General features: G+C 40.8%; 1 protein-coding gene across 3 annotated transcripts; it reads right to left on the minus strand.

The window, feature by feature from the left end:
• Positions 1-22,191: 22,191 nt before the first annotated feature.
• On the minus strand, positions 22,192-29,526 carry LOC143421122 (uncharacterized). 3 transcript variants are annotated; one of them, XR_013100884.1, is made up of 2 exons: positions 29,233-29,526; positions 22,192-27,169 (listed from the first exon to the last, which is right to left on the minus strand). XR_013100884.1 is itself a non-coding variant. In XM_076890223.1 (2 exons), exons 1-2 carry the CDS (start codon positions 27,367-27,369, stop codon positions 26,778-26,780), a joined length of 429 nt encoding a protein of 142 aa, XP_076746338.1. In that variant the 5' UTR covers positions 27,370-27,441; the 3' UTR covers positions 22,192-26,777. The 3 variants fall into 3 exon arrangements, 1 of the variants encoding a protein (XP_076746338.1); XM_076890223.1 differs by lacking the exon at positions 29,233-29,526 and adding an exon at positions 27,333-27,441; XR_013100885.1 differs by lacking the exon at positions 22,192-27,169 and adding an exon at positions 28,544-28,607.
• Positions 29,527-72,089: the final 42,563 nt, after the last annotated feature.

Below are 72,089 nucleotides of genomic sequence, written 5' to 3' on the forward strand. Positions count from 1 at the left end.
CGGAGTTTATATAATGCTGGGCGGGTGCTATGAAGGTACTGTTGATTTACATTTCTCCCCTCACCTGTGGTCATGAGCTGGTGATGGTGGGACTGAAGCTTCCACGGAAGGGTGCTGAGGCTCAGCCTTAGAGCTAGATTGAGGCGCTTGGTGTGAGTCAAGCTGCTGCTCCTCCACCTCAAAAGGAGCCAGTGGAGCTGGTTTATCTGATCTGGTTTATTTATTTGAAATCAACCAATGGTTAAATGACAATTTGCTCCAACTAAACTCTGATAAAACAGAAACTCTAATTATTGCTCCAAACCACATGGTCCCAGAAATCAGGCAGCATATGAGCTTCTTAGACCCCTATGTAAAATCGAGCCTTAGAAACCTCGGTGTCGTATTTGACAGCTCGATGTCACTCGAGCAGCATTCTAAGCAGCTGGTCCAAAACTGTTTTTTATCATTTACGGAATATTTCTAAACTCAGACTAAGGGTATCAAAGCTTGAACTTGAGATGATTATTCATGCTTTTATTTCCTCTCGTTTAGACTACTGTAACGGCCTTTTTACTTGTATTAACAAATCAGCCTTAAATCGTCTTTAGACTGTGCAGAATGCTGCAGCACGTCTCTTAACAGGCACCAAGAGAAGATCACATATTACTCCAGTTTTGGCCTCCCTTCACTGGTTGCCTGTAAGTTTTAGGTTTCATTTTAAAATTTTAGTTCTAACCTTTAGGGCCTTACATGGTCAAGCTCCTTAATATTTATCTGACCACATTCATCTTTTCGAGCTTTAAGGTTATTAGATCAAAGACTGCTGGTGGTACCACACACTCGTTTTAAAACTCGTGGTGATCGGGCCTTTCAGACGGTGGCACCGCGGTTGTGGAATTCTCTTCCACTGTCTCTACGCTGCACGGACTCCATTGATTCTTTATTGTATTACATTGTTTTATTTGCTGTTTTATTTACTGTTATATTACTTTGTGATTTTTTTATCTGTGAAAAGCGTTATATTTACTTACTTACTTTTACTTACCATGATGCCTCCTAGATAGCTTCTAGAAGAAATTACATTAAACCTCTCAGAATAGCTGGTGGAGGTGGCCGGGCTTAAACTGCTGCCTCCATGACCTGGACCTAAATAATGATTGGATTAAACAGGTTTTTAGTGAAAAGAAGGCAATAAATTTTACTTTTTTAAAGCAACCCAAAAGACCATAAACAATGATATTATTTTTTACTATAATAGCTTCCCATTGGCTGACTGCAATTAAAAATCTTTAAAAAATCTATTCCTTAAACAGCAAGCCAGAAATGACTCAGTGTATATGTTTATGGTAATCCTTTCATGTATTTCAGTTTTTTAGCTCTATTTCACAAAGGATTACACCGTCTGAGACACACATGAGACGTGTTCGTGACTATGACGTAATAAACAGGAAGTGAAGAACGCCCCACAGGAAGCGAGAGCAGAGAAGAGAATGAAATGAAAGAGGGCAAATGAGGAGAGAGCAAAATACGTTCATATAAATGGCCTGAACTGCAACACCGACTGATCTGTTTAGAGTTAGATTTTATTTTGCTCCACGGTGAATCGTCAACATCCATCATCTGCTGCTGCTTTCAAACAATTTGCAAAGCTTTTAGTGTTTGACTCAGCTATTAAAACCCTTTCTCGAACAGGAATCAGTCACTTGAGGTGCATCTTGTATTCAAACAGTGAGCTAACAAAATGAAAGGCTTGGGCAAAAAGCACATTTGGCCCTAAACGGCTTTTTGTAATATGTACATTAGAAGGAGCTTTTTAATACATTAGTGTTTATCATCTGGGCACAGATGTGAAAATATTTTTACCTCTGTCCAAATACAGAAAGACAAGCAGCAAACTGTGATTTATGGGAACAAAGCTGTAGATTTATCAGTGGTAGTAACACTTTACTGTAATGAATTTGTTCTGGGAACAGCCTAAGGAGCTTGGACTGTGAATCTGTCATCTGTTAAATTACTTTTTTCACTTCACTTTACTTCATGTCCTTTATGACTTTTCTGTATTTACTGATTATAATTTCTATTTAGTGATTCTAACCACTGTCTGAAAATTATGAGACGGGTGGCCTTTTTTAAAAAATGTTCAAACTTTTTTATTGCATTCTTTTTTTGATATTAAATCACTCGGTCACTGTCTTGGTGTGTCATTTGTGTTAATTACATAAATCAAGGACTACAGTTACAAATGAATTCTGGTCTCACTTGCTGTTGTTATTCATTTTATAAGCAGTAAGGAAATAAGGAAGCAGTACAGCTGGGAAAGAATAAAAAGCTTAAAACAGCAGATTTCATGTTTTTGTCTTCAGGAAGATTTGATGTCTGTTATTTGTAATTTAATCATTTTCTGGGAGTCTGATTTCACCCTCACTGCTAAGATCAGAGGCGAGGTTTAAGGGCTTCTGTATCGCCACCTTTGAGGCTCACTGCCTGTTCAGCTGACTGATCTCTAACTTCCCAGTGAAACACTGCAGTGTGACAATCAGCACTACAGATCCATTTAGCATTTGTGTCATTACAGAAGACTCTTAGTCATCAGTACAGTACACTCGAGTGTGCGCGTGGGTGTGTGTGTGTGTGTGTGTGTGTGTAAAAGCGCCAGCTCTCTGTCTCTCCCACCACACTTTACTTATCTGTACAAAGACATTGTAAGTGCAATGCAATCATGTCACCATCAGACAGAGTAAATTACTTCTGAAGGTGGTCATTTTTCAGTTACACTGATATTTGGCAGCAGTCTGAGCTCTGCACTGCTGCTGCTCACAGAGAAGAGGTGAAATCCTCCACTGAAGCTGTGAAAACAGGTCATCAGAGCACAGAGAAACATTTAAAGTGGACTGTTTGTTTGTTTGTTTTGCATCTTCAGTCTGAATGCGGCCACTTATGCTGATATAAGATTTTAGAAAAGCATCTTAATCTGCTTTCTTTCCTTTTCTTAGATTTGACCAAAGTCAAATATCATGTTTATTATTGAAACCATAAAAGAGGAAACATAAAAAATCATTTGACTGACTGATGTGCAGCTTTTTTCTTTTGTTGTTGTTGTTTGAAATCACCTTGTACAAATGTTAGTAAAAGATGTGTCTGTGCTTTCCTGTATGGAGCTTTGTGATGTGGACAGATGGATCCTGGTAGTTTTACTAGTTTTGTTGTTGCTAGGCAATGATAATGAAAAATGCAAGGTGGAGATGTGATTTGAAAGCAGGCAAGAATGCAGATGTGCAAGAACCCAGAATGTTCAAAGTGAACTTCATTTTCATGAAACTTTAGATTAATAATATTTTAGATTAATAATACAGACAGCTTATAATATGTTTTGTTTTTTGGTTTTTTTGCAAATGTTTAAACTAGAAACACTAAGACTGAGTATCAGTCTAGACTCAAGAGTTACTGACCGTGTCAGGGTCATTTTGAGCTTCGCTGAAATATTTGGCTTCATATGGCCGTTGTGGCTCAGGAGCTTTAGTGAGGCATCTGTTGATCGGAAGGTCGGCGATTCGATTCCTGTCTGCTCCAGTCTGCATGCCAAATATCCTTGGGCAAGATACTAACGCCAAGTTGCTCTCTGATGCATCCATTAGAGTATAAATCTGTGGGATTGTTAAAGCACTTACATAGGAAACACATTTAATAAGGCACTTTTACATGTTTGTGTTTGCTTCACTGCACTTCCATTACTTTATTCTTAGGCTGGGTTTTGATTTTATTATCATCTTAATCATTTTGGGTTGTAGCACACAGACAGTGTCTGTAGCCTGAAAATCTGCCTGTTGACTAAAACAAGAAACTCTAAAAAATCATGTAACTGTAAATGGAAACAGGATCTCCAGGCCCAGGCTCTTCCAGCAGCCACCAGGCCCAGGATCCTGCAGCAGCCACCAGGCCCAGGCTCTTCCAGCAGCCACCAGGCCCAGGCTCTTCCAGCAGCCACCAGGCCCAGGATCCTCCAGCAGCCACAGGCCCAGGCTCTTCCAGCAGCCACCAGGCCCAGGATCCTCCAGCAGCCACCAGGCCCAGGATCCTCCAGCAGCCACCAGGCCCAGGATCCTGCAGCAGCCACCAGGCCCAGGCTCTTCCAGCAGCCACCAGGCCCAGGCTCTTCCAGCAGCCACCAGGCCCAGGATCCTGCAGCAGCCACCAGGCCCAGGATCCTGCAGCAGCCACCAGGCCCAGGCTCTTCCAGCAGCCACCAGGCCCAGGATCCTCCAGCAGCCACCAGGCCCAGGCTCTTCCAGCAGCCACCAGGCCCAGGATCCTCCAGCAGCCACCAGGCCCAGGCTCTTCCAGCAGCCACCAGGCCCAGGATCCTCCAGCAGCCACCAGGCCCAGGCTCTTCCAGAAGCCACCAGGCCCAGGCTCTTCCAGAAGCCACCAGGCCCAGGATCCTCCAGCAGCCACCAGGCCCAGGCTCTTCCAGCAGTCACTAGGCCCAGGATCCTCCTGCTCCACCAGGCCCAGGATCCTCCAGCAGCCACTGGGCCCAGGCTCCTCTAGCAAGGCACCAACAAGTAAATCAACAGTGACTTCAACGGGCCATCACAAGGAAATACTAATCTCACCATTTTCAAAATGCCACCTAAAAAAGCTAACCCAGGAGTTGAAGAGGAGTTGGAGGAGATTAGGAAATCGCTTAATTTCATGTCTGATGAACTGAGCAAAGTGGCTAAACAACAAGGTATGCTACATGACCTAATGGATGAAATAAAACAACTAAAAAACCTCATAAAGGACAAGGACAAGAAAATAGACGACTTGGAACGGCGAATCGAGGACCTTGAACAATACACAAGAATGGATGATTTAGTCATAAGTGGTCTGGAGACGCAACACCTGGCGGAGGTAAAGACGGTGAAGATGCCCCGGTAGAGGAGCTGCAAACGCTTGAACAGCAAGTGATAAAATTCCTTCAAACGAAGAATGTAAGTATTCAGAGCCATCATATTGCAGCATGCCACACGCTCCCCAGAAAAGACAGTAAAACAAAGCCAGCAATCATTCTTCGGTTTGTGAGTCGCAAAACAAAGATTGAGTTACTGAAACAGGGTAAGAAGCTAAAAGGGACTGGTGTGTATTTAAATGAACATTTAACGAAAAAGACTGCTGAAATTGCAAGACAGGCACGCAGCCTGAGAAAACAAAATAAGATACAAGCGACATGGACGAGGAACTGCAAAGTAATGATAAGACTAAATGGCAATCCCGAAGAAGCGAAAGTTGTGATGATAAGAGAACTCAAAGACTTAGAGCAATATAAATAATCAGGAATCTGCTATGGAATCTATTGGAAAAGTGACGATTGGATAATAAACAATGGGTATGGAAAGTGTTTCTGGCCTTATGGCTCAAAAACAATGGAAACAACAACAACAAAAACACATAAATGACAAGTTTGGACACAGATTATAGGTTTCCATTCGGAGATATTGAAGAGGAAGACTTTGATTATGAAAAGGACTGTCAAGGTGGTTATTTTGCCACACACGCTGAGAAAACGAACTTCAAAACGTTTAACTATGCAGAGCACAACATGAATGACCCTGAAAGTAACATTGACCCAGATACCCACTTCTACAATAACACCAATAATACTTGTGAGTACTATACAGATGACCAATTCAATGTGAATATTAATATGGCAAATGCATTGTCGGTCATACATTTCAATAGTAGAAGCCTGTATAAAAATTTTTCTAAAATTACAGAATGTTTAAGTAAGTTAAAAAAGTTTAACATAATTGCAATATCAGAAACATGGCTCGATAATGAGAAAGTTAGTGAAATGGGACTGGAAGGATACGAATTATTTACAATGAGCAGGGTGAATAAAAAAGGAGGCGGTGTTGCTTTATATGTAGATAAAGTTTTGAAATGTAGTCTGATTGAATGCATGTCAAGCACCATAGATAACATATTGGAATGTGTCACTATTGAAATTCATGTTGAAAAAGCTAACAATATAATTATAAGTTGCATCTATAGGACACCAGGTTCATGCCTTGAGATATTCAATGAAAAACTTGCTGCTATGTTTAGCAACCTAAATGATAAAAAAGTGCAAATAATTTGTGGTGATTTTAATATAGATTTGCTAAACCCAAATGGACATCAGAAAACAACAGATTTCATAAATACAATGTATAGTAACTCCCTTTTCCCTGTAATTATAAAACCAAGTAGAATAACAATTGATACAGCTACATTGATAGATAATATATTCACAAATAAAATTGACCATGAAATAGTAGGTGGACTTCTTATAACTGATATAAGCGATCATCTTCCTGTTTTTGCAATTTTTCAAAATTATTTTGGGATTAAAACTAAACAAAAGAATCAAATATTTGATATGATACGACATAGAACAACAAGAGCCATTGCTGCCCTCCAGGTGGACTTAAAGGAACACAATTGGAATGAGGTTTTTGCAAATGAAGATTCAAATAGTGCGTATGATGCATTCTTATCAACTGTAATTTCACTATATGAAAAACACTGTCCTTTAATGAAAATCACTAGAAAGCATCACAGATCAAATAAGCCATGGATCACAAAGGGGATAGAAGATGCATGTAAAAAGAAAAATAATCTATATAAGAGATTCATAAAACAGAGGACAAAAGATGCTGAAATAAAGTACAAGTTATATAAAAATAGATTAGTAAATATTATAAGAACAAGTAAGAAAGAATATTACCACAAATTATTGGAGCAAAGTAGAAGTAACACACAAGAAACATGGAGGATATTAAACAGTATAATCAAAAAGGGCTCAAAAAATAAGAATTATCCAGATTATTTTAAAAAAGATAAAGATATTGTGCTTGATAAAACTAAAGACATTGCAAATGAATTTAATGATTTCTTTGTAAATGTTGGCTTTAATTTAGCAAAAGAAATTCCAGAGTCAAGAAATAATAACGACCTAAATAAACATATTACTCAGAATGTGTCCTCCATGTTTATTGGTGCTGCAACTCATAGAGAAATAATTAACATTGTGAAGACATTTAAAAATAAAAAGTCCACTGACTGTTTTGGTATTGACATGATATTAGTTAAAAGTATTATAGAATATATAGTGCAACCTTTCGCATACATTTGTAATCTGTCCTTTCAAACTGGTGTGTTTCCCTCACAAATGAAAATAGCAAAAGTTATTCCAATCCATAAAAACGGAGAGAGATGTCAGTTTACCAATTATAGGCCAATATCACTACTCCCACAGTTCTCAAAAATTTTAGAAAAGTTATTTGTTAATAGACTTGATAAATATATTGAGAAGCATAATCTCCTAAGTGATAACCAATATGGCTTTAGAGTGAAAAGGTCCACTTCGATGGCAGTGATGGAACTTGTTGAAGGGATATCTAATGCTATAGATAATAAGGAATATATGTTGGTGTTTTTATAGACTTAAAAAAGGCGTTTGATACAATTGATCATTCTATATTAATGAATAAACTAGAGAGATATGGCATAAGAGGGATAGCATACAAGTGGATGAAAAGTTACCTGGATGAAAGATATCAATATGTCGAATTCAATAATGTAAAATCTAAGCAGTTGAAGGTAACTTGTGGTGTTCCTCAGGGCTCTGTGCTGGGCCCTAAATTATTTATATTATATATAAATGACATATGTAGTGTTTCCAAACTGTTAAAATGTGTATTGTTTGCTGATGATACCACTCTGTACTGCTCAGGTAAAAACTTAGAACAGCTTCTGACTACAGCGGAAAAGGAGTTAAATATATTAAAAAACTGGTTTGATGTAAATAAGTTATCATTAAATATAAAGAAAACAAAATTGATTATTTTTGGCACTAGACAAATGAAAAATGTATCTAAAATAAGGGTTAATGGAATTGAAATTGAAAGAGTGTACGAAAATAAATTTCTTGGAGTGATAATTGATGATAAGCTGAGTTGGAAGTCTCATATAAACCACGTGAAAACAAAAATGTCAAAAACCATTGCTATTCTCTATAAAACAAAGCATGTCCTGAACAAAAAAACATTATACACACTTTATTGTACTCTGTTGCTTCCATATATGACTTACTGTCTGGAGATATGGGGTAATGCATATAAAACGAACACTCTTCATATTTTCAAGTTACAAAAAAAAGCTATAAGAATTATAAACCAATCAAACTATATAGAACCAACTAACATTTTGTTTATTAATCTGAATACCCTGAAATTTTATGATTTAGTTGAATATAAAATGGCACAGATAATGTATAAAGCACAAAATAACTTGCTTTGCCCCAGTACTCAGAAGCTGTTCAAAGTCAGAGAGAGTCAATATGACTTAAGGGGAACAGATTTCTTTAAAAAAAAAACAAGATAAGGACAAATATAAAGCAGAGATGTGTTTCTGTTAGAGGAGTTAACCTGTGGAATAGTTATGACAGTGATTTAAAAAGGTGTGGTTCATTTTCCTTGTTTAAAAACATGTTTAAAAATAGAGTAATAGAAAAATATATAAATCAAGAATGAAAAGAGCAAAAAGGAGAAAAAAAAACAACCTCTTGATTCTTTTGCTTTGATGTAGTTACTTATCTAAGGTGGAAAGTTTTTTTTTGTTTTTTTTTTTTTTTGTTTGTTTGTTTGTTTGGTTGGTTTTTGCTTTGTTTTATTATTTTCTTCAAGCCCTGTGTACAGGAGCTGCATACAAAAAGATATTTTGTGAAAAGGGTTGGCGTAATAAGCAAATGCTTCAGCCAATACCTTTTGATTAGCCTTGTCTCATGCTTTCTTTCTTTATGGTAGATTTTTGTTCTGTTTTCACTGTTTGTTTGTTGTTGTTTTTTCTTCACTGTTTTCACTGAGATTTGAATTTGAATGCTAATCAATAAAATCAAAAATCAAAATCAAATCTCATTTAACTTCCTTACAATGCCTTTTTTTTAGCATCTTGTAGCTTTTAGCCATCGCTTGGCTGAAAATTCAATAAAAATGCTCTCTGTGCAATAACATATTGGGAGAATCACTAATCATTTTGGCTACCCTTGTGACAGTAGAACATTTTCCTGGTAGTAGGATCCATCAGAAAATGACATGAAATGTTCAGGAATCTGTGTGGGTGCTTGTTTAATTTCTTCAAGCACATAATTTTTTTTCAACAACAATTGCAAAGATGTGAGAATAGGCACATACATATAAGTGTGCTTTGACGATTCAATTAAATACTCCACAGGTTTGACATATGGAAAATTTGCTTCGTAATATGATTTCCTCCTCTTTGCTGTAGATAGTGGTCCTTCAGATGTGACACATTTATGTAAAACATTACTATCAGAAACTGCCTGACAAATCTCATCCACCAGTTTGTCCGTATATGTACAGTTGTGCTTTTTCAGTATATCTACAACTGATTTTCTAACCAGAGGTTGTGATAACAAAAAAAACTGATCAATATGCTCAATAATCTCCTGTGTTGCTCTCTGGGACACATGGAGAATGGTCTGCATTTTCAAGAAAAATCCAGCCAGATTGTATTGCAACTGCTCTTCTAAACCCTCAATTCCACTGATTTCACTGGTGGATGCCACTTGATTGTCATCTGATGACTCTATTGAATCAAGTTGCATGTCATCTTTTTGTTCTACATTTATAACACTTTGCACAATGCCTTCATTGTAACTTGTTGAATTTTGGTGGTCTCTGCATTTGTGGGCATTGAAGGTTGAGTATACATTGGTTTTAAAATTGCAGTTCTTGAAAGGACATGGAACAGTTTCTTTTCGTTTTAAATGCCCCCTCAGATGGATAAACATTTGGCTTTCAATAAATGGCTGCTTAAAATTACACACAGGGCAACAAAATCCATATTTATTCAAATCTAGATAATGCACACTCCCACACAAAGAAAAGACGGTTCGTCTTTTCTTTGTGTGGGAGTGTGCATTCTTAACATGTGTATCTTTAATGAATTAAATGTACTAAATGTACACATGCATGTGTTGTAGAGACAGGGAAAGGGTGAAATTGTGGAGTACTGACCATGGTTGAGCCGATAATGCTTCAACAACATGACTTTTATGGCAGTAGAAAAACGACACAACTTGCAATTCCACATTTTGATGCTAAATCGTTTTAAAATCACCTTTACTGGCTGTCTTTAGTGCAGTGCTGGATGATCTCTCGCATGCTACTGCTCCTTCAATCGTCAGACTGTAATAACACAAAAGCCATGAGGACAGAATGCTAGCAGAACAGTTTTTACTTTTAGACTTTTACTTCACTTAAAAACAGTCAACCTGGATAACACAAGCTTTGAAAACAGTAACTACAGTTCATTTTCAATTCAGGTTGGTCAACCACTCTAAATGTTATAAAATAATAAAGCAATTTTACATAAGTGAAGTACACAATAGGCTAACCCTTGGAAAGTACAGAGTCAGAAACGTTTAGGTTTGGTGCAGTGCAGCTTTGAAAAGGTAAATTATTTCACGACTAACATGCCACTAACCATCATATTTTAAATTTGTGAAGGTGAACTTGTCCAGTAAACTCTTAAAATGAACACTAAATAAATCTTCTACTATTTTCACTGTGTCAAAAGTAGGCTACATTTGAACTTGATAAAATTCAGAGTCAGAAAAGCCTAAACACTGATTTTACCAAAAGTTTTGTGCCATGCAGTTTGCAAAAATTAGACTACTTACCAACTATTTGATTGAAACAAGCCACCAACCATTAATTTTTTAAATTGTGAAGGCAGACTCCATACACCGCTAGGCGGGAATTGTGTGCTGACAAGCTAAGTTACGAGCTACTACAACAAAGTAGTATGATAAATTACAACAAAGTACAACTAAAACAAAGCAGTCTGATAAACGTACGTTTTGTATGCTAGAAGTAAGCATTAACAAAAAAACATAAAAATAACGTTTATCTTGTACTTTCCACTCTTGCAAAATTTCTCTTGACGAGACTTGTGTCTCATGGCCGACAAGTCCAGGCAAAACGCTGGGGGTGGGGCTGTGGATGATGACTAATACAAATGAATTAACACTACTTAAACAGTTTAAAGCAACAGTACTTAAAACATTACAAAAACATCATGTGTACTTATTACAATAAAGTTATTATAACATATGTATACTTTTGGGTCTACCTAATACACTTCATGAAAGTTACTTTAACTATTTTTCAGAACTGAGTAAGAACAACTTACTTCTTTTACTGTTGGGTTTTACAGTGCACTGATGGATAGATTGCCGTAGCAATGTACTCACATTTAATCTTGCTGGCCACTTGAAACACTTCAGGCTACAGGTCACATTTTAACTGAACACTTAGCACGTATCCTTACATGCATGTCTTTAGACTGTAGGAGGACACGGAGAGACCTCAGCTGGGATTTGAACCAGGAGCCTTTCCCTTGTAAGGTGAGAGTCTTAAACACTGTGCCATAGTGACACCTCAAAGATGAAGAACTTCATGCAATCTGTGCCAAGTTCCAGGTTTTTAACTTACTAGTACCCAGGCATGCACACACACAAACACACACACAGTGTTTCTGTTTTTCTCTTCCTTCTCCTGGATGAAAATATCGGGGGAACTCAATCAGTGTGCTGATAGTGAAATGCCGCCGAGCAAGGCTGGAGGGAATGCACCTGAGAGGCTCAGTGATTTATTGCAAGGCAAAGCTGAAGCCAAGTCGCCAACTCTAATTAGAAAATCCTGTGCAGGCAGCTGAGTGCAGCAGCCAGCCTTAAATCTCAGAGCCGTCAGCCTCACACTGCAGCACCATCCCGACTCAGTGTATAGGAAAGATCAGGTCCTCGCACCACAGAAAACCTTCGCCTGCTGCATTTAAACGTGAACATGGACAATGTTCACATGTGTGTGTGTGGAGGGGGCGTTACAGTACATTTGCATCTTCATACAAACGTGTCAATGCACAAGTGCTTCAATAAATGTGTATGTTTGTGTTAGCTCTTATTGTGCTAGCCCTGAAAGGCAGATGACACTGAAGCTCTCTCATACACCAGGCCATCATGTACATAGACTCTCTCCTGTGCTTGGCACGCACTGTGCTGTCGTGCAGTGGACAAAGTTAACACGAGTCAGAATTTCTAGGTGTGCATCACGATCATAAAAGGAAAAAAAATGAATAAAAATCTGGAGACCTGAATAGAAAAGAGCTGCTAAGATTATGTAATTATGGAAAAAGGTTAATGGGGTTATTAATCATAGTAAGGAAAAGAGCAATGGTGGACTTAATGTCATATCTATGAGCTTAAATGTCATTATCTCCACTTGTCCAAACTGGTACTAGAAACAGGAAGGTGAATGATTCTGTTGGATTAGAGGAGTTTTTATAACTGAGTTTTTGTGTCTTATTTGATGATCGACTGTTATTTTGGATTTTCATGTACCCTGAACCTTAGTTTCAGTTTATCTTCATTTGTCTTCTGGTTAGACTGGTTAGTTTTCTGGTTAGTTTCTGGGAACTGGTAAAGTACAGACGAAGTAAAGTAGACTCTTCTTGAATTGTTTTAATTCCACCAAACTGGAGGGTTTTCCAGCACCAACAATCTGTTTATGGCCATTCGCGCATCTCAGTCTGATTCGGCTAACCTCGGTTTTATTATTAGGGCTGTTCAGAGGTGGACCTGCTGTTGTGTTTTGGATCATTCCTTAGGGGCAGACAATGGCACTCACCGTAGTTCACTGGAGTCCAGTTTCCAGACAGACAGATGTCAGTCTGTCAGTGATGTTTCTTTATTTCATTGTCAGTTATTATAGTTGACATTACTATGAATTTAATGTTGAGGTTTTGTATGTTTATGACTGTGCACTTTATAATGAATTCAGTTTGGGTTAAAAAAAAAAAGAATAGTGTGTGTGCTGTCTGTTGTCTGTAAATCCGATTTGACAAATTCTCATTCAGGGGAAGTTTCAGTAATTCTAAGACATCAGTATTAAATAGTTTTTTTCTCTTCTTTGTTGAAGGCTTATCTCATAAAACCTTATCTCAACACTTCTGTAAGAATTAATATAAAAATATATCAGTTGAAAATTGTGAGGGCAGGTTTTTTTGTATCTGATATTTTTAATTTAATATGACTACATAAATGTTTATATACTAGATTTAGGGCAAAGATAGTGACAGATATTTCCTGCTCTGGTCAGGGTCATGCAGACTTCAGCTATTTTCACACATTCACAGGAGTATCATTGGGTTTGTTTGTTTTTTTTTGAGAAAACAAATGTTCAGCCTGGCAGCTCCCTGTGACAAAGCCCATGTATTTTCAGATTGCTCCAGTGTGTGAGTAGCATGGGTAATATAGTACGCTGGTGATGTGGCTGCCTCCATTTTTATCCAGGCAGATCTCTCACATAACAGAGTTTATGTTTCCAAAGGTCTGAACACGCATATGTGTGAAAATGTCTGTAGAAAGATTTTGGAAATTTGACATTTATATTCAGTATTCTGTATTTATATTTTTTGGTTGCTAGAAAGCGTGTTGTGGTTGCCTCTAGTTTGCATAGATGACACACTACTACCCTTCAGAGTAAAAGTTCCACCTTTTGAAACATGTTGGTTTGAGTAGAGGGCACAGCTTTTACTTTGGAAGCAAATGTTCTTCATTTCCAGTTTCTATCACACTTTTTCAGGTTTCAGGGTGGTCAGTTATCCAGAGACAAGTCGGTGTCTTCCATTCAAACTACAGGTGACCACAGCAAGCAGTTAGTGACCAAAGCAATCACAGGAAGGTTTTTAGTGCAGACTTCTCTTTGCAACAGCCAGCAACCACTCACCAACCAGTCAGGGAACACAGCCTGCCAGAGGATTACCGACCAGCCTCTACACCTGTGTGACTGTGACATCTCCATAGACATAAGGTCAAAGAATGAAGTCTGAATGTGTGTTTGGGAGCTTATGTGTTTGTATGAATGAACATGTAAATGTACCTGCACGTGTAAGCTTCGTGTGTTTATCCAGCACATGCGTGCACATCATCGCGTGATTGTAAGCACCTGTGTCTAAATGGTGAAAGGTGTGTTTTCCAACCCGGATTGCAAAAGCCAAAGAAAAGGCAACGCAAAAGGTGACACACGTGACGTGTTTCATTATCGGGCCTCCCTCTACTGCACTCACATACACACAAATCCACACACAATCACAAAAGATTCTCACTGAAGCAGAGCCGAGACTTCCGTTGTCTCGCTGAATGGCAGGAACGCTGGCAACTTGGCAAGTCTGTGAAATTATATTTAGATATGTCTTGACGCACACTCACACACACACACACAAACACTCAGACACATGGCTGACAGCTCCTGTTCTCGCTAAAAAAACAGCAGTATCAATGGAAGCGCGTCGTGTCTGCTGAATTGTGTTTTGATGTCTGCTGCCGCACAGAGAATACATTTAAACGTCTGTCCCAGTGCAGATAGAGCATGCACGCACACGCACACACACACACCAGTATTGTCAAATAATGGTCCAACAAATGCAAATTACCGACATTTTTTTCCATTCAGAGCTGTGCTTATCGGGACTCCTCACATATTTACACCTCAGGATCAGAATAAGGTTTATTCAGCATGAGACTCCAGCCACCCAAATTACCTTATTCATTATTCTGAGGATTAATTTCACTTGTATTATGTTGCTGGAAGGGTGGTGGTGTGTGTGTGGAGGGGGGGGCTGCATAGGAGAAACATGCCTGCCTAAAAAAGCAAATATTATCTACAAATATTGGCTGGTTTCGAGTTAACCTTTTAATGTTTTGATGTTCTAATTTCCAGTACTGCTCACTCTATATTACTCTTTTTCTTATTAAGCTTTTATTGATGTTTGTTCTCTCTTGTGGTTTGTGGTTTTTCCCATTCTTTTTTCCGTCTCTCTCTCCTGCTCTCTTCTCTTATTCCTATCACAACCCCAAACAGTCATAGCCGATAGCATCTCCTCCCTGAGCCCAATTCTCCCAGATATCTCTTCTTCTCATAGCACATTCTTCCTCCCCACTGTTGCCAAGTGATGCTCATAGGAGATCCTTTGGCTCATAGTGGAAGCTCTTGGTAACATTTGCTGCTCCCAAGTAAAAAAACAAAGAATCAGTGCTCTTCCAAACATTTTATTCATTTACAGCTAATGTTATGCTACACAACGCAACAGGAGACCAAGGGAGTATTCACTATATTCACAGCTGTTCTAGTCTAAGACTAAACTGCTGGCAAAAACACCAGTGCTTTAAAAATATATCAGTGTAATCCATCGTCTTCGCACAGTCATTACAAACAATGACTTAAAAGTGTGCAGCCCTCAGTCACGCTGCCTCACCATCAACTCATCAAGACTTCTCTTATGAACTGCAGATATAGACTAATGAGACTAATGTTTCTTTCCTAAATAAGTTACTGAAGGAGTCTGAAGGAGGATGTCATGGTCTTGGACCCAAAGTTTTGAGTTTTGCGTTGTTCTTAGCACAGCGTTCCCAGGTTCGTATTTTTACCGGTTTGGGTTCTGTACATGGATTCTGTGCGTGTCAGCGATGATCCGTTGTTTAGTTATTTCCTGTTTTATTTTTGGTAAGCTTTGTCTTGTGCATTTGCTTTTTCATATCCTTCCATGGTCTTATGTTTTATGATTAGTTTCAGCTGTGTTCCCCCCTTGTTTCCTCTTACCTCATTACCTCTCTTTACCATATTTAATGTCTCCCCTTGTCCTTTGTCCAGTTGTCTCAAATAAAGTAGCTGTGCTTTCCCTGGGATCTCTTGTAGTTGTTGGAATTTGGTTTCCTGTTTCTGGAATGTGAGTTACTTTTGTCAATTGCCCAATAAACACTCACCCTTACATTTTTCTCCAAGTACTGCTTTCTGCATTTGGGTCTGCAAGCAACCACCACACTCTGCACCGCAAAACCTGACGATCTCACAAAGTAATAATAACTTTGCAGTTTGTCAAATACTGACAATCAATGGAGGTGAAAATCCACCTTTCCAAACCTTACCAGCATCATTTTGTTGAGGATCAGTTGTTGAACCAAGTCTGACAAACTACTTCATGAATGTAGATCCTGATACATTCATGGAGGCTACTTTCTGCTTGGAAAACTTAGCATCCAATAAAGTTTTGGAGATTCTTGCATTCCCAAAGCTCTGTTACATGGGTATCATGCTGAAATTCAGATGGAGCAATTGAATGAAAGTGGCCAGATTAATGGAAAATACACAGGTTTAATTTCCCCGCATTCCACCCTCACTGCTGAGCGTGCAGCAGAACCTCTTCTGCATTCAGATGCCATATCGCTGCATATGGCTGCCATACAGGTTACTCTGAAGCCACGTGGGAAACACGAGGCGGTACATGAAGTGACCTCTGACCTTCATACACCTGGCAGCTTGTAATATTGCTAATCTAGAAAGTTCAACATGTTTTACTGTTGCACTTGTCGCGATTCACCGTGTGAGCTAAACACCTGAGACAGATGAGGCCATTTTAAAAATGCAAATGCTCACCTTGTATCAGCCTGTTAACAAATTCCCTCTCATCTGCATTCATCCAGCAGGCAGCTCACCTGACACAGCGCCGATTATATCTTTATTGTCTGCCACAGTGTGACCTCTACAAAGGTAATTCATAGGCGATTATGCTCTTTTCCCAGCTGTCTCGGTTAATTATTATAAAGACTGGTGTAAAAGCTCCATTTCAATTGTTCCTCCTGCTTCTGTCCTGTATCATCACTACTGGCATGTCTTATCTTTAATATGACATGACAGAGATCAGCGGGTATGTCTGCATTGCAAATTAATATTACAGTTTGTTGTGTGTGTGTGCTGCTGAGGTGTTTGTACATATACACCTGAGTCACTTGGATTTTCTCTTGGTTGTATGTGTTTTAGTTTTGTAGCTGAATCAAACCTTTCAATCTACAGTAACTATGGCTACCATCTTTTATAATCCTTCATATTTTACATACTCGATGTCCCAGTCGTAACCACATGGCAGCTTTAAGGAATATTGATTTAAAATTAAAATTTCAGAAACAGCTCAGAGTTGAGAGACATGACCACATGCGTCCTGTGATGAGGCCTGTGTGTGTGGACAGAGTTCAGGAGGAATGTAATTAAAATGTGACTTTGATGGCTCTGTCTCTGTTATTGCAGCTCCCGCTGTGCTTTTTCCATCTGCTGTTTGTACATAATGTAATTAGGAACTTTAGTTAAAGACAGAATTCATTAATTATGCATGGCATCAGAATATTGTTTGTTGTAGATATGCAAAATTCATCTGAATAATTAAAGACCAACATGCATACTGTCTCATGCCTTTTCAGAGGAGGCTGTTTGACTTTTCACATAAATTTTTATATTTTTCAAGGGATTAAATATAAATGATACCTTTTTGCTGTTTTTTTTAACAAGTCGGGCTGTAAAACAAGCCTCACTCACTCTAAAGACAGGCTTTACATGAAAGTACAAAACACTCATAACAACACAAGCATCCAGCATTTAAATGTTTTAATAATTGCATTTATATAGCGCTTTTCGAGACCCTCAAGGCGCTTTACAATTTCACTATTTATTCACTTTCACATTCACACACTGGTGAAGGCAAGCTGCAGTTGTAGCCACAGCTGCCCTGGGGCAGACTGACAGAAGCAAGGGTGCCATATTACGCCATCGGCCTCTGGTCATCACCAGTAGGCGGTAGGTGAAGTGTCTTGCCCAAGGACACAACAACTGAGCCGGGGCTCGAACCGGCAACCTTCTGGTTACAATACAATGTATCTAATGTAGCTGTGCTGTGTCTTTAGTTGGCTTGGACAATTTTTTTTCAGTTTCAGAAATACATTTTTTCTAACTACAGTTGTGAAGATTATTTTATTTATACCAGAAGGAACAGAAGGATGCTCCAGCTTCCTCCCAAAGACATGCAGTTAGTGTCACGATTTACTGGGCACGACTCAAATGCAGGACTCTGAGCTGTGCAAGCAGAAAGGGGTTTATTTACTGCACCAGGTGAGATATGTACATATATACAGTGAATTTGGGGACAGGGTTCCAGGGGTCCCGAGAGAAGGTCCAGAGCTGGGGGACAGTCCATGACAATTAACACACCTGGTAGAGTCCAGTAAGGTCTGTACTAAGGAGATGGAGAACACAGGACAGATAAGGCCATAAGATAAGATAAGATAAGATAAGGCCTGGAGTAATGAGCGGAGGTGAGCAGCAGGTGAGTAGAGCATGGGAGTGGAATCCAGGATGGCACAGATACCCAGTCGCCGCCCTGGTGGAGAAGGTGATGACAGCAACCAAGCTTATCCACATCCTCAAATATGTTTTTTCTTTTTCTCAGCTAAGCAGAGGTGACAAAACACATTAGCTGAGAACCTCTTCAAATACCCACAAAGGGAATGGGAAGCAAGGTTGTCAGCTGCCAAAAGGCAAATGGTACCATAAGGCAAATGCAGCTGACCTTTGATGTCAACTTCAGTACCTTGACTTTCCAGACATATGATGTCTCCTTCCAGCAGCTGTGGTTTAAGTCTCTTTGTCCATGACAGTATAACGGAGGCAAACGGGGATGCTTAGAGGAAATGAGTTTTACTCTGGAATAAGGTTCCTTTAAAAATAAATAGATGAAATATCAGCATGGTTTTTTGTATATTGGTCTGTAAGGTATGTGGATATCCACTCTACAGAGGATGTGCAGTAAACTGTCGACACCACATCAGTAATCCTGCATGCAGAGATGGGCGTAACGCGTTACTGTAATCTGATTACTTTTTTCAGGTAACGAGTAAAGTAAGTGATTACTATTGCAAAAACGGTAATTAGATTACCGTTACTTTCCCGTAGGAACGCTGCGTTACTGCGTTACTAAAACCGTGATTTTTTTTTTGCGAGAATGTCTCATGACAGTGACGTAAGCGAGTGCGACGTTCGTGACAACAGCTGTGTGCAGATCAACAGTGGATCATATATCGAGTGCGGGAGAGAGTATGAGCGTGCAGCGCTTAAAGCGTGGAAGTACTGACCTTACTTTGAGTTTGATTCCATAAAAAGTGACAAAAACATTAGCGTCCGTTGTGCGTGGGAAGAAAACTTCCTTTTAAAGCGAAAAAAACCCCCTAAACTTTCAAGCAAGCACCGGGAGTGCGCTACCACGTAATGGGAAACTCACAGAGAAACTCGCGGATTCTTCCACTGACCACCGCGGCACACCTGCACCAGGGCAAACCTCCGCCTACGCCACTCCTGCTTTACAGGTGAAAATAGAGCAACAGGACCGCTAGTCTTTGATGTTATTTATTTTCTGCTGTGTTTTACTTGCATCTATTTGAAAGAGTGAGTGTAAACACACACACACACAAAAATTATGTGCTGGAATGTGCAGAAAATAGGTTTAAATGTTAAACAAATTTCTTCCAGTCAGAGAATGTTGCATATAATTACATTTTTGCTTGATGCATAAAGTTAAAAAGTTAAAACTAATAAAACAAGATTTAAAAAAAAACTTTTCCATTTAATTACATTTTGTATGATGGATTATGCAGAAAAAGTAGAATTGGGCTGAAAGATCTATCGCCCTATCACCTATTCAGGTTGTAAATTGTGTTTTTAAAAAGTAACTAAGTAACTAAGTAATTAATTACTTTTGAAAATAAGTAATCAGTAAAGTAATGGGATTACTTTTTGGGGGAAGTAATCGGTAATTAGTTACTGATTACTTTTTCTTTTCTTTTTCTTTTTTTTCTTTTTTTTTGCCTGTCCCGTTTGGCTCTTTTGCCATCAGAATTGTTGTCTAAAGGCAAAGAAAGATGCCCAACGGATTTACTTTAGCAAATTGACCATCCCAGCCTTGCCATAATGGTCCATTTGATTCACCTTTTATTGTTTATTTTATTTTCACTTACTGAACATGGGACAGACTTGACTGGGGGAAAGAAGGGGAGAAAGAAAGAGGGAAAGAGAAACAGCTGAGAAGAGGGACGGGGGAGAAGGGCAAAAACCAAAAACCAACAGAATGAGCAGAAAAAGAAAAAAAGAAAAAAGAAAAAAAAAATGCATATATCAATCACCTGGGTCACCTGCTGAGAAAGAAAAAAGAAAACAAGCAGAAGAGAACAAGAGTAATAGAATAAACAACATCACAATGATATATGGGAATATGACAGTAAATACTAAATATTAAACATTATTGTGCAGCACATAAGATCAACAGAACACAGTGTGCTTTGAGGTAGGAGCCAAAAAGGGTGTAGTTTGTGGGTGTGATCACCCGTGTGTACACCTGTGAACATGGACGCGCTTGTTTTTTGTTTTTTAAAAGGTTCCTTCATGTAATGATCTGCTAGAGGGTGTGTGTGTGGGGGGGGGGGGGGGCACAGCCCCGTCCTCCAGGGCATGAAGCAGGTATGGAGGAGATCAAAACTCCAGACATCCAGAGGCCCCCAGAACACAAGAGACCAAGGAAGACCAACAGAGGGGCAGCCGCGCCACTGTCCCAGAAAGAGCTGAGGAGAGTCCCAGATGAGGGCTCACTCAGCAGCCGCGGAGCAGAAGCCAGGGGGAGTTGCAGTGACGCGCCCGTGAGCTCCGCCGGCAGCCAGCCGTGCCTGAGTGACCGAGCCCCAGGCCGAGAGGCCGGGGGCACCCCACCTCCGAAGTGGCCCGAGCAAGCCCCAGGCTCCAGGCCCCGATAAGCGGCCGCCAAGGAGTGAGCCGGTGTGTACCTGGACGCCCATCCCCGGACACAAAGAACCACCAACGCACCGACGTCTGAGGGAGTCCGCCACTGGCAGGGGAAGTGGTGGTAGGGGGAGATAGGCCTCCATACCTTGGAGGGCCTAAGATGTCCCCAGAGAGGTGGCGCCTGACACCCAACCTGACATATAGACACAGAAATACAGGCACACACATATACAAACATCCATTCCCACCCTCATGCTCTCATATACACTTACTCCACACTCAACCAACGTGGAGACAGACATAAAGAGACGCTGTACACACGATCACACTCCCCAAGCGTACTCTAAGCCCCGGGTCTAGGTACCCTTGCCCCTGGAGGGGGGGGGAACTGCACCCAGACCCAGGTGGTGTTACCCTTTTCCCTGCGGTGGGGGGAGGCAGACCGCCCCGACTCCGCAGCAGCAGGGAGGCCCCACACTCCAGACCGCAGTCGGACGGCCAACTCCTCCTCCTAGCCCCCCCGCTCCAGCAGGTCGCAGAGAATGGGGGTGAGAGAAGACTCCAAACCTCCCTCCACCCGCTCATTGTAGTGTTGATGCATGTGTGTTCTAAGGTGCATTTAAAACCCAGGAGGGCATGGAGCTACCTGCCAGAGAGCAGCAGGTAAGCGCATGGTCCCTCCTGCTGGCCCTCAATGTCTACGTGTATTTAACTTTGAGAGGTGGGCAACGACGCCAGGGGTGGGGTGTACACCCTGATGGTACTTTGGATTCCGTGTATCGTGCCCACCCCCAAGATCCTATATGTATGTGTAATGAGAGTGTGAGTAATGTGAATGTCTAAGTTGTGGGATAAAATTGAGGCAGAGGCAGCCAGAAGGCGACGGGGGGGGGGGGGGCTCCTCTACACCCTGGTGACATACCCCTACTCCAAGGTCCTGTGTGGGTGGTTGTGATGGAGCGGGAAGAGGGAGGCAGCTGGAGATGGGGAGGGAAGGAAGGGAGGGGCAAGTGACCCCTCCCTGGGGCCAGCTCGCCCGCTGACCCCAGTAGGCACCCCCATACTCCGCGACCCACCAGGGAAAGGGGGCCCAGGCCCATCCAGACTGGGGCACAGCGCAGCAGCGCCTCCCGGCCCCACAGAGCCCAGGACAGTCCACCCAACCCCACCACAGAGAAAACTGCACCCACCCCACCATCCACTCTTCTTCCAGACTACATAAGACAATAAACACCCAGGCTGAGATCTTCCTCCACCTCTCCTGTATCTCCCCCTCCTGTAGAGAGAGCCCCTGAGGAGAGGAAAGCTCCTGCAAGATGTGACAATCTTCCCCACCAGTTGAAGAGCCCCCCAGGTGGCTCGATGCACCGGCGGCACCCTGCTCCAGGGCTGGGCCCCCATGCACCCACCCGCCCACAACCGCAACACACCAACCAGGACCCAAGCCCCCGAGGCCCAGCCCGGGCCCCAGCCCAGAGACGGAGCGCCCCCAGAACCTCACGCCCATCCCGGACCCACCCAGGGGCAGCCAGGCTACCAGTAACCCACGTCCGTCAGCACAGACCCTCCCCTAGTCCCGCTGCATGCAGCCGCGAGGAAACAGTCACCTGAGAGCCAACAGAGCCCCTAACCGGACATGACCGCTACCCCGGGTTGAGCCCCCCAAGGAAAATGCCTCCGGGGAACCCCCCGATGCCCTAAGCCTGTCCCTACCCCCACACCAATCACAACAGTGAAGGCGGGACCAAACTATGACCCCCCACTAGGTGATGGAGCTGATCAAAGGAGCCCAGAGCGATTGATCTGATGTGGTGGAAGAGGCTGTATCAAGACTAATGTAATCTAATAGATAATTTCTATATTGGTTAGAATTAAGATTATTTTTATTTTTCCAGTTCATGAGGACTGTTTTCTTGGCTATGCATAGGGCAGTGAAAACCATATGGGCGATATTCTTTTCTGAAGTGACATTATCTAAGCTGCCCAACAAACACACTAAGGGGGAAGTTGGAATGTTACATTTCAGACACTTTGATAAGTCTTCACATATCTCGCGCCAAAACTTCTGAACTGGTGGACAGAACCAAAGAGCGTGGATATAATTGTCTGGTGAATTGGTTTGGCAGTGTGAGCAGTTGTTGGTAGACGTAAAGCCCATCTTGAACATCCGATGACCTGTATAGTGCACTCTATGTAATATTTTGTATTGAATTAATTGAAGACTGGGATTTCTAATTAGATGAAAGGTTTTTAAGCAAATCTGAGACCAGAAGTTTTGGTCTAAGTTAACTGATAAATCCGCTTCCCATTTTGCAATAGGAAGTGATATTGATTCATCTGTTTTTAGAAAGCATTCTGTATATTTTGGATAGTAATTTGGGGGTTTTAAGAGTAAGAAATTGAACCACACTTGGTGGTGTTTGTAGTTCAACTTGACCCGGTTTAAATTTCTTTTTTACTATGGATTTAATTTGTTGATATTCTAAAAATCTTTTCTTGTTGATCCCATATTGTGTAACTAGTCTGTCAAATGAAATAAATTCTGTTCCTTCTAGTATATGTTCTAAATATTTGATTCCTTTATCACTCCAATCTGAAAAGTTTATCATATTATTGTTTTGTAATATGTCAGGGTTGTTCCAGATAGGTGTACGTTTGCATGGGATTAATGAAGACGCTGTCAATTTTAGAAACTCCCACCATGCTGTCAGAGAAGCGCTGATGTTGATGCTTTTAAAGCATTCATGTCGTTGGATGTTTGAGCTGATAAATGGTAGGTCTGAGATCTCTAGATTATTGCAAAGTGCTTGTTCTACATCTAGCCAAGGTTCATCTAAGAGGGTATGTTTTAGCCATCCTGAGATAAACTGAAGCCTGTTGGCTAAGAAGTAGTGCTGAAAGTTAGGCCGTTCTAGTCCTCCTTTATCCTTGGTCTTTTGTAGTGTTTTTAAGCTTATACGCGGGGGTTTATTTTTCCAAAGGAATTTGGACATACATGAATCTAGAGATCTGAACCAATCTTGTGGCGGTTTAGTTGGGATCATTGAGAATAAATAATTTATTTTTGGTAAGACCATCATTTTTATAGCGGCAACCCTTCCCATGAGTGATATGGGTAGACATTTCCATCTAGCCAGATCATCTTCTACCTTCTTTAAAAGTGGGATATGGTTTAATTTAGTTAGATCTGCAAGCTTGGGAGAAACATTAATACCTAAATATTTTATATTTCCCGATTGCAGTGGTGTAGAAGAGGAATTATGGAGGGAGCAATTAATCGGTAGAACTGTAGATTTTGACCAGTTAATTGAGTAATCTGATATTCTTGCAAAAGAGTTTATCAATTCAATCACCCCAGAGATATTGGTTTGTGAGTTTTGGAGAAAAAGTAACACATCATCTGCATAAAGGCTGATTTTATGTTCCACGTTCTTGCATTTTATGCCCTTAATTACTGAATTCTGTCTAATTGCTGCTGCTAGTGGTTCAATAAAAATTGCAAACAGTGAAGGGGAGAGTGGGCATCCCTGCCTGGTGCCCCTCAAGAGACAGAAGCTGGAGGATGTCTGGTCATTTGTTCTAACACAAGCTGTTGGGGAATTATATAATATTTTTAACCAGTTTATGAAAGAGGATCCAAAACCAAATTTGTGTAAAGTTGCAAATAGAAATTTCCAGTTAACTCTGTCGAATGCTTTTTCTGCGTCTAAAGAGAATATTGTAGTTTCTAGGTTTTTACTGTATGAGTAGTCTATCAAATTAAGTAATCTACGTGTATTTGTTGATGAGTGCCTACCTTTTATGAAACCAGTTTGGTCAGGATGAATTAAGAGGGGGGTTATTTTCTCCAGTCTCTTTGAGAGAGCTTTGCAGATTATTTTAAGGTCTACGTTTATAAGGGATATTAGACGATAGCTTGAGGGATATACAGGGTCTTTGCCTGGTTTTAGCAGGAGATTAATGTTTGCAGAATTCATATTTGATGGAAGTCTGCCCTTTTCTTTAATTTCCAACAACGTTCTGTAGAAAACTGGTGCTAGAATCGACCAGAATTCTTTGTAGAATTCTGCAGGAAAGCCATCTGGACCTGGAGCCTTATTATTGTGCATACTTATCAGGGCTTCCTGGAGTTCACCTGGTGTCAGTGGTGAATCCAGTGCCATTGCTTGAGTGTCCAATAATTTTGGAAGAGTTATGTTGTCCAAAAACTGATCAATTTCTTTTTTAGATGGGTTTATTTGTGGTGAATACAACGTTTTATAGAAATCCCTGAAAATGTTGTTTATTTGTATCGGATCATATATTGTGTTCCCAGATGAATCTTGAACAGCACATATAGTTGTTTTTTCTTTATTTATTTTTAGCTGGTTTGCTAGAAATTGACCGGATTTATTACCATGTTCATAATTTTGTAGGCGTAGTCTTTGTACTAAGAATTTTGTTTTTTTATCAATTATCTCATTTAATTCTAGTTTTGTTTTGCGTATTTTGTTCAATGTTTCCTGATCTTGGTGGGACGCGTAGGCTTCTTCTAGTGATTTGATGTTTTTTTCTAATTCCTGAATATTTTTGTTTTCTTTTTTCTTTTTATGTGATGAGAAAGAAATTATTTTACCTCTCATCACAGCTTTCCCTGCTTCCCATAGAACAGAAGCTGATGTTTCGGGAGTGTCATTATAGTCCAAATATGAAGTCCACTCTTTTTTAAAATATTTAATAAAGTCTTCATCTTTAAGTAGTGATATATTAAATCTCCAGTTTTTTCTTAGCGTAGTATTATTCTTGTGCATTAGTGTTAAAGATACAGGACCATGATCGCTGACAGCTATAGGATGAATCTCAGTGTCTGAAATGTCGTTCAGCAGTGAGCTGCTGACCAAAAAATAATCCAGACGAGAGTAGGAGTGATGGACATGTGAGAAAAAAGTATATTCCTTACTGGTGGGGTGAAGGGAGCGCCATGCATCGCAAAGACCAAAGTCGCTCATATACTGTTTGATTATATTTGTGGACTGCCAATTACGCTGAGTTCCCGCTGTATTGAGCCTATCCATGTCTTCATTTAGTCCAAGGTTGAGGTCGCCTCCAAGAACAAGTGTGCCACCTAAGTGTTCAGAGAGTGCACTGAAAAAACCGTGAAAGAATGAGGGATCATCAACATTTGGACCATATACACTTACAATACATAGCTTTTTATCAAGTATAGATAGTTTAATGATTAAGAATCTGCCCTCTGGATCTATAACTGTATCGAGTACTGTGAAATTAATATTTTTATGTATTAAAATTGCTACTCCCCTTTGTCTAGAACTATAACAAGCTGAGAACACATTAGGAAACTCAGGTGTTTTAAGTTCATTCGAACCTCTAAGAGGTCTGTGGGTCTCTTGTAAAAGGACAACATCTGCCTGTAGTTTTTTGAGTTGGTTAAATATTTTTAACCTCTTTACTCTGGAGCCAGCTCCATTTATATTCCATGTAATGAACCTCAGTGTACCCATAGATGTTTGTGTATAACTAGGGATGTATGCTGTGTGCGTCGCTTAGCCAGGTGGAGAGAATACGTCACTTGTTCATAAATAAAGAGAAGGAGAGAGAGAAAAAATGTGTGGCGAGATGCTCCCTGAGTCTGACTTTGTGTATGCATAGTTACTAATATGAGTAGGCTTGGCTTAAGTGTGTGTATCCTAAACGACTGTGTGCGCTGTCTGACTGATGTAAATGTGCTGCCGTTGAGCGCATTGTGCGTATGTGTCGAAATAAAGGATGTTTGTGGATGAGTGTCGAAGCAGGTGATCGAGGCAGTGAAAGGAATAAAGAAAGAAACCAAGGACAGGGGTGAGCAGCATAAAACCAAGAGGGGGGGAAAGAGAGGGAAAAAAAAAACGAGAAGAAAAAAAAACACAAAACAAAACGTAAACATTCCAATTAAATCACTGACGGAGAGTGACGGTGTTAATTCTGCTATGAAATCACACTTTAAGATGCGATTTGATACTGGTAAGTTAAACAGATGTTAATGCAAGTTAGTGTGAGTGGATAGGGAAATGGTGCAGCTGATTCTTATCTGGTGTGAGGTTAATACAGCCACGGAGTGATGTTGGGGTCGTGGTGGAGCTGTCCGTCCACGTACAGCCGGTCCACAGCGATGACAGCGCGGGAACCCTTCTGGACGAAGCCGCGTCGGATTGGGAAGAGGACCCTGCGTCGTTCCAAGATCTCTTTGGGGAACTGGTCGTTCACGCTGAAGTCCGTTCCTTTTAATTCCCTGCCGCGGCTTTTCACATGTTGCTTTTGTTTGAAGTGGCCGAATTTGGCCACGATAGGACGTGGTCTCCCGGCCGTAGCCCGAATGGGGCCGAGGCGATGTACCCGATCGAAGACGATGTTCTTCACAGTGTCCTCCGGCAGCTTCAGGTGGGTTTTGATGAAGCTTTTTACCGTGGTCTCCGCGTCCTCTCCAGCGGCTTCTGGAATACCAGAAAATACCAGATTATCACGCATGCTACGAGCTTGTAGATCGATAACTGTTTCTTTTATTTTTTTATTTTCTCTATTGAGCTGGGTAACATTATCTGTGAGACATTTCACTGACTCCCTTAGCGTGGCATTTTCAGCAGCAAGCGTTTCCACCTGCTGCTGGCTGTACTCCAGGGATTCTCGCAAGCATTTAAATTCTCGGTGAAGAATCTCCACCAAGGACAGCCTTGCGTCGAAACTGGACAATCGCTTGTCGATTGACTCCAATATGTCAGCAATATCTTTGCCGGCTGGCGATGTTGAGCCGGGGGAATCTGCCGGGAATCTGATTACTTTTTTCAAGTAACTTGACTAACACTGCCTGCATGTCACAACCCATTCTCCTGCTGACTCCATGTAGGCTTTGGAAATTTCACAGCTAAAACTAAAGCTCATGGTGAAACCTGGACTATGACTCATTCTCTACCGGACAATGTCCCTGCTCTGACTCTTGTTGCACATTAGTGAGTGAGATGGATGAAGAATATATTTACAGCAGTGAGAACTATCCTGGTGAATCTGCCCTAAATCCTGAGCTAAGATCACCTCACCTTCTACTAAAAATATTTTATAACAGTACTCTTTGTCCCTGACCACTTGAATCATTATAAAATGCCAGCATCAGTTTTTCTTGTCTCTGTTGTTTAGTTTAGAAGTTTAGAATAACGTGAAAGTCTCGTAAATCTGATCAGGCATGTAAAGCCAGTCACATGAGCTTCCGGACTTTTCCAATTACATGCTTACTGTGGGCTGAGTATGTACATCGCTTATTATGACATAGCCTAGAGGGTCAAGATATGCTCCAACAACCTGAGATCTGTTTGTAGAGGAAACAGGCATCCTATAAATATGCTCCAGGAAAGAGAAACAGACTGAAATTTTGAATAGGATGAGCTGCAAATCCAGCACAGCCTCAACAGTGAATGTCTGAGGCTGAGGACGTAAGGGTGGTGGGACTAGGAACAGCAAGCTTCAGAATATTTTCTACTGGGATTGAGTAATTAAATGTAATGCAGTTCTTAAGCCTAACAAACGTCACACTGTGGCCCAGGTCAGGTTTGACCCAGGCCAAGCATTTCCTCTTAGTGTGAATGCCATGAACTTTGAATTACAGATTTATATCTGATATCAATAAAGAGATGATCATCTCTTAATATCTCAAAGAACAGGGAGAGTGTACAGAAATATTTTACATGAAAAATATTTACATGAAAACATAACAGCCGCAATGATTTAAATACATTTTATTGAAAGTCAATATTTAAAGAGTATTCTGAAATTGCTTCATTACATCTGTTAAACGCTGTCCAGCAGTAAACGCTGACTTTGAGTTCACGTTTGCCTCCACGAGTCTGCACTTTGGGTCCTCCTATCCTGCCTGCACATAGCCTTCACATGACAGACACATAAAACAAAATAAAAATAAAATAAATATAGTTTATTATCATTTTCAGTCTGTTTAAAATGTGCATTTAGAAATCGTATTATATTTCTCCTCTAAATTCGGCCTACAGCATTCTGGATTACGTGCCAGTCTCAACCAAAAGACTGAATTTAACTGCACAGGCCAAATATTGATCCGTCCCAAAGTGACAAATCCAGACTGTGATAACGGTTTTATGTTTACTTCAACAAGCGGGGACATGTTAGAACAGGTTTAACACCATAGACCAAAAAAATAAAATAAATACAAATATTAGATTTTTTTGTTTTTAGGCAGAGGTAGGAAAAACGTGTGGTGATATTTTAAGAGCTTATTTTTCAGCTTTGACAGTTTTGCAGATAAATCTCCAACAGTGCAGACTGACAAGCAAAAAAACATTTTTATTAAACGAGCCATTTCTGAGTCCAGGGTGAAAAGTCCTTTGAGAAACCAACGTTATCGTACTGATGATGCATCAACAGTAAACTCAGACTGAAGGTGAATGAAAGGTTCATTTTCTGCCTTTGACTTTGTGTGAACGTCCACGTGATATTATCACGTCTCTAAACGGGCAGAAAGAGATTTCCTCACCTGTGCTGTGATCTGTACTCCTTCTGATGATAAGCACTCCTCACAGTGCTGATGATGACAAGGGAGCCAGAGAGTGACCTCATGTCAATGCAGTGACCTCACATATTCATGTGGTTGCGATTGTGATCCAGCATTTCAGAGCAGAACTAAAAGATTCTTCACCATATGACATAAGAGCAGTCCTCATTCACCCGCGAGCATACGCGGGGAAAGAGCAGCAGAGACTCTGTTCTCTCCCTCGCTCTGTGTGTGTGTGTTTTGCTGAGAACACACTGAAACGTCAGCTATTTCTGAGCGTCCAATATTTTCCGCCACAGTCAACAGTTGCCTCGAGGCACAGAGGAAGCTCCCGTTTGGCTCTGAGTCTCTGCCCCCCCTTCATAGCCCTCCAACTGCAGACACACACAAACAAATAAAACCACACACACATTCATGCACACACACAGCCTCACCTCCTTGGGTATAATTAAGTATTTGAAGAAAGTGCAGTCAATAACAGAGAACAGCCGTCGCTTAACTTTGATGGAGGCGCCGGCACAGTACTCTTTATTTTACTGGAAAGGTTAAAAAGAAAGGAGGACACACTCTACACAACAATATGAACAAAAAGGCTTCACTGTCTCCTCTGAAACAATTCTTCAAGCATATAACAGCAAACAAAACCTACGTTTAATCATTTTCAACCTGCTAAAAGCTAAAAGGAGGGGGAATCATAGATTTAATTGTTCTGTAATTGAAAAGAGATTTTTTGGATTTTGACTTAAATCACAGGTTCTGAAACTCTACCAGCAAAATATCAAAAACCAGAATCTCCTCTCTAAGTTCACGTCCTCGTGCACCTCTGGGCCTCTTCCAGCATTACTGGTTTGCTGCTTCACTCACTCGCAGGCCCATTCTGACTGCTTGCACTTGTGTTCCTGCCATTTTACTATAGAACTCAAACTTGTACAGAGAGCATCAACCTCTGAACAATTTTCAGTGGGCAAGTCAAGGGCAGTGCTTTGTTCTTCTAGCTGTGCACTGTCATACAGTTAACACGGGCAGTTATTATTTAACACCTGAAGAGATGCAGTCATGATAAAGTGAGGTGCACACCATGATGGCGTTGTACCCTCCTGTTCATGCACAGAGTCATTAAAACCCACCAGTTTGTGTTTTATTGTGTTTTTGAGCACAACAGTTTAACTCACCAGATTTTGCTCCCTGCCACTTCTTCCACTTTCACCAAAATGAAATTCAAGGTGGAAAGCTGCTTGTTGACAGGACGAGGCCAGTCTGCATTGCAAACACATGAGCGCAAATGTACAGAATGGCAAGCTTTGCCTGGGAAGTCTAACTGTAGACGGAGACCAGCCAAATTTAAACTGCATATGTTTTTCGAATGTGAAATAAACCTGGTGTAATGACAGAGTACAGCGTTTGGTGTAAGTCTTGCTCCAGCTGACTCATTATCCCGCTCTCTGTCTGAAAGGTCAGGCTGAATAAGTAGCTAAACCCACTGACCCGACCTCAGCACAACATGGCTCCACATGCACATCTTAATTGAATTTATCCATCTTGAATTATTCATAAGACAAACCACCTCAGTGCAAACCATTTTTATGTGTCTTTCAGTGCACGTGTGCTCTGTTATTAACTCTGTCGTAATCTATCATAACTGTTACATCAGCATATGAATCCATTTCTATATTACGATGTTTTAGAAGACTTTTGATGCCAAATGGTCTCCTTTCAGCTCCGTCCCTCAAAATTGCTATTCAGTTACAGTTACCTAATAAATTGAAAGTAACGTGTGGATTAAGGACTTGTTCACTCAAATATTTATATCAGCCCACCCCCACATATCAAAAATGTTTTATTTTTTAATATCTGCGTTTTTGTGAACGTGGGCCCCAAAAAAGCAGGAACAGAGGTTTTAAAAGACAACAGAGGCTTAAATCTACTGCAGACATTGTGATTCGGAATGTAACTGAGCGAACAACCTGTGACTCTGTGTGGTGGCCACTGTCCTGGGTGGACATCTGTTTGACTTTTCCGGCAGCTCATATGAACAGATGTAGAGTGTCGGCCTCTCCGACCGATACGCCTCCTTTATGGAGATTGATACCAGGAGTTTTGCAGCAGCTGCAGAAAGCATGACCTGCACTGCATCTGCATAAGGCTTATTCGTGCTGGGCCACACAGGTCACACAGACTAATGAGGCCACGACGGAAAGTTAGAGAAGCTGCATACAGTGACCTCTGCTGCTCCTTTAACTATAAAAATAATCATGCCCACAAAAACAAAGCTGAGATTTTGACTCTTTATTTAAACCCATGTTTGGGCACATCAAATTCTGATCATTCACCCAAGAAGATAAAAGTCCAAGCAAACATTTAACATTTATTCGTGAATTGCTGTCGGCTGCAGGTCTTTTCTTGATGTTAAGTCTTGGTGAAAAAAAACACTTTCAAGTATGAGAAAGGTTCTGTTAAAGAATAATTTTCTACTGTTTCCACGTTAATTTAAAATTAAAAAATAAACAAAAAGAAAGATGATTTATACGTCACTAATTGAATTAAGATCAAACAAAGAGTCTATGATGACAATGCTCGTCTCATAAAAAAGCTTCAGTAGCACCTGAAATCATTCTGTGGAAGTCTGTTCACCGTTGCATACTAACAATATTTTAAATTGTTTTTTATGTTTATATTTGTTTGTTTGTTTTAAAGAAAAAAATAAATGTTTGTCTTTGGCTCGGTTTTTGCCATCGTGATCGATTTTAACCTGAGAGATTGTCAATTTGTTCATTCATCACAAACTTCATCATATTTTTGATCAGAATCTGAATCTCGAGACATTTACGTGCCAATATTCAGCCACTTGTGGTGCCACCTAGTGGCAACAAAGTAAATATTTTTTGGTCAATATTATCGAGTATAGAAACAATTGTAATTGTGGGTCTACATCAGCATGAGCTGTAGTTGGTGAATAGGAAGTGGTAAGTATTAAGTTCATGTCCAGTCACAGCCAATTACAATCCTCAAATTAACGTGTCCACTGACAAGAACCACCTCAGCTCAAGCGCATCTCAAAAGGTGCTTGGGCATGACCAAAGGTTTAACTTTAAACTGAAACTTCCTCAGTACAAGAGCACAGCTTTCTACTCGTTTTTCTTTACGCTTGGCTATAGAAGTCATTAATAAGCTCTTGACTGAATCATTGAAATTAATGAGAATTTTCAGAATGCTGTCTTATATGAAGTAAGTGTTGCCTTTGTCTCTGGCCAATAATAAAAACTGAGAATGAAGTGTAGAGCAACACAGCTGTAATTTGCACTTTTTGTTTGGTTGTGATCAAACATGAGCAAAAATCTAAGAAAAGAAGATGTTTTATTCCCACTTGTCTTATTTGCTGGTTGGTTAGTGTAGTTTCATGATTAAAAAAAAAAAAGCAGTATGCATATTACCCTCTCAGTTGTGAACTTACAGACGCTGAAAGTGCACAACTTTTGTTACCCGCAGAGCTGGAATCAGACTTTGAATGTCATCCTGCAATGTTTGTGGAGCCAGCGCTTACATGAGACACCTCTTAATAATTATCTCCTGCAGACAGCCGTCTACCTGGCAGCGCTTTCTGGCTCAAGTTGAAGAAACAGGCAGCAGGACAGCAATGCAGCAGCAGACCTCAGAGCAGCTCTATCTGATATGACTGCAGCTTCGATATCAGTTATTAGTTTTTACCAGTGACCTGATAATTGTACTGCAGTGTTGGGGAATACATGTACCGCCGTTACGTATTTAAAATACAAAATATGAGTAACTGTATTCCGTTACAGTTACCATTTAAAAAGGTGGTATTTAGAATACAGTTACTTTGTTGAAATAAATGGATTACACGGCAGTATTTTCCTGTTTCATATTGTGGTGGGTCAGGACTGTTTGGGTTTTGTTTGACAGCTATGTTCTGTTGTTCCAGGCGGCAGCGTTACGGTTGCCATGGTTACAGGGTGACACTCTCTCTGTGACTTTGTGTTTCCTGGGTGAGAGAGCGCCTTTTTGTTGTTGTTGTTGTTGTGCTAAGCTAATAGGCAGAATGCTACAGGCATAGCCCTAAAGAATGTAGCCTCATGGGCAGTGTAGTCCGTGCTGCAGGGAGAACAGACTGCCATACCCGTTATGTGTCTGTGAGCGCCAGGAGGGAGAAAAAGGAGAGTGAGAAAGTACGAGCTGTCATCGAGCAGAAACGGGAGCTGGAAGTATGTAAATATAATAATAACCACTGCAGCCAAGAAGAGAGCCTGATGAGCCCAGTTGTAAGTAAGCTATTAAGACTGGACTGTACACTGTGTTTGTGTTTTCCTCCGAAACAATAAGTTCCGTTGGAGCAGCCTTTCAACGCCTCTCTCTGTCTCTCGCTAGCAAAGTTGACCCAGACAACAAAGTAAAGCTATTTTTCGGCTACGAACCCGACATATTAGCCAGCGGTCCCTTTACTATGGTTAGGAGCCACAGACCTCCAGTAATAGTAATAAAAGTAGTTGTAAAACGCATGATAATATGTTAAGTAATCCAAGAGTATTCAGAATACTTTGGATTCAGAATATTGAGTAACGTAATGGAATACATTACAAAATACATTTTGGGGCATGTATTCTGTAATCTGTAGTGGAATACATTTTAAAAGTAACCTTCCCAGCACTTCTTGACAATTCAAAGTAGATGGAGACTACACGGGGAGTTTTTACATGTTCAAGTTCTTTCAGCACAAACTGTATTTGTTATATTTCATTTTCAGTCATTTCACTTCAGCATTTAAAGAAGCCAGAATATTACAGAGACACAAACAGCGACAGAAAAATCGGGGAAATAAAAACAGAAAAACAATCAGAACATAAAGTCATATTTCAGGAAGTGATTTAAAAGGTGTCACCGTTTTCTCTCGGTCAAGAAGACGCATGTTTAATACAAGACAGCACACAATTACCTTCATTTCCCTCTGTTTGCTGTTTGTCCTTGATACGCTTTTATCTGAATGGACCAGCCGGGATTTTATTTTATTTTTTTGTTATGGATTACCTCACATTCTCCAATAATAACAGACAAATAATGACCTGCTCGGTACAGACGCACGACTTTATAGTTGTACCGTAACCACTTTTCATTTTTCTGTCAATATTTCAGCTGATATTTTTAAATTTGATGTCAACCATGGATGAAACAAAGAAAATAACAAAGCTTGCAAGCCGTTACATCACTGCTAGGAAGACTTTTAAACCAAGGACAGTGTAAAGCTTGAATAAAAGAGCTGAGTGCAGCTCAGGAGCACACGTGAATGTTCACACGTGTCCTTCTGACCACATTAATCGCAAAGCCCTCGGCTCTTTGTCAGTCGGCCACTCAGTGCATTCAGTCGACCTCTGGCCTCTCCCTTCCAGATTCTTCCAGATCACACAAAAGAGGAGGAGGAGGAGTATAGTGATGACCAGAGGCCATATTACAGGAAAAAGAGAGAGAGAGAGAGAAAAAAAAAGAATCATCCTCTATTGATGGCTCAGACTCTACAAACCTCAAATCCTCCAGATGCTCAAGCCACGACACAGCCAGGCTTTGTGTTCATTGGCTTGATGAACAACTGTGGGTGTCTCACACCCGTCTTTCCAGAACCCGACTTTGCATAAAATCATATTCATGCATTTTCAGCATCATCAGCTGAGGCCATGCGAATCAGCGCTCAGTGTCCGCACTGCACTAACTTAACAGGAGGAGGTGTTTCCAACGTGCAGCTCAACAGGCTGTGAGAACCATCATTTGGTTCTTACAGCCGATAATAAAAAGTAAAATAACTCCTCCAGAGGTTGTTTAGCACAACTTACCATGGAGATCTTCCCAGGTAAAAAGACTTCAGTCTTTTCAGTGCTGCAGTTAGCAGACAGTTAGAGATAAGCATGTTTGGATTCAAGCTTCATACGTTTGTTCTTAGACCTTACTGCTGTTCATCTCTACAGCACACTTTGTTTGAACTCCTCTGCCTTTAAGGCAACCTTTCTCTGGTCCTTAAATCACAAGGTTTAAACAGCCAAAGCCGTTGAGCCTAGAATGACCACATCAGGGATATCCTCTCTCTCTGACATCACAGAGATCCAAGGGTCAGAAAAACTGTCTCGGAGTTTTTCTTAAGGAAGGATTACCTGGTCGTAAGATGACCTCCTCATTTATATGGCAGAAAATAAGGAAAAGCATCATCAGAGCACATCACCTGACATCCTTGTTGCTTCACTGCAAACATGCAAGCTGCTGTTTGTAACCTTCTCTGGAGAACACACTGATTTACTGCGTTCTACATTTGTCATCCTAATTATTGGTGGGCGATGATCCAGAATCAGTGGCTCGTATGCAACATTTCTCTGCCTGACTTCTGAGTTGAATGATTGAACTGAAAATCATCGACTCAGCGATGTACGACACGCAGCAGAAGAGGCAAAATGTAAGCAGCACCAGGAGGACGAGGAGAAGATGAAGCGCCATGACAAACGCGTCACCCTCGCAGCATAATTAACAAAGGCTCGTGTCTGTGCCGTTCACCTGTGGGATGATACGCTCACTTTGCCTCATGTTCTCTCTTCCTCCTCCCTTTTTCATTTTCTTTTATCTGCTGGAGATTGTGTTGCGATCTTTGTTGCTGCTCCCTTGACTGTCCTCTTTGAATCATGCCATTCATATTTCAGGATCTCTGTCTTCGTTTGACTCATGGCAGCTTTCATTTCTCCGTCCAGCACTTTATTTTCTGTCGTTCACTTTCACATTTATCTGATTTTCTCCGTCCATCTCTGTTTCTGCCAGCCGTTTAGAGTTCATAACACCACAGAGTTCACTTTTCCTCGTTTCTAAGAATCATTTCAGTGATTTTTCTTGATTTTCTTCTCATGTATTCTGTCCACTCGGCTTGTGTTTATATCTCCTTTGTGAATTCACTGATTGTTCGTTCTTCTTCTTCATCTCGTCTCTGCAGTTTTTTATCTTGCTTGTTGCACTTTTCCTTGTTATTCTCGGCTCTCGCACCCCCCTCTGCATTATTCTCTGTTTTTGTCTTGTTTTTTTACACGTCTGTGTATTTCTCCATTTTGTTTTTTTCCCCTCTCATTTATTCACTGATTTCTGTCTAATCACACTTTACCTCCCGATGTCTTCTTTGTCCCCGTCTTTTCCTCCGTTCCTCATCATCTACCTTGACCAGTCATCCCTCTTTTTTCTGTGATCCAAGTGTTATTTCCCTCGAGGCGAGCACTCACCTGAGCCCATGAACGGCTGCTCTTCTCCTGCCTCATTGCATTAAAGCAAGAATGGTGCTAACCACCTCCTTCTTCCTGAGCTTTCCACAAATGCAGCTTACTCTTTCCTCTTTAGATGCTTTTAAGCATTTTTATAAATGTTTTGTTTGAGCTATTTTTCATGCTTTGGCAGCACATGCAGCTGAAAACAAGAATTTACTGGCAGGATAAAAAAAAAAAAGAGGTGAACAAATCGAAATTTGATCCATTTTGCATGTTGTGGCACTTGTTAAATTGTGTTTCATATTTATATACAGTACTGTGCAAAGGTTTTAGGCAGGTGAGGAAAATGCTGTAAACAAAGAATGCTTTCAAAAAATGTAAGTGTTAATCATTTATTTTAATCAATCAACAAAATGCAGTGAATGAACAAAAGAGAAATCTAAATCAAATCAGTATTTGCTGGGACCACCCTTTGCCTTCTTCTGGGTACACTTGCACACCGTTTTTGAAGAAACTGTGCTGGTAGGTTGTTCCAAACATCTTGGAGAACTAACCACAGATTTTCTGTGGATGTAGGCTTCCTCACATCCTTCTCTCTCTTCTTGTAATCCCAGACACACTTGATGATGTTGAGACCTGCGGGGGTTGTACCATCACTTCCAGTACTTCTTGTTCTTCTTTACACTGAAGATAGTTCTTGATGACATTGGCTGTGTGTTTGTCCTGCTGCAGACAAACACACATTTGGGGCCAATAAATAATCATTTATATCTCTGAACGCATTCTTTGTTTACAGCATTTTTTTCACACCTGCCTAAAACTTTTGCACAGTACTGTATATAAATATGAAACACAATTTAACAAGTGCCACAACATGCAAATATATATATATTTTTTTCAGGTTTAGGGTTACTGAAGTTGGGCTAGCTTGTATTGAATGATGTGCTAAGTGGTGGCTCGCTACACAGCTATGTTAGCATAACATAAACAAAGTAAAGCTGGAGGATGAACGCTAACTTTTCTCCACTCGATAAAAGTTAATGTGAGGGTTCCCGATGGTTAGGGACAAATGCAATGGCATGGCAGGATGCTATAAACAGACCAAACTTCAGTCAGGAGAACAACTGATATAATCCATCTCTGCCTTTTGTTTTGTGTAGTGTTTACCAGCCTTAATAAACGGCTCGCTTTCTGTTAACTAGTGATGGGCAGATGAAGCTTCATGAAGCACTGAAGCTTTTCATCCAATTGGTTCACCCCAGCGCAAAGCTTCTTGAAGCTTCATTTGCTCTAGTAGGACACCTACTGGACGTAAAAATATTAGTTGGCATGAATTTGAAGAGTTTGGCCTTTTGCACACAGCCTGTAAATGTCAACAACAAAAGGAGTGTGTAAAACATCTATGTTGTATTGATGGCATTATACTTTGTATGTTTATACTGGCAGTATGGAAAATGATCATTTGGAAATGCTTAAAATGGAAATGATCATTTACTGTGAGGTGAGGTGTGGTTGGGGTGTGGACAGTGGTTGTGCTTTTGTAACGTTGAGGTATGGACAGCTACACACTGAGGCGTCAGTCCTGCGCATATTTTATTCTGTAAAAACTAAATTTTCACTGCTTTTATAACCTTTAGTGGGGAGAACATAGCTAGGATTTAATGATTTAACAAATCTTTTGAATCCTTTGTCCTCCACAATGCTAAATGGCTGGTAGTCCTCAATCACCATGCTAACCAGGTCTTCATCTATTTGAGATTCTTCTCCTGAGGAAAGACAATAAAGACAAAGCACAAATATAAATATCACACACGTAACTTATAACAGTTGTATAATATTGTTATATCATTTAGTAACATTACTGCATGCTATATTATCATGGCGTTCGATGGCTCACCTGGTCTTGCTCCACAATCGCTGTTCCCCTTATTCTCATGCAAAGCTCTGTAGTGCCTAAGCATGGATGAGGTGTTGTTGTTATATCCCAGCTCCCTGGCACATAGCAAACACTTCACCTTGTACAAAAGTAAAGACAGCTTAACATAAATTGTATTGCACCATCAGTATTATGAAAATACATCTTCTGTAGAAATTTACATACCTTGTTGGGAGTAATAAAATCAAAATGTTCCCACACAGGGGAGGACATCCTCCTCTTCTTAGCTGGCTCCATTCTCTCCTGGCTTTCTCTCCTCACTCTCATAAACCTCCAAACTGTCTCCAAACTCTCACTAAACGCAACTCTCCATCAAACACCCACATTTTGAATGAAGTCTGAGGGGTTTATATCGCTGTCATAGCTCGCGGCAAAGTTCGAACCACTTCATGAACCAGTCACGTGGTACAGCCGGGCAGCGAGGCTTCGGACGTCATCATTTTCAGCTCCTCCCATAAATGAAGCAAGCCTCGATACGCGCATCGCGGAAACGCCCCCGCCTTGATACAGAACGTCACATCACTACTGTTAACATTCAAGTATAATCCACGTTCCTTGGTGTCTGCGTTTTGGGTCCTTTTCGTCAATCCATCCATCTCTGCCAGACTGTGACACATGGGCTGGGCTGTAGTTACATCGTAAGGTTTTAAAAACTGAGCTGTAAAATAAACAGTGGTAATAAAAACTTAGAGAGGCCAGCAGTGATCACTGACTCTTTTTAGAGACTTGTTCAGATTAAACGAGATACAAAGCATTAAAACATCTTAAACACAGAGTAGTTTGGACCCGGAAGCAAAGTTCATACGCCATCACTTAAAGACTGGATTTTTAAAGTTTGTCTGAAGCTATTCTAAATTTTTGTCCTTAAGTACCATAAACACACACACAGTAGTACTTGTACTCAAAAGTGACCACTGAAAATAGTCTCCTCACCCATCCCTGTATTTGAGGTGCACATTAATAGTTACAGCGCCCTCTGTCACATTATCTATATACTTTGATTTTTAAAAATATGAAACTACAAAGTTATGACGCTTATTTAACGGTGGAATTGGTTGAAACATAATTTCTCTTAAAAAAAAAAAGAAAACATACAAACCTGATGACAGTTTACATTGAAGTCCTGTAAGTTGGTGCAACCAGTTCTATTTATGTGCAGTTTGTTATTTCTCAGGAACCGCTCGACTCAGGCACAAATGAGAACGTTCCAAGTCTGCACCATAAAATCTATTTTCAGCATCAGTTTGCCAAACCAGGCTTTAAATCCTGTCCTAAAGGTTGGACTGAAGTGAAGTTTTACTTTAAGAAGAAAAAAATGTCAAAGAAACAAAGATTATAAGTTACAATATGGAGGTTTCGTCACGTTAGCTGCAGTTTGATGTTGGGGACACATTTACGCCTAAAGTTCTTTTTAATCCCAGACTTACATTAACATTCAGCCTACACAGCAAATCCAGCATGTCCAAATTAACACCGTCGGATTTGATTTCAACACTATTAAAGTGTCTATATGGGTCCACACCAGAGAGTGTTAATTTAACTCTTTTTGGAGAGTTGGTACGTTAACTCTGATTTAGTGTTAAACACCAAATCTGTCTGGAGTTGATAATTTAACACTTGGTGTTAAGAGTTTATATATTAACTCTCAAAGAGTATTTTAGTTTAACTACGTAAGAGTTATCTTCTAATTCATTCTAAAAAGTAGGAATTTTACTGTTCTGAACTTCTAGAAATTTCTTTTGGAAATAAACATTTACTAAAAAGATGCAATGGTTTTTGAAAAACATTTATTCTGAACTGTGCACCACAATTTCAAAACATTTTCTGAAAGATGTAACAGTATACATGTTCTCACTTTCATTAGAGTTTTGTTTATCAAAAGGTCTGACATGGTAAATGCAAATAACAGCATTCTCATCACTTATTTCTTCAATACAATATGCATGTCCTTCATTCATCCCTTTGTGGAACTTCAACGCACTTCTGCTCTCCCCCATATTCCATCTTCACAAGCATATCCTGTGCGGAGATTGAATAAAAATTAGTTGACACTAATTAATGGCACAAATAATCCAGTAAACAATTGCAGCACAGTAAAAAAAAAAAAAAAAAGGAATCCTCTTTGAGCCATTACTTGTGTAAAGTATTTTCCCAAAAGACAAAGACACAGGCAACAGGTAATACTGAACTAAATGTAAAACCTCAACCTTTTTCATTTTTACCTAAACCGTGTGCACAAAACTCTGGAGGGATCTATGCTAACGTAGAATTCAGTCAGGACGTCTGCTACTGCTGTTTGCTCGTTTTTTGTTTTTTTTAATGGGCGATCGTTTTCAGGCTTCAAGTAGCACCATTATACCAACATTTCACATTCTACACATTGTTTTAGGTGTATTTGACCAAAGGTTTGACTGAAAATTCACATGCAAGCTTTTTTTCAGTGCTGTGGTATTTGCCCGCAAACAATACCTTTCAGCTAGCTAAAACAGAATATTATGCTATCACCGAGCAACATGGCTAATGCCTTTCACACAGCTTTGTCTCAACTCCAAAGAGCCACAGAAGTAAAAGCTCATAATAATAATTGAAACAATCTTTGAAAAAATGACTTACCAAGCATGGCAAACAACTCAAATATGTAGAGCAAAATGTTCTGAAACGGCTTCACTTCAGCTTCGATTGGAGCCGTGCTGGGGGCGGAGTCTGTGAATTTACTCTGTTGGTGTCATAGCCCTTCTAGGAGTTCAGAGTTAAGAGGTCAAGAGTTAATGTTTCCATTGTAACACCTCCAGATTTGACAGAGAAACACTCATTTTTAACACTCGAGTTTAACTACTATCATTTTACACCTCAGAGTTACATTAAAAGAATGTGACTCTGCTTAGAGTAAAATTAACTCTACTTTTGCAAGAAGACTATTAACACCAAAACATTTAACACTTTTGAATTTGCTGTGTACTATCATCTCTGTTATCCTATTAGTGAGCATGGCACTTGGAATTGCTGCCAATCTAATCTCAACTTTAATTTAAAACTTAGCAAACCGAGAAACCCCGCTGGTCTAATCTAATCATGATCTCACCCTGTTTGGGAATAACTGGATGGGTCATAAATGGTTTAAACCAGGAGTGTAAGTCTGGGTCACAACAATATCTTCAAACGACTGCAAAAAGTCAGTTCATCTCTAGTTTGAGGATAAACTCAAGTTTGAGTAAGCTTGAGCTCATTTGACCTCCACAGTCCAGTTCTTCTGACATCTGGCACATGCTGTGCCCTGGCCTGCTTGTAGAGTTAGTAACACTTGATAGTAGCTGCCACCATGAAGATCACTGTGCTGCGTAACAGATACATTTATACGACATGTGAGAGAAAAGTCTGTTACCACAGCCAAAGTCACAATTAATTTCACAATTAATCCATAAAATGCATAAATTTGTCTCTGTGCTCTGCTTACAGAAAGCAGCCGCTGCATATTGAAGATATGGACTCCGGATCCACACAGTTTGTTTTGCTAACGGTTATTTCACCTGTCATCACATGGTTGCTACTCTCTTCCTGCTTGTACAGCCTGTGTGTGTGTGTGTGTGTGTGTGTGTGTGTGTGTGTGTGTGTGTGTGTGTGTGTGTGTGTGTGTGTGTGTGTGTGTGTGTGTGAAAGAGAGAGAGGTGTTACGTGTAAACACAGGCCAGCCGAGGATCTGGAGACAACTACGCTCAAGCATGGTAGCATTAGCCACCAGGTTATTTTATCCAATATAAATCCAATAAATGGATGAGACACTTCTTACTCTGGAAAAAAAGGCATTGTTTAAAAAAAAGAAAAAAAAGAATCATTTAACATGTGCAAAGTTGCAGGTATTGGTGCTGAGATTGGCTCTGCTGGGGGTTTTCCCACTGTTGCCAAGTGCTTGCTCACATGGGTTCATCTGATTGAAGTGCATCGATATAACAAACAGGTGCAGGTAGATGTGTTTGATTATTTTTTTATTTAATACAGAGGGCTAATGTTGTGAATTAGCAACTCTGAATTAAAACTATGAGCTTTTCCAAAACCCAACCAAGTGCTTTGTGCCTGTACTTAATGAAGAGGGTTGTAAAAGCCAAAGTAAATCTCCAGTAAAAACAAAGCAAATTACCAAGCTCTTGAACTCCCATCCTCTTTCTACAGACTGATAAATCTCAGCATTTATTGGGTAGTTTGCCATAAAATTGTTGAGTGCAGCACATAATTTGGACCCAAACACAGAAAACAGGAAGTCGAACACACAAAAGGCAACTTTATAAAAACTGAGACGGGACTGTGCAGCACATGATGAGTGAACAGAAACTAACGCACAGGGCTGAACGGTCACACATCACAGAAACAGATAGGGCACATAAGGCCAAGGCAGGAAACAAGGCAACAGGAACGCATGAAACAGTTTCAAAATAAAACAAAAAACTGGGAACATCTTAAACTTCACAAAATCAATTCAAGTTTTCAAAATAATTTTATTTATGTTGCACCAAATCACAACAGTTGCCTATGGGTGCTTTGATTGTAAAGGTAAAGCCCTACAATAATACAGAGAAAGGCTCAACAGTCAGATGACACTCTAGCAAGCTCTTTGGCAACAGTGGGAAGGAAAAACTCCCTTTTAACAGGAAGAAACCCCCAGCAGAACCAGGCTCAGGGAGGGACGGCCATCTGCCGCCTCCAGCTGGTCGTGAGTGGAGGAAGACAGAGGGGAGAATTAGAAAATGTCTTTCATAAATTTCTGTCGATGATTACATTAAAAGTACAAAAAAATACAGAACATTGTCTTTTTAATGATGAAATGAGTTTGGTTGTAACAGCTATACCTTAATAAATGCAAACCCATTATCGTATTTATTAACAATTATGTAAGAGAAAAATAAGAGAGAGGCTAAAGAAGAGGTGAAAATGAAGAGGAGGATCCTTGAAAGTGTTTGATGAACAACTGCAGCCTATTTTCAGCTCGAGACTCTTCACGGCTCATAAACTCGCAGGAAGAGCAGAAACCATGTCTGTGTTCTCACTCAGGCCATCCCGTCGTCCCTCAGACATGCCCACTGTCTGTGCCCACCGCCGTTTTTTTCCTTTAATTTTTTTGGATAAAAGAAGTGAGATGGCCTTCGTTTCACTCTTTTATTCTATTACTTTCATTTTCTTGTTTTTATGCGTTCTTTTCTCAGAGGAGTACGATTCATCATGATGGAGGAGAGCAACAACAAAACCCAAACTGGGATGGTGGAGGATGATTTATCACCCCCCCCCCCCCCCTCTCTCTCTGCTCCACTTTTCTTTCCCTCTCTCTCTCTCTCTCTGCTCCACTTTTCTTCCCCCCCCCCCCCTCTCTCTCTCCTATCATTGCTTTCCTGTTCCCCAACCCCTTCCCTTTCTTGATTGTTCCAATAGAGAGAAAGCACACACCTTGGACGTCTGGTAAATGAGCTCAGCATAGTAAATGTAGATAGAGAAGCTAAAGCAATAGAGACACTTCACATTTCGATGCCAGTAGGGGTGGCTGCAAAGTTTACATTTACACCTACATTTTGGGGTTGATCATGTGCTGTGATTTATGAGGTGAAAGAACAAAAGAGGCAGAGGGCTTTCTTTTTAACAGAGCACATCTGGTCTAATATAGTAATACAGATAAATACACTGTTACCTGCTTTCTCCTCTCTGTAAGTCACTCTGCACCTCCCAGCCTTACACGGAGGCTGGTCTTTGTTGCGAGGTCAGAGAAACCTGGTTGATGTAATGCAGATGGTGTCATGTATGAGGCGGTGCAGAGATGGTAAAAAACATTGACTGTTTGGATTCAGTCACTAAATTATCTCAGTTTAAATGAGCTGATGTTTTCTCTGCTTCATTGTGAAAAAAATGGGTTAATGAGATTTGTAAATCACTGCATGAGATTGTCTTTTTGTAATCTTAGAAATATGGTATCTAACCAGATTCTTACTCTGGATGGCATTACCTTGGCCTCCAGTAACACTGTGAGGAACCTTGGAGTCATTTTTGATCAGGATGCCCTTCAATGCACATATTAAACAAATATGTAGGACTGCTTTCTTCCATTTGCGCAATATCTCTAAAATTAAAAACATCCTGTCTCAGAGTGACGCTAAAAAACTAGTTCATGTATTTCCTCACATACAAGGTCTTAAATAATCAGGCCCCATCTTATCTTAATGACCTTATAGTACCATATCACCCCATTAGAGCACTTCACTCTCACACTGCAGGCCTACTCGTTGAGTATTTAAAATGAGAATGTGAAGGAGAGCCTTCAGTTTTCAGGCACCTCTTCTGTGGAACAGCTTCCAGTTTGGATTCGGGAGACAGACACTATCTCTACTTTTAAGATTACTCTTTAAACTTTCCTTTTTGCTAAAGCATATAGTTAGGGCTGGACCAGGTGACCCTGAATCCTCCCTTAGTCATGCTGCAATAAGTGTAGGCTGCTGGGGGATTCCCATGATGCACTGGGTGTTTCTTCTTCGGTCACTATGTGTTAATAGACCTCTCTACACTGAATCATACTTGTTATTAATATCTGGCTCTCTTCCACAGCATGTCTTTTATCCTGTCTTCCTTCTCTCACCCCAACCAGTCGCCCCTCCCTGAGCCTGGTTCTGCTGGAGGTTTCTTCCTGTTAAAAGGGAGTTTTTCCTCCCCACTGTCGCCAAAGCGCTTGCTGATAGGGTGTCATCTGATTGTTGGGTTTTTCCTCATTATTATTGTAGAGTATTTACCTTTAATAACATTTAATAGATTTTTTTTTAATTTATTTACATTTTCAGGGTTTATTTGGAGATACCACCTCACCAGTCTCTGTGTGGAGCTTTACTCTCAGCCAGTCATCCTATCTCTAAGGATGAACCTAGACATTCTTCATACGAAACACATTCTGAATATTTTCCATGTTTACAAGAAGGAAAGACTTTCTCTTTGACATGTCTAACATCACATATCTGTTTGAATCGTGTAGGAGGGACACTCAGTTTGGTTTTGGGGATATTTTTTTTGTTTTATTGTTCACTGCAGAAGCTAGCAAGTAAAAGAGAAAAATGATTGTGATACCAGAGGCTTACAGAAACATTGGAGTTGTCATCACTTTAAACAATAGGTTTTTCAAATGATTTATGAGGTAGAACATGTAGGATAACCACTCTACATTTTTGTCACACACTTTAAACTCTCCTCCAGTGCTGAAAATTAACAGCAAGCTTTCTGTAAGAGCTATGCCATACCTGCCACCCTTGAAAATAATATGAATGATTTGTTCTCCCTTGTTTTTAATTTAGCAGACATATTATGAACTTTCAAGGAGATTTTTGCCCAGAGACCCTGCTAATTCCTGTCCCTGATTCAGTACATGCTTCTGCACAAAGTACAGTATGAGATATCAGTGCCCATCTCTGGAGGGCCATTGTCCTTAATTAGAAGTGTGGTTATCTCCTTCGTTCTGCCCTTCATCCTTAGCAGCTCCTCTGCTTCACACAGAGGCTATGGTTCACTTTCAGTTCAGTCCATTCAGTTGAAGATGCAAAAAAAAAACCTCCTTTAGTTCAGCTGCTGATTTGTTGGTGGTAGCAAAACCCCGGGTAGCTCATAAGAAGTGTTAGCAAACTGCTGTGTACCTGCAGTGTTTTGTAACGGAAAAGCAGCGTGAGGCCTACTTGCTGTCAAATAAATATTCATAAACACAGAGACGTGAGAATATACTGGACTATTCAAACAGGACCAGGACACACCATTAATCTCATCATTACACACCACACTGTGACTTTATGTGCTGATTGAGCCAAGTGTCTGCAGATGTCTCTCTGAGGCTCCTACCATGAGCTGCACAGCCAGCGTCCAAACGCTGTACCACACCTGTGACCCTAACATACCTGCACAGGCTCACAGGTGTTTCCTGTTACGCTGGCTAATTAAACCCCTCCTGAGGGTGATGTTGACTTAAGCTGTGATGGGAACTGGATGAACAAGCATTTTGTTTCATGCTAGTCGGACCAGAAGACACAGTGTGGGCAGCACCACAGTTCGACTGTGGAGGACCGCGTGACGTGAAGTTCAGGTTTGGACTTTGTGAACCTGAATACACAAATTTGTGCTGCTGTCACTTTGAAAACATCTTTACAGTATAGAGCAATGCTGGCAGAACTCTCCTCTTTAAAATGTACCACAAATATTAGTGGCCACTGTACTGCCTGCTCTGTTAGTGTGTGTGGCAGTTCAGGGGCAAAACTATCCTGACCTGTTATACATGGGGAACTGAAACTACAGTTAACTAGCACCTTCTCCCTGACATGCAAGCTATCATTAGGGAGCATTATATTTTAAGCTTATAGAGCCTATAAGTTTATTTAAATGTCAGACCATACACATTTAAACCAAATATACTTCTTTAGAATCAGATACCATTTCTGGAAACTACTGTTTTTCTCAAATGTAAACAGTAAACTGAGCTGAAAGGGAGTACATGAGCTGAGATAGATACTCTGTTCGTACCCAGCTGAGACGAATAACTCATCAACAATACAGTGGGGCAAAAAAGTATTTAGTCAGCCACCGATTGTGCAAGTTCCCCCACTTAAAATGATGACAGAGGTCAGTAATTTGCACCAGAGGTACACTTCAACTGTGAGAGACAGAATGTGAAAAAAAAAAATCCATGAATTCACATGGTAGGATTTGTAAAGAATTTATTGGTAAATCAGGGTGGAAAATAAGTATTTGGTCACCTCAAAACATGGAAAATCTCTGGCTCTCACAGACCTGTAACGTCTTCTGTAAGAAGCTTTTCTGTCCCCCACTCGTTACCTGTATGAATGGCACCTGTTTGAACGCATCATCTGAATAAAAGACCCCTGTCCACAGCCTCAAACAATCAGACTCCAAACTCCGCCGTGACCAAGACCAAAGAGCTTTCGAAGGACACCAGGAAAAGTATTGTAGACCTGCACCAGACTGGGAAGAGTGAATCTACAATAGGCAAGCAGCTTGGTGTGAAAAAATCAACTGTGGGAGCAATCATCAGAAAATGGAAGACATACAAGACCACTGATAATCTCCCTCGATCTGGGGCTCCACGCAAGATCTCATCCCGTGGGGTCAAAATGATCATGAGAACGGTGAGCAAAGATCCCAGAACCACACGGGGGGACCTGGTGAATGACCTGCAGAGAGCTGGGACCACAGTAACAAAGGTCACCATCAGTAACACACTACAACGGCAGGGAATCAAATCCCGCAGTGCCAGACGTGTTCCGCTGCTGAAGCCAGTGCATGTCCAGGCCCGTCTGAAGTTTGCCAGAGAGCACATGGATGATACAGCAGAGGATTGGGAGAATGTCATGTGGTCAGATGAAACCAAAGTAGAACTTTTTGGTATAAACTCAACTCGTCGTGTTTGGAGGACGAAGAATACTGAGTTGCATCCCAAGAACACCATACCTACTGTGAAGCATGGGGGTGGAAACATCATGCTATGGGGCTGTTTTTCTGCCAAGGGGACAGGATGACTGATCCGTGTTAAGGACAGAATGAATGGGGCCATGTATGGTGAGATTTTGAGCCAAAACCTCCTTCCATCAGTGAGAACTTTGAAGATGAAACGAGGTTGGGTCTTCCAACATGACAATGATCCAAAACACACCGCCCGGGCAACAAAGGAGTGGCTCCGTAAGAAGCATTTGAAAGTCCTGGAGTGGCCTAGCCAGTCTCCAGACCTCAACCCCATAGAAAATCTGTGGCGGGAGTTGAAAGTCCGTGTTGCTCGGCGACAGCCCCAAAACATCACTGCTCTCGAGAAGATCTGCATGGAGGAATGGGCCAAAATACCAGCTACTGTGTGTGCAAACCTGGTAAAGACCTATAGTAAACGTTTGACCTCTGTTATTGCCAACAAAGGTTATGTTACAAAGTATTGAGTTGTATTTTTGTTATTGACCAAATACTTATTTTCCACCCTGATTTACCAATAAATTCTTTACAAATCCTACCATGTGGATTCATGGATTTTTTTTTCACATTCTGTCTCTCACAGTTGAAGTGTACCTCTGGTGCAAATTACTGACCTCTGTCGTCATTTTAGGTGGGGGAACTTGCACAATCGGTGGCTGACTAAATACTTTTTTGCCCCACTGTAGATGGCGTCTCTCAGGGAAAAGCCACTCCAGCGTTGTAGTTATACTGTAGGAGGAGCACAGCCTAGTCAACCAATCACTGCTCTTGGTTTCCCATAGTCCCATAGTCTGTGATGAAGCCATTAAAATGCCTGGCTGAGGCCAGATGGTCTGTCATTGTTGAGAGAGACAGAGGAGGATGGAAGGAAGGTGTGGAAGGAAGAAATCTCAGCTGGGAGAAATGGAAGGAGGGAGAGGGGGAATGAAAAAAGAAGGAATAAAGGGGAAACAAATGGGGGTCATGTTTGAAGAGGGATGTCAACAATGGGGGATGAAGAGGAAAAAAGAAAATAAGGACATTTAGTATAGACGGAAGTATAGAAGTTGTATATGAGATTGGGAAAAACAGCTGGAGATGGAAATGTAAGGAAAAAGAGAAACTGAATTGCAGAGCGTGGGAAGGGGGAAGAAGAGGAAACAAAAAGAGTAAAATGGAAGAAAGAGGGAGAAAAGTTCCAAGATGAAAAATGTGTATGTAGAGGAAAACCAGTAGCATGTAGTTTAGTAAACTGGCTATTAATCAACATTTGTTAGTTTTGTACTAGATATATTTCTTCAGTTTTTCATAAAAGAAGACAAACTGTACATGGGTGACTAAATAAGAAAATTACCAAAGAAAATTGCTCCACCTGCATTTCTTTGTAAAGTTTATTGGTATAATAATGAAATATGCTCAGAAAAGCAGGAAAAAATGCAATCACTGTTAAATATCACAAAGAAAACATGAGCATCATCTCATCTAATCGACTGCGAGAAAGGAAAAAAACATATTTATCAACGTGTCAGAGCACTCCTTACGTTGTGGTACATCTTATCTCCTGTTGTGGGATAGAGAATTTTAAACTGGCTGTCTCCTGCACTGAGGAGAACCCACAGTCATCAAAAAATACACTACACCAGTGTAAATCACGCGGCACACCTCCAAACAAAAATGTCACAAAAAGCATATTGATCATTTTCCCCATGCAGAAGCCATTGTGAAATTGGCTCGGTTTGTCTCCAGTATACATTTTTGCTTTCTTCTGACCACTACTCATGCTATGGCCTTCATTTGGGTCGGAGTTTTCTCCAGGACCCAGGTCAGACTGGCTACTTATTCTTTTCAAATATGTATCTATTGCTATTATGCAGTTGTCTTACAGCATCACTATTATGTAATTTCTTCTTTGTCTTCTTCTGTTTTACTGGCAGTTGGCAACCCATTTAATTAGAGCAGGTAGTTGTACTGCCCTCTAAGCGACCGGCATGAGTAACGGGCAGTACAGAGTACTAATCAGGTGAAAACCAGATAACCTTCCACAGCACACAGGTTGGGAAACACTGCACTATACTGCCAAAAGTATTTGCTTGTCTGCCTTCACACGTATTTGAACTTGAGTGACATCCAATTCTTAATCCACAGGGTTTAACATGATGTCGTCCCACCCTTTGCAGCTTTAACAGCTACAGTACGTCTCTTCTTGGAAGGCTTTTCAAAATGTTTTGGCGTGTTTATGGGAATTTTTGACCATTCTTTCAAAAGTACATTGTGAAGCCAGACACTGATGTTGGAAAAGACACACACACACACACACACACACACACACACACACACACACACACACACACACACACACAGAATATAAATACAAATCTGTGTAGACAAATACACACTGTCTGCTGTATTTGTACGTGTATACTGGTGTACGTGTGACTCATCACTCTGATGCATTGCATTGAGCTTGATGATGTAAGGCTTTGATGCAGTTGGTCCATTCCATGACACGGTTTATGCACTGTTCTTGAGCTAATCTGAAGACCACATGAAATGTGGAGGTCTGTAGCTACTGCCTTTGCAGAAAGTTGGTGATGTCTTCACACTACGCGTCTCAGCATCAACTATTGTAATACCACTAACAGCTGACAGTGGAATATTCAGTAGTGGGTAAATTTCACAACTTGAAGTGTTGCACAGGTGGCATCCTATCACGGTACCACACTGGAATTCACTGAGCTTCTGAAAGTGAGGATCTACCTTACAATTTAAGGCGACTTGTGATTTAGTGCTGTATAAATAAAATTGAATTCAAATGAAATTGAATTGAAATAGAAGCAGTCTGCATGTCTAGCTGCTTGATTTCATAAACCTGTGGACATGGAGGTGACTGGAACACCTGAATTCAATGATTTGGATGAGTGAGTGAATACTTTTGGCAGTATAATGTATGCCCCATTACCCTAATTTTAATATTAATAATAAAAATAAAAAGCTTAAAGCTTAAAAGCACTATTTACGTTTGTGGTTTAAACTGGCATCTTCATTCAGCTTAGCGTCTGTCTTTTTTTCAAGGTTTTTGATTGGCTCAATGGTTTGCTCCATTTTCTTCATTAGCTCAATGTGAACAAAAGAGGAAGAAAGCTGTTTTTCATTCACTGCTGTTCACTGAGTGAACACACACACACGGTTTATTTAGCACGCATGGATACATGGTAACTGATGGGGCTTTGCACTGCGGTCTGTTTAGCTGTCTGAGTGTGTAAACAGCAGAAAATATAGCCCTGCATCACAGATATGACAGCAGCTTCATATTACAAGCATGAAAGGATTAACAAGAGACTGCTTGAGTCAATGAAATTACATTAATGATTTAGAAAAAAAGCTTAATGATTGCTGTAGGGGAGGATGGAGCGTGTGTAAATGAAGGAACTGAGGTCTGATGGATTGAATGATTAGAGGTGTGTGTTGGACATCAGCTGACCTACAGAGTGAGGTACTTCATGTTTGTGTTCGAGCAAACAAATCAGTTCATGTGTTAGTGAACTGATGAATAAGCTGAGATATAAATTAATGAAAAAAGAAATGAATGGGGATGCAAATAAACTGCTGTAACAGGTAGCTGCTGTTCAAAAGCAAGAGAATTACGAGTCTTTAAGTGGTTAGAACGATGATTTAAATCAATAAACCGAGCGATCGGAGGACTGATGTATGACTAATGCTCGAGCTGCATCACTAAAAGTCTTTATTTGAATGTAAGGTGGAAGCTGAGTTCAGCTGGAGCTTAGTGAAATTGGAAGTGGAGCAGAGGTCTGTGTGCCCGCTGTCAGCAGGGCCAGATGATGCTTTGCTGTATCAGGCAGGTCTGCAGGGAAAGGTGATTCAAGATGGATGAAAAATGATTCTTTTAACCTCCTGTTAACTCTTCTCCACCTAGGCAGGGGCGGAGGTCTCATCTGCAGCCAACCTGAGGCTTCTGCTATCGCACCCTGACATGTATATATGTCAGCACTCTCTGTGTCCCCAAATGGATGTGACCCGCATACATACCTAATCTGCTGTGGATCCACGAGGTTGAATCATGTGGAAATGATGTTACTGAGGTTACTGTGCTTAATATTCCTGGGTAAGTGTGAACTAAGATGCCCTGTTTCACATACAAATAAACTCTAAATTTGTCTTTTAGAGTTCATGTGGATAAATTTATTAGTGCTGGACCCCCAAGAAGTTGATTCTGTTTATCTGGACAGTTCATCCAAAGTTCAACTCTCCTTTCCAGCATCCTGACGTGTCAGTAGGATTAAGGAGGTCCTCGAAGTATTCCTTCCACTGCCCAACAATATCCTCAGAGCACCACTTTCCCCTCCTTAGTCGCCTCACAGTTTTCCAGAATCTTCTTGAGGCAGTCCAAAAGTCTTTTTCCATGGCCTCGCCAAACACCTGCCACACCTGTGTTTTTGGTTCTCTTCACCTCTGGTGTCCATCATCTTGGGGGTTACCATCACACAAACACCTTGCGGTGGTTCAACAGCTTCAGCAATGGAAGTGCTGGTGTAGCTGTTGCTGTTCTGTGAGTCTATTGTGCAAGTGGTGTGATATGCCCATGTAGAAAGGACGGCACTGCAACGATGGACTTGCCCTTACTCTGGGCTCCCTCTTTATTCTGGCAACTGGTACAAAGAAAACAGCACACAGTCTTCATTAACAGCGTGCAAAGCAACTGCAACATTCAGTTCTGTTAAAAAGAATTAGAACAATTACAATCTCATAGAGAAGCATTAGAGCTGAGTGCAAGTCAAAAAGCACCTGACTAGCTAACGAATATTAGCTTAGCATGCTAACTAAAAATGCTACTCGTGAATAAAGTTACTACCCATGCATCAAAATGCCTGTAACTTTCAGGATACATGCTAGTACTGCTTACAATCAGAATACATGTTGACAATTACCACTATAAGAATGTTTTCATTAATACAATTACAAAATTGACAACAGTATCGCTCACTAGCACCTACCACCAGCTTGGGAGTTTTTTTCCTTTGCTGAGGCATGCGCTGTGAAACAATTTAGAACCTTAACAGTTGCAGTTGCTGTGTTTGTCCACCAGGTGGCTCCAACTATTCACAAAGCACATCAATTTTGAGGAAATTCATTAAGCTACTTTCTAACTCTGTTACACTGGACATGGTCCATTCGGACTCAATGTCCCCAGTCTCCCTCGGAATGCTTTCGGAGCTCTGGCGGAGGTGGGACGACCTCCTCATCTACAATCTTTTTGTGTTTTCTCTTTTAGCATCATACTGCAGTAATATAAAAAATACATCAACCATCTTTTTAACAGAAAACTGGTGGCGATTACACAGCTGTTTTAAGCTTTTTGAGCTGCAATACTGTGCAAAAGTCTTCAGCCACCTCATTTCTTCATCACATCAGTGGCGTGTCTAGAAAATTTTTGTTGGGGGGGCCAGGTAGGGGCACAGATTTGGAGAAGGGTGGCAGATGTAATTGGCAGATAATGTTTAAAAAAAATTCTACCAACCGTTAACCATAATTCAATAACCCTATAAACCTAACAACCGAATGCACTTTTAACTCTTATCAGAATGAGATTTTAACCACTACGGTGCAAAGTTTTTAGATACTGCGTTGATAAAGTACAAGAGATACAATCAGTGTTTATTCAGCAGTCAAGGACATCAATATTTGCATAGTATTTTTACTGACATGTAGTGCACATATGTCTTGGGCAAAAACATTTTTGAATATTAAAATACGAACATTTGTAACAAACAATTGACAAATTAGCCAATGCCAATGTAAAACTTTATCTGCCTATTAAAAAAAGAAGATAATCTTCTCACAAACTGGTGTTTGATTTTGAAACAGGAAAAAAGTGGGGAAACAACTGAAAAGACTAACATTTGAATAAAACCTGAAAGCAAGTAAATACTTTCTATGCTGCCTTATGGTAAACTTTGGTAATATTGATGTATAAAGAACAACACTGCACTCAGAAAAATAAAGGTGCCAACTGGAACCAAAAGTGGTTCTTTAGACTGATGCCATAGAAGAACCTTTTTTGGTGCCACAAAGAACCTTTCAAACAATGGTTCTTTGAAGAACCATTTCTTTCAGTGGTTCATTGAAGAACCTTTAAAGGTGCCCCAAAGAACCATCAAGAAATGGTTCTTTGGGGCACCTTTAATGGTTTTTCAAAGAACCTTTTTAAAAATGGTTCTTTAAAGAACCATTTTTAAAAAGATCCTTCAAATGGTTCTTTAAAAGAACCATTTTAAAGAACCTTTTTTGAGTGGTTCTTTAAAAAACCATTTTAAATCTTTCAAAATAAAATGCATCATAAATTGAATTTGAGTAGGGTAAAATAAATACGAGCACAGCATAGACATATATTAATGGTTTATTGTCATTTTGTAGTATACCAAAAGACAAAAAGGCATTTTAACCCTCAGCACAACATCACTACTAATACATGTCACATATTAGTGTTTTAAACAGTAATAATTAAATATATTTGCTATACTATAAATAAATATATATATAAATACTATATCTACAGATAACACAACAAATAATACATGTATTGTTTAATTAATAAAACATCAGAAAGTGATAAAACACATTAGAAATAGCAATAGCTTCATAACAGACCAATAAATCAACACATTTTCATCAGCAGATGTTTGCATGTTCAGTAAAAATATTTCAACAAGTTTATGATTAAAATGATCAATGAACTTTAGCATTACACCATGTAATGTACGTTTCATGTTGTACTCATGGTCCTTTGTTAGTCCAGTTTAGGACAATGTCTCTGACGTATGTTTCATATCAAACATATGTCATATCAAAACAAGCCCACACCTGCAGTTGTTTCAGTTTTTCACTGGTGTTTCCTGTCAGCTGGTCAACCTCACTCAGGCGGACATCCATATCAGCCAACCAAACGACAAGCTCCTCCCTTTGTGCTTCAAATCCCTCCCACTCTGAGACAAGGAGCTGAAAGAGAGAGAAAAGAGTCAATTATAAAGAAGAGAGAAAAGTGAAACCCTCCTCAGAAGGTCTGACTCGCATACCTGCAGTTGACCTGTGATGGACTCCAGTTTGGCGTTCACGTCATCCCTCGCCGATGCCAGCAGCCGAGTCTGCAGGGTGCCCTGGAAGAGCTGAGTTAATGTTCGACTCCTCCTGGTCAGGCTCTCCAGCTGGATGAGCCGAGGTCTCCCCTCTCGCCGCTGCCTCTGAACACAGAAACACAAATTGCATCTGAAGCAGGAGGTGCAGATTTTTTGCTATTCTTTTCTAAATCCAGGCTAGATCACGTGGAGGTATTTGGAAAACTTTTTTGGCCAGTGGACGACTGTTGTCTTGCAGAAAGTCAAATCAAACATATGCGATACACAATCAATTCACAAGAACACATTATAAAAAATAAGTCCAGTTCTTGCCTGATTTCAAATGAATTCTGCATCAAAACAGGGTGACAGAAGTAAAACGAGTGCACAAAGCCTCACTTTGTACAAGCCTGCTATTACAGTTCTCCTCTATGCAGACGACTTTCCTGTTTTCAAGGCACAACTTGGATCTGCTGTACGAATCTTATGGATACACACTAAATGAAACAATAGTGTGCATGACTCCAGATTCTGATCCCTCATCCTAATATGGTCCCAACATAGCAACAGCAATAAAGCAGATGCTGAGGCTAAAAAAATACAAAGTCCATAAACCAATGGCTGACGTGGGTTTTATCATAAGGGTGATAAATATACAGATTTCAGTCTGTCTTAGAGATTTGATGTTCATTTACCTGCAGATGCACTATACGTGCCTGCTCTATGGTTTTTCACAACATTTTGCACATCACTATTTAATACAGGAAGTACGTGAACTAAAACAAGTCATCTTTCTTTGTGAGAGGACCATATTAATGAAACAAACCTCAATGACATCATAGGGACCCCTAAAGATGCTCCTGCTGCTTCTCTTCCTCCTCATCCTAAGCTTCCTTCTCCTTGTCCTCGCCTTCCATCCAATTGTAATTCAACCTAATTGTGTTTCTCCCCCTCCTCTTCCTCATTTTGTTGGCGCTGTGAACACAATTAATGTGAATCTGGATTAATTTGTGCAAACAAGAAAAATCTACAGCTTTTTGGTCAGAGGTGCTCTTGTGATTTAAGCCGGGTAGAGTAGATTTATGTGTTGATGCTACCTGCTTCAGCTCTGGCTGCTGAGTGATATTTACACCCTGGCTGGATTACAAACTTTAACCATGTGCTGAACTTTGGCCCAGCGTTGATACCTCTTGTTAGTATAACGACCTCTTCTTAGCTTGTATGTATGATGGTGGATAAATGAAATATACAAAAAAATTAACTATATTACAAAAGAACATCTATCTTGGAAACATCAAATGACCGGAGCATAACTTGTCAACTAGTTCGAAACTAAGTTATGCAGGAACAGTCAAAGACACACCATCTCATGTCACATTTCTATTCATTTCTATATAATTCGATTAGACAATAAAGAGTTATCTAATCTAATTATTCATTCAAAACACTTATGCATAGCTGCATTTTATACAGCTCATACAGAATTCAAAGTAGAGGTTCATGTGAGTATTTAATGTACGGCTCAGATCTACAGAATTTCAGAGTTTCTAGAGCAGACACAGAGCTCACGTCACAACAGGCTTCAGGCGCCATTTTAGTGACTTTAACAATATATTACATTTTAATTTCGGTCTAGCTGACATTAGGTTATGTACGCAGCACGCAATTGAACCACATATTTTAGAAGCCAAAGGTTCAAATTAGCTGGGAGCACCTTCACTTAATTATAACAGTGGTTTTGTTAGGAAAACAGTTGGATACTAAATTGCGCTGACGTCAACGGCTAACGTATCTAGCTAATCACTACTGTTAGCACAACATTAACAGCAAGCTACAATGACGAGTAACAAAAACAAAACAGTAATAAGGTTTTAATGGAAATGTTTTACCTTTTCTAACAGTCCCAGAATCCACAGCTTCAAAGTCCAGCAGGTACTGAAGACTGTTATCCGTTTCGCTGTCACCGTCCGTGAGTTTTTTTCCCGAAAGGTCAAGGCCCGCCGCTAGCACACTCTGTCTGCGCATGCGCATCCCAACGACTGACCCCCTCCGTCCGCTCCCGGGAGGTTATAGTATGACGTGTTCTGACGTCACTCTCTCTCCCTGTCATTTATTTGGCTCGAAACACATATTAACAAATTGCTCAGTGATGAACAACTACTCAGATCATTTACCTAAGCAGTGCGCTTTGTCAAAACGAAGTCTGTGTCCATTACACTGACATTCTGTTCTGCAATTGTTATTTACTTGTATTTTATAATTTGACTTTACATACTGCTGGGTGGTTTGTAAAGTTTACAATAACTAGTATTATCATTATGCTATATTTTCAAAAATATATAATAATCTCAAAAGTAATGCCTTGGAGTAGAAAATAGTAATGCTTTATTAAAATTTAAAACTAAAGTACAGTACTTGAATGTGTGTATTGTGTCTACTGTTTACAAATATTTCTAACTTTTATTTGAATATTCAGTTTCCTACCATCTTCTCTTAAAGGGTAATTGCCAGGTATCCCGCCCTCCCCCTTTGCACACACATGCACACAAAGAAAACACACAGTATAATTCACAGCCTCATTATAGTGAATAAATATTTATGCCATTTACACCATCAAACTTAGATTGCTAAGGATGAAGAACCTTTTGTTCTTTAAAGAACCATTTGTAATAGCTGAAGAACCATCCACAAAATAAAAAGGTTCTTTGACGTATGATGGTTCTTTAAAGAACCATGAAGACATCTGAAGAACCATTTAAGAACCATAATTTTTCTGAGTGTGGCTGATGATGAAATACAGTCAGCTGGCATGGTGACACTGCCAGTATTAACCTGCAGGAATGGACTGGGACAGAAAATCGGGCAGTTTGACTAGAGACTGGCCCACCAGGTATTAAAGCCATAAAGACTTTGACTGAAAACAAACCCTGTTGTGACAGTGATGTACAGTCTTGTTGGTATATGTATGATTTCTATACATTTTACGTCAGATAAAAACTTTGGTTGTAAGATTTAGATAATTATTTAATAAAAGCGAGATATTTTAAATGAGAATAAGAAAGAAAAGTATTTCTTTGTGCCCCCCTCTCCCTGTTAATGCCCTACCTGCCCCCCTGGCAAAACTTTGCTAGACCCGCCCCTGCACATTTACCAGCTGTCAGCTGCTTAGAAAAGGATCCTGGTGTTATTTGTCTCTCAGAAACAGTTCATAACTTCCCTTCAACTCATTCATGTGAACTAAAAGGTAAACCTGTTTCTCCATCACCTGTTCAGCTCTGATGATTCAGTAAGGACATCTCCCGGTTTCATCCTCATGTTTCCCTCTCACCACATATCCAAACCGACATCATGACCAGCAGCTTTACAGCTGTGGCTCCAGCAAACATCAGCTGATAGTAGAAATTAATATGATATTAAATAAATTCTAACAACAGCTGATCAAGCTTAAACGTGCTGCTGTTGTTTAGCGCGACATCTGCTGGTTTCCTCTTTCTGGCGCAAAGTGGGCGATAAACAAACAAGAGAGAAAAGCCGATCAGCTGATCATTGATCAGTTTCATGATTGAAGTAGCAACAGGAGAGGGAGGGGAGAGAATGAGAGAAGAAGAGGCAGCTGTAAAGACAGAATAACTCCAGCTTTGTGTCTTTTCTTCATTATAGCGAAAGTACGGGACAAACTGCGTCTCTTCTCAGCTCAATACGAAACGCGTAATATTTTCTATGAATGAGGGACCATTCCATTTTTTTAAGGAGCCGTTGGCAACTCTACTAACTAACCTTATGAATAAAATAAAGTTCACTATCAGTAACATCATAGCACCCACCCAGCTGTACTGTATAAAAACTCCGTCAAGCTGGCTAGAACGCAGTACGAGTTATTGTAACTGACGGTAAAAAGTCAGCACAACGAAAATAAACTCCACCTAAACTTGGTTTATATCTGACCCAGATAGACTGCAGGTCATAACTTCTTACCTGAAGTTCAGTTCACCTGACACTCGGACTGGTGGCTGCCTCGGGGCTCTCCTCCTGCCTCCCCTTCCCTCATCCACCTGCTGGCCTCTGTGGAAGCCCCGCCATAGCCACCACCAAACAACTGAGTTATTTTTATACATCGACCTGCATCTGGCCAATCCACCACCTCTCATTGTTCATGCCATTACAAAAAAAATAAAAAATAAGTCACCAGGCATATGCCCGGTATGCCCGATGGCCAGTCCAGCTATGTTAACCTGCAACCAAATCTGCAGCTCCATACAGCAATGTTACGACTTAGATTACATCTTATAACTCATAACTCTTATGTTAGCTCCCCTCAGTAGCATACTGTCTGAAATATTCAACGGCTGCAATAATTCTTTAAGTGTTATTTTTTTCCTTGGTATTCTAATTTAACCGAAGTTTACTAAACTCAACAAACTTAATATTACTTACCGGGACATTTATTCTGTCCTCATTTTCTTTCACCGAAAAATTGTTTCCTGCAGTGCTGTCTTTCGTGCTTGGCTCTCCTACCTTTGCTAACGTGATGCACACAGCGCAGAAGCCGATGCTGCATTCACTTACACTCGGATATCTGAGCTTCACCGTGAAAACATAATCGTACATTTGATATTTGATTGAATTTTATTGTTTTGCCTTTGGAGTGGCACCTGGGGTGGCCAGTCTGGTTGGGGGGGTGGCCTGTGCCCCCCCAGGCCACCCCGCTGGACACGCCACTGCATCACATTCCTTAAGCTGATCCATCTACTGTGATGGAGTATTAGAGCCACATTAAGACTATAAAGCCATAATGTGGACATTAAAGCTGTTCTTTCAAGTCAAACAACTGCTGTGGCTGCTACATACTCCACGATGGCTTGAGTAAATGAGTTAGTGAAACAACTTGATGTTGAGCTGTCTTATTGTGTCTTTATACAACATCATACCTCCTCTGATATGGATATCCTTGCATCTGTCCATTGCCAGCTGTTTTATTTTGTACAAATGTGGCCAACTCCTCAAACTTTCTGTTGTTTTTCCTTCTGTCTTTATCATCATACTGTGTTCATGCGCTAAAAGGGAAATCATTTCCTCGATACTAAAAACAATTCTAAAGTTTAATTTCACTACACGAGGCATTAGTGAGATATAGCAGGCCTGGCTGTTGTTTAGACTGAAATGCCAACTTTAATCTCTACATTTTGACTTTATTCTTTAAATTTACAATAATAATGAAAAAAATCCTTCTATTTTCATTTTCTTTATATAGCCCTAATTATCTGTTGTTATCTACTGTTCACTGAAGCTTTATCATACATGGTCCCAGTGACTGTCAAGAAGCCATTCTTAATTAAGGGAAACAGGGAGAAAAGGCTGAGGTATAAAAATTACACACAAACTGGACTGATAGAGTGATGAATCCAAGTCATGGTCAGCATGTATAGAGGAGGTCCAATAGTTAGAGTCTACATCTGTAAAACACGTTGGAGCTCTGTCATGGTATGGGCTGATTTCAGCCCGTGGTGTTGGAGATCATGTCAAAATTGATGGAATTATGAATGCAGAAAGTCTTTAGTCTGTATGTGATCATTAGACTTTTGGTCTTTTCAGTATGTCTTGACATACTCTGACATTTGAATATCCAATATCCAAATATATCCAAAGAACCCACACTCTGGAATCTTCATCAATATCAAAACCAAGATACAACATCTGCAGATCCTCTAAGCGTGTGCTCCAAAAGCTTTTTTGGTTCTGCTCTTTGGTGCAGAATATTGTTACAAGTCACTGTTTATAATCTCTGACTAAAAGAGAACCGGGAACTATGCGACACACAGGACACTCAGCAGATGGCCAATTAGGTTGCCATTCAGTCGGACCCACGACTCAGACTGCTGTCACATTTCACTTTCAATTTCTATTCTCTTCAAGTCAAATATATGCAGAGGACTGGAAAGAGCAATTTAAAAAGAAACCATCCTCACCTCAATCTCCATACTTTCCATCTCTGTAAGCACAACTTTCAAGTTTCATTTCATTCTAAATTTATCTTAGGTTCACTTTAAATCTTTGAAAAAGCTGCACATCACTCTGGATGGTGGTCTGTTAAGTCCACTGCTAAAGAGAAATCCCATCTAAACCTGGATCTTCTGTTAGGTTTTGATTTTGCTTTCATTTTAATTCTCATGAATCTGCCTACAGCAGGCATCCACCTTCTGTGGCAGTGACATATATCCAGTGGTGATTTAGGAGGCACTCAGACTCTAACTGTCATCCCACCACAAGGCGCCAGCTGAGATGGTTCTCTATCAGGCCCCGAGGCAGATCCAGGGTACAATGGAGAGATTATATCTCTTGGCTAGCTTGGGAACACCATGGAAGGAGAAGGCTGGGGTGCAGTAAGTGTGGTTAGCATATTGCCCCAGTGGCAGTCTAACCACCAACAATCAATAAAGCCCATAAACAAACATAATTGACCTTCTATAACTTTGTCTCTAAAAAACCTGATTTTGTATATAAATCCATGGAAATTCAAGGCAAGGGAGTGTTTGTGCAGAATTTGGTGACATGGAAGTGGGTGGAAAGAGGACAACAACAGTTGTCTCAAGGCGCTTTATCAAAGATTGGCAAAAGTCTATCAGATACTGTCTGCCAGAGATTTCTCTCTTTTAACCAAATGTTCTAAAATGTCTGTAGTTTTTGAAAAACTGTCCACTGCCCAGACTGACGGTGATTAAAGAAACAGCTAGCATGTGCTGAAGCAAACAATGCTTCTACAAACCCTTTGTTGTTTGTCATTCGGGACATCCGCCACAGCCACTGATTGTTTATCAGGCCTGGAATGATGGTGGAATCTCAAATGGTCTGGAGACCTTCAAAACCTTCAAAGGACAAAAGAGCCCATTGGAAGAAAAGATGTAATTGGATCTTACTTATGAATCCGATTAAGACCAGCAACCTGTGATAAAGTTCAACTCATTTTCCCATCACCTCTTCAAATCCCACCACGAGTGATCAGCTTTTATGCTTTGTATACAAAGCAGCTAGGCATGCTAGGAAGGATGGGATGAATTAAAACCCCAGGAAAAAATATTTTGCAGAACAATAACTTATCGATGAGTGTTTGTGTGGCTTTCTGTTTATGTGAGTATTCACGATTAAACTGACCTTTCATGCATGTACACTTGAATATTTATATAGTTTTAAAAAAAATGTGCGTTTTCACTATACAGATCTGTTTGAATAAGTCTAAGGCTGCACACAAAGTAGGATATGAATAAAAAGAAAGTAAGAAATACTGTAGAGTATGCTAATGGGATCGTCTGTTTATGAAGGAAATATGTATTCAGCGAAAGCAGAAAAGACTCTTTGCATCTATAAATTACTTTGGGGGCTCAGCAGCCTCTCTCAGGGATGCTGATACATCAGACAGAGATGGGGAGAGAGGCTTTATGCAGAGAAAATGATAGATAAATTGAGAAAACAAGGCAGCCAACGAGAAAAGAAACTTCTATATAGCTAATCTGTTTTTAACTGTTTTTGACAATATATTTCATATATTGTCTTTTATAATACTGTCTGTGCAATTAAAATATTGTTTTAAACAAACGCCTCAAAACAACACACTGAAGTAAAACGTTGTTGTGACTCACGTCAGCAGGGAGCAGAGGAGGAAACCGGCTTGTGTACAAAGGAGGAGGTCGGGGTGGATGGTTGGGTTAACCAGGAACAGACATGAACGTGAGAGAATGGTGTTCTCTTGTTGCCTAAGAACATTTAGCACTCACTAATGAAGTAATAAAAATGATCCAAGCCAAAAAAATTCACACTTCTTGATCAAAGTTTTACCTTCTCAACTTTCTATTTTGGTTTCAAACTGTGGTGCTCTGCGCACCGTATCCATAAAGTCTTCTTCACACTTTTCCACATTCACAATTTCCAACACCTTGTCCTGCTTTACCTGCTGTGCTGTTCACTCCTCTGGAGCTCCAGATGACCGAGTCATGTGGCCGCTCAATCACACTGACGCGTCAGCAGATGTTTCAGCCTCACAAGGACGGATAAGAACAGTCTTACTTTCACTTTTAAAAAAGCTGGTGGTGTTTGAGCTCCAGCCGACTCCAGGAATAATGTGGCAGAGTGGATGTGCAACAGCTGGCTATCAACTCATTTATTACAGCTGTTTCCCACCCACATGTAGGCCATGATGTTACATTCTTCAGTAGGAATGTGAGCTAATAATACAGGGAGTGCAGAATTATTAGGCAAGTTGTATTTTTGAAGAATAATTTTATTATTGAACAACAACCATGTTCTCAATGAACCCAAAAAACTCATTAATATCAAAGCTGAATGTTTTTGGAAGTAGTTTTTAGTTTGTGTTTTAGTTTTAGCTATTTTAGGGGGATATCTGTGTGTGCAGGTGACTATTACTGTGCATAATTATTAGGCAACTCAACAAAAAACAAATATATACCCATTTCAATTATTTATTTTTACCATTGAAACCAATATAACATCTCCACATTCACAAATATACATTTCTGACATTCAAAAACAAAACAAAAACAAATCAGCGACCATTATAGCCACCTTTCTTTGCAAGGACACTCAAAAGCCTGCCATCCATGGATTCTGTCAGTGTTTTGATCTGTTCACCATCAACATTGCGTGCAGCAGCAACCACAGCCTCCCAGACACTGTTCAGAGAGGTGTACTGTTTTCCCTCCTTGTAAATCTCACATTTGATGATGGACCACAGGTTCTCAATGGGGTTCAGATCAGGTGAACAAGGTGGCCATGTCATTAGTTTTTCTTCTTTTATACCCTTTCTTGCCAGCCACGCTGTGGAGTACTTGAATGCGTGTGATGGAGCATTGTCCTGCATGTCCTGTAGTTTTCTCTGGTCCCCTCCCCAATCAGACCAGGAGTGACATGTTTAGCCGCATGTTCTCCTTAAATTACTGGCTGTCTGAGTGGTGTCCCAGAAACGATGTGGGCTTCATAGATAATTGGCAAACCTTCTGGAGGAAACCTGGTCTTGTTAGGAGAGACGGCATCCATCCCACTTTGGATGGAGCAGCTCTCATTTCTAGAAATATGGACAAATTTATTAAACCCCCCAAAATATGACTATCCAGAGTTGGGACCAGGAAGCAGAGTTGCAGTCTTACACGCCTCTCTGCAGCTTCTCTCCTCCTGCTACCCCCCCAAAAACCCATCTCCATAGAGACTGTGTCAGCTCCCAAACAGACAAAAAACAAACTAAAAACCAGCAACAAACAACTTAAACATAAACAATTACAAAGAAAGAACAATAAAGTATCCACATCTGAACCAAAGAGTAAAACAGTGAAATGTGGATTATTAAATATTAGGTCTCTTTCCTCCAAGTCTCTGTTAGTACATGACTTAATAATTGATCAACAAATTGATTTACTCTGCCTTACAGAAACCTGGTTGCAGCAGGATGATTATGTTAGTTTAAATGAATCAACACCCCCGAGTCATTCTAACTACCAGAAATCTCGAAGCACAGGCCGAGGGGGCGGTGTGGCAGCAATTTTTCACACCAGCCTATTAATTAATGAAAGACCAAGACAGACTTTTAATTCATTTGAAAGCCTGATGCTTAGCCTCGTCCACCCCAGCTGTAAAACTCAGAAACCAGTCTTACTTGTTATCATCTATCGTCCACCTGGGCCTTACACAGAGTTTCTGTCTGATTTCTCAGACTTTATATCTAATTTAGTTCTGAGCTCAGATAAAATAATTATTGTGGGTGATTTTAACATCCATGTAGATGCTAAAAATGACAGCCTCAACATGGCATTTAGTCTGTTATTAGACTCAATTGGTTTCTCTCAAAATGTAAAAGAACCCACCCACCACTTTAATCACACTCTAGATCTTGTTTTAACATATGGCATAGAAACTGAACATTTAACAGTGTTTCCTGAAAACCCTCTCCTGTCTGATCATTTCCTGATAACATTTACATTTACAATAATTGATTACACAGCGGTGGAGAGTAGACTTTATCAAAGTAGATGTCTTTCTGAAAGCGCTGTAACTAAGTTTAAGAATATAATCCACCCACTGTTATCATCTTCGATGCCCTGTACCAACACAGAGCAGAGCAGCTATCTGAACGCTACTCCAACAGAGGTCGATTATCTTGTTAATAATTTCACCTCCTCACTACGTACGACTCTGGATACTGTAGCTCCTGTGAAAACTAAGGTCTCTAATCAGAAGTACCTGACTCCGTGGTATAATTCTCAAACACGTACCCTAAAGCAGATGACTCGTAATCTGGAGAGGAAATGGCGTGTCACAAATTTAGAGGATCATCATTTAGCCTGGAGAAATAGTTTGCTGCTTTATAAGAAAGCCCTCTGCAAAGCCAGAACATCTTACTATTCATCACTGATTGAAGAAAATAAGAACAACCCCAGGTTTCTCTTCAGCACTGTAGCCAGGCTGACAAAAAGTCAGAGCTCTTTTGAGCCAACAATCCCTTTAACGTTAACTAGTAATGACTTCATGAACTTCTTCACAAATAAAATTTTTATCAATAGAGAAAAAATTACCAATAATCATCCCACAGATGTAATATTATCTACAGCTACTCTTAGTACCATTGATGTTAAGTTAGACTCTTTTTCTCTAATTGATCTTTCTGAGTTAACTTCAATAATTACTTCCTCCAAACCATCAACGTGTCTTTTAGACCCCATTCCTACAAAACTGCTCAAAGAAGTCCTGCCATTAATTAATTCTTCGATCTTAAATATGATCAACCTATCTCTAATGATCGGCTATGTACCACAGGCCTTCAAGCTAGTTGAAGTCAAACCATTACTCAAAAAGCCATCTCTAGACCCAGCAGTCTTAGCTAATTATAGGCCAATCTCCAACCTTCCTTTCATATCAAAAATCCTTGAAAGAGTAGTTGTCAAACAGCTAACTGATCATCTGCAGAGGAATGGTTTATTTGAAGAGTTTCAGTCAGGTTTCAGAGCTCATCACAGCACAGAAACAGCTTTAGTGAAGGTTACAAATGATCTTCTTATGGCCTCTGACAGTGGACTCATCTCTGTGCTTGTCCTGCTAGACCTCAGTGCAGCATTCGATACTGTCGACCATAATATCCTATTAGAGCGATTAGAACATGCTGTAGGTATTATAGGTACTGCACTGCAGTGGTTTGTATCATATCTATCTAATAGACTCCAATTTGTTCATGTAAATGGAGAGTCCTCTTCACACACTGAGGTTAATTATGGAGTTCCACAGGGTTCAGTGCTAGGACCAATTCTGTTTACATTATACATGCTTCCCTTAGGCAGTATCATTAGAAGACATAGCATACATTTTCACTGCTATGCAGATGACACCCAGCTCTATCTGTCCATGAAGCCAGATAACACACACCAATTAGTTAAACTGCAGGAATGTCTTAAAGACATAAAGAGCTGGATGGCCGCTAACTTTCTGCTTCTTAATTCAGATAAAACTGAGGTTATTGTACTCGGCCCTGAAAAGCCTAGAAATATGGTATCTAACCAGATTCTTACTCTGGATGGCATTACCTTGGCCTCCAGTAACGCTGTGAGGAACCTTGGAGTCATTTTTGACCAGGACATGTCCTTCAATGCACATATTAAACAAATATGTAAGACTGCGTTCTTCCATTTGCGCAACATCTCTAAAATTAGAAATATCCTGTCTCAGAGTGACGCTGAAAAACTAGTTCATGCATTTATTACTTCCAGGCTGGACTACTGTAATTCATTATTATCAGGATGTCCAAAAAACTCACTGAAAAGCCTTCAGCTAATCCAAAATGCTGCAGCAAGAGTACTGACAGGGACTAGAAAGAGAGAGCATATTTCTCCTGTTTTGGCTTCCCTTCATTGGCTTTCTGTTAAATCCAGAATTGAATTCAAAATCCTGCTCCTCACATACAAGGTCTTAAATAATCAGGCCCCATCTTATCTTAATGACCTTGTAGTACCATATCACCCTATTAGAGCACTTCGCTCTCGCTCTGCAGGCCTACTTGTTGTTCCTAGAGTATTTAAAAGTAGAATGGGAGGGAGAGCCTTCAGTTTTCAGGCCCCTCTTCTGTGGAACCAGCTTCCAGTTTGGATTCAGGAGACAGACACTATCTCTACTTTCAAGATTAGGCTTAAAACTTTTCTTTTTGCTAAAGCATATAGTTAGGGCTGGACCAGGTGACCCTGAATCCTCCCTTAGTTATGCTGCAATAGACATAGGCTGCCGGGGGATTCCCATGATGCATTGAGTTTTTCCTTTCCAGTCACCTTTCTCACTCACTATGTATTAACAGACCTCTCTGCATTTAATCATATCTGTTATTAACCTCTGTCTCTCTTCCACAGCATGTCTTTTATCCTGTCTTCCTTCTCTCACCCCAACCGGTCGCAGCAGATGGCCGCCCCTCCCTGAGCCTGGTTCTGCCGGAGGTTTCTTCCTGTTAAAAGGGAGTTTTTCCTTCCCACTGTTGCCAAAGTGCTTGCTCATAGGGGGTCATATGATTGTTGGGTTTTTCTCTGTATCTATGAAGCGCCTTGAGGCGACTTATGTTCTGATTTGGCGCTATATAAATTAAATTGAATTGAATTGAATTGAAAATCATGTTTTTCTTGAAGGATGCAGACTTCTTCCTGTACCACTGCTTGAAGAAGGTGTCTTCCAGAAACTGGCAGTAGGACTGGGAGTTGAGCTTGACTCCATCCTCAACCCAAAAAGGCCCCACAAGCTCATCTTTGATGATACCAGCCCAAACCAGTACTCCACCTCCACCTTGCTGGCGTCTGAGTCGGACTGGAGCTCTCTGCCCTTTACCAATCCAGCCACGGGCCCATCCATCTGGCCCATCAAGACTCACTCTCATTTCATCAGTCCATAAAACCTTAGAAAAATCAGTCTTGAGATGTTTCTTGGCCCAGTCTTGACGTTTCAGCTTGTGTGTCTTGTTAAGTGGTGGTCGTCTTTCAGCCTTTCTTACCTTGGCCATGTCTCTGAGTATTGCACACCTTGTGCTTTTGGGCACTCCAGTGATGTTGCAGCTCTGAAATATGGCCAAACTGGTGGCAAGTGGCATCTTGGCAGCTGCACGCTTGACTTTTCTCAGTTCATGGGCAGTTATTTTGCGCCTTGGTTTTTCCACACGCTTCTTGCGACCCTGTTGACTACTTTGAATGAAACGCTTGATTGTTCGATGATCACGCTTCAGAAGCTTTGCAATTTTTTGAGACTGCTGCATCCCTCTGCAAGATATCTCACTGTTTTTGACTTTTCTGAGCCTGTCAAGTCCTTCTTTTGACCCATTTTGCCAAAGGAAAGGACGTTGCCTAATAATTATGCACACCTGATATAGGGTGTTGATGTCATTAGACCACACCCCTTCTCATTACAGAGATGCACATCACCTAATATGCTTAATTGGTAGTAGGCTTTCGAGCCTATACAGCTTGGAGTAAGACAACATGCGTGAAGAGGATGATGTGGACAAAATACTCATTTGCCTAATAATTCTGCACTCCCTGTATTGCAGTGATTACTGAATACTGTACTAATGCTATATATTGTATACAGTTTCAGACACAGCTGGATTTGTGTTTCTCTGAGCAGATACTGTCCTGAGTCGCTGTACTAAAGCCCGTCCCCGACTCTGGCCCAAGTCAGTAACTTTCTCTACCTCTCAGAGAGATGCTGTGTTGATTTTAGAGCATTAGAATTTTCCACATTTGGTCTATTTTTTTCCTCTTTGTCTATATATTTCTATTTGTCTATCTAATATATAATATGTTGTCACAGTCCTGCAGTGCTCCTGGTCTGAGTCACCTTTTTATGTGTTTGGCCTCTTTAACCCTTTAAAACCGGTCAGAGCGGGCACGCTCCATTTTGCGTAACTATTTTTAAATCCCGGTAGCACTGCAACCACGTGAGCTAGCGCAATAATTTTTTTTGCATATGAAACCGGAGGAGTTGTACTTACATCTTATGCCATCAGCTTGTCCTAGGTCATGTAGTTTTTTACCATCAAGGCCTCATGAGCTTATACTGGTGTTTTTAAAAGTTATGTTTGACTTTATGACTTTCTGTGTCGTTTCTGGGATGCTTAGGACTAATATTGCACTGCTGGAAATAGTTTATTTTGATGCATATGCTGCTTTTTTTCAAATTTGCATTATAATATTTATTTTCGTTTTTCCTGCAGTGTATAGAAATTGGTGTATTTCAAAAATAAAACCATGAAGACACTCAAAATAAATTTCCAGTGGTGGGAAACTATTTTGTGCAACTTTTTTATATTTACAGTTTTGAGGGATAAGCCTCTTAAATTTCTCTAACTAGAAATATATTGTAGCGGGTCAGGGCTGTTCGGGGTTCTGTTTGTGATGTTTTGTTTATGTTACCATAGTGACGGGTGACGCCCTCTGGCTGCGACGGTGTGTCATTCCAGGGTCAGAGGGCGCCCTGTGTGTTGTTGTCGTTGTTGCTGCGCTGAGCACTTAGCTAGCGGCAGTGTTCTTCTGCAAATGTTAATAAACGGCTGTGCTCCCTGGCTAGCTCACGGGAAGCAAGACCAAACGATACCCCCGTTTCCTCCTTGTCTGAGCTCGCCACATTGGTGTCAGAAGTGGGATAGCTCACCCTCGCCGTAATGGAGAGAGACATTCAGAGGCTGGAGCAAGCTGTAGAGGAGAACATTCCCCACTTGGGAAACTGGCGATTGAAGAGAGAGGATGTGAGCGGCCATGTAAGTCCCCCAACGGGTCCCGATAGCGCGAGTAAACCGCGGCGGCGGCCCGTCGCGACAGATGCTAGGACAATGCTTCATAGGCTACCTCTGTCGACCCACACGCCGAGCCCCCAACCTCGAGCAGTCATGCCTACCACGCCAGTTAAGGTACCGAAATACAACGGGCTAACCCCGCTAGAGCCCTACCTCTCACAAGTGCGGCTGGCCGCCAGACATAGTGGCTGGAGCGAAGAGGAGACTGCTACACACCTAGCGCTAGCATTAGCGGGAGATGCACTGCAGATACTCCTTGACCTAGCCCCGGCAGAGCAGCATGAGCTCCAGGCCCTCACCGCGGCACTCGAGAGGCGATTCGGGCGGCGGCACTCCACTGATCAGAGCAGAGAGCAGCTGACCAACCGGAGCCGTCGACCGGGGGGAGAACCTGGGCACCTTTGCAGCAGATGTGTTGCTGTATGCTCGTCGTGGCTACCCGGAGTTTCCAGCAGCAGCCCGTGAGGAGCTTAGCCTGCATGCTTTTCTGCAAGGACTTTTCCCAGAGCGACTACGCCAACACGTCCGCCTGGCCATGCCTCAGACCCTCCGTGAGGCGCTCCTTGTCAAAAACAAGATGGCGGCGCGCACGGGTGCAGCGGCTCTTAGCTCTCCAGTTTGGTGCTCGTTTTTACTTTTAATGTGGATATTTTTGAATGTTTGCAACGCCGCCATCTCTTACAGTCGCCAGAACCTAATTGATCTAGGTTTTAAATATAGTTTGTCTGTTTCTGGCGACTATCAGCGAACACACAACATCCTGGTGGAGATAGCGAGACCGCCAGGGTCACCGTGGATGGTCTGCCCGCCCAGCAAGCGTAGAAGGCGACGGAGGGAAAGAAAGCAGAAGAGGGGATGCCGGTCGGGCTCAGACGCTAGGCTACGCAAACATCCACACCGGCCAGCACTTCCGAGCCTTTTCCTATCGAACGCCAGATCCATCACCCACAAACTTGACGAATTGGAGCTACAGATAGCCAACACAAGCTTTGCACGTAACTGCAGCATTATTCTTATTACGGAGACGTGGCTTCACCCGCTGATTCCCGACGCTGCAGTCGAGTTAGCAGGCCGCACGCTACACCGGCATGACAGAAACAGCAACTCAGGTAAAAGCAGAGGAGGGGGGCTATGTGTTTACGTGCATAACGAGTGGTGTTGTAACAGCAGGATCATTCACACACACTGTTCTCCTGATTTGGAGGTTCTGGCAGTCTCGTGCAGACCATTTTACATCCCGAGGGAGTTTATAGTAGTTATTGTGATAGCTGTTTATATACCGCCGGATGCTAACGTTAGCACGGCTCTCAGCCTCTTGCTCAACACCATAAACAAACAACAGCTTGCCCACCCCGATGGGGTTTTTATTGTCGCCGGCGACTTTAACAAAGCGTGCCTAAAGACTGTGCTTCCTAAATTTGTCCAGTTCGTGGACTTTGCTACGAGAGGAGAACACACTTTGGACCATGTCTATTCAAACATCAGGCATGCTTTCAGAGCGACACCCCTCCCCCACCTGGCTGGATCTGACCACCTCTGCATGTCCCTCACTCCCACCTACACCCCCCTGCTGAGAAAAACAAAGCCCCAGACAAAGACAATAAAAACCTGGCCTGAAGGAGCCCTTTCTCAACTGCAGGACTGCTTCTCAACAACTGTATGGGATTTATTCTCCAGCCACAACCTCCAGGAGTACACGGACACTGTACTCTCGTACATCAGGAACTGTGTTGACAATGTCACCGTCAACAAAAGGGTCAGGGTGTTTCCAAATCAAAAACCCTGGATGAATAGCGAAGTGCAATCCCTCCTAAAAAGCCGCAACACTGCCTTCAAGTCAGGGGACAGGGCTGCGTATAGGGCGGCCAGGGCAGACCTGAGTAGAGGCATCAGGAAAGCTAAGGCTGCCTATAGGAGGAGGATTGAAGATCACTTTGCTGACAACGACCCCAGAAAAATGTGGCAGGGGATCAATCACATTACCAACTACAGAAGCAATAACCAGGCAACATCTAGGACTGATGCCTCACTGGCTGAGGATCTAAACCATTTCTTCGCCCGCTTTGAGACGACCAAGCCCTCAGCTGCCACACCACTTCCACCCGCCCCCAGCACTGGCACACTAACACTTAGGGAGCACCAAGTGAGGTGTGTTCTAAGGTCAGTGAATCCCAGGAAGGCGGCAGGTCCTGATGGAATACATGGAAAGGTTCTCAGAGCATGTGCTGACGAACTGACCGGAGTCTTCACTAAAATCTTCAACCTTTCCT

Source organism: Maylandia zebra, linkage group LG2 (genome assembly GCF_041146795.1).
Source record: "Maylandia zebra isolate NMK-2024a linkage group LG2, Mzebra_GT3a, whole genome shotgun sequence".
Taxonomy (NCBI): domain Eukaryota; kingdom Metazoa; phylum Chordata; class Actinopteri; order Cichliformes; family Cichlidae; genus Maylandia; species Maylandia zebra.

What these genes read in the sequence shown, in the direction of transcription:
- LOC143421122 (XM_076890223.1), bottom strand. Translation starts at nt 27,369, where the DNA reads ATGCTTGCGAGAATCCCTGGAGTACAGCCAGCAGCAG. An exon ending in TGGAGTACAGCCAGCAGCAG is followed by an intron (nt 27,170 to 27,332) that starts GTGGAAACGCTT and finishes CTGGTATTCCAG; the next exon opens with AAGCCGCTGGAGAGGACGCG.